At 37.1% G+C, this 72,089-nt stretch overlaps 1 protein-coding gene across 1 annotated transcript; it reads right to left on the bottom strand.

Annotated features, from left to right (window-relative positions):
• Positions 1 to 36,583: 36,583 nt before the first annotated feature.
• On the bottom strand, positions 36,584 to 37,051 carry LOC145995116 (uncharacterized). The gene has a single exon (XM_083131652.1). The coding sequence runs from the start codon at positions 37,049 to 37,051 to the stop codon at positions 36,584 to 36,586; it is 468 nt and encodes a 155-aa protein (XP_082987778.1).
• Between the last annotated feature and the right edge of the window lie 35,038 nt (positions 37,052 to 72,089).

Here is a 72,089-nt window from a genome sequence, read left to right as displayed (position 1 = left end):
CGCAATAGGTAACAAGCGACAAGAGATACGTATCGCTTGGAATTGAACCCTCAGTAATCAATTCGACCTTTCGCATCGATGCGACAGGGCAAGCTGCACATGTCGCTTGCGGGTCGATGCATTAGGTTTTTCGCGCATGAGCGGTGAATTTCTTGCTTTGGATTGAAGTCGCCAGTGTTCATGGGCGTCCGGAAGGGAGGCAAGGGGGAGCCGTGCCCCCCCCCCCTGGAAAATGAAATCAACCAAAAATTATATATTTCACGCATATAATTTCATTTCAGACACAATAATATGTGTTAATTAATGCACAAACATGATAAATTCAAATGTAAGCAATTTTTTTGAGGCAACATTGGGGGAAATGTGGCTTATTTGCCCTAGCCCCTGGAAAAAAAATACTTTCCTTGCGCCTCCCTGGAAAAAATCCTGCTGACGTCCATGCCAGTGTTGCCTGTCGATTGTCGCCTGCCACTTGTCGCTTCGATCTGAAGTCTTCTTGAAGGGGTCAGGGGAAGAATTCTGACGAAGGCGACAAGCGACAGCGTGCTTCCACATCGACAAGAGACACGGGTCCCTTTTGTCTTGTAGACTAAATCATTCACCGTCCGTGCACGACAACAAGTGGAGGCGTCACGATGCACAACATTGATAAAATAGCCAGTTTGAGTGACACAACCAAGCGACATGCAATATTTGCAGCTTACCGTGCTGTATCAGTTCGAAACGTAGCATTGATTACCGTGGCTTGTCACTTGTCGCGTTACGCTTTGGTCTGGAATCTGCTTAAACGGCATAAACGGCAGGCGACTAGCGACATGGAGATTTTATACCAAAGCGACAAGCAACATTAGATCATTCAATATAAGGCAAAACATTCACCGCGCATGCGCGAACAAAAGTACGAAGCGACATGATGCACGGTATTAACAAAACTGGCCAATCAGGGCGACACACAAGCTACAAGCGGCACCTGCATCTTGTCGTGTCGCTTCTGTTCTAAAGGTTCAATTCATTACTGCGGGTTCGTTTCCAAGGGACACGTGGTGGTAGTCGCTTTCGTGTGAAATTTCCCTTACAAAGCAAAAGAGCTGCAAACGACATACGACAAGTGTCAGGCGACAAGCGACACCGAGAATTCACACAGAAGCTGCAAGCGACACTAGCACAGTTAGTTTAAATTCAATCATTCACCGCGCATGAGCTAACAAGAGCACGAGGTGACAGGATGCAAGGTACTGAGAAAACGGCCTAATCAGAGCGACACGTGCAGCTTGTCCTGTCGCTTTGATACGAAAGGTTGCATTTATTTCTGAATGCTGGTTTACAAGTTAAGCGTGTCACGTGCCGCTCCCCTCTGAAAGCTACGCCAAGCCGTTGTTTTGTTGAATTCTCATCAGGGAAGAAAGAGAATGCTTACACAAACACAGTCTCCGAAGATCACTTGCGAAGCCACTCATTATATTTAAAACTCTATTTTCTGTGCACACTCAGCGTGCACTATAATCTACTGAAGCGGCCCTAACAAATTATTCGCTGGAACTAGGATCTCACTTTCCTCATCGTTGTGAAGGGTCACTCGCAATAGAATTGTTACGATTTTATCTCTCCGGTTGAGAACAGAATTTGGAGACTACCAGGGTCACTATTTATATTTTGAGCCTAACAATGAAAAAACAGGAATTTGGCATTGAAAACTGCTTTATTGTTTTTCGAAGTATTCTCCTTTATGGTCAATACACTTTTGCATTCGTTCGAACCATTTGTCAAAGCAGTGTTTCCAATCTTCTTGAGACACCTCCATAATATGGTTTTTGAACGCATCAACGGCGTCTTCCGCCGACGAAAATCGTTGTCCACGCAATTTATTCTTGACATTCGGGAACAAGAAGAAGTCATTGGGTGCCAAATCAGGACTGTACGGTGGATGACCCATCAATTCGATTTTTTGACTGTTCATAAAGTCGGTTGTTAGACGAGATGTGTGACAGCTGGCATTGTCTTGATGAAGAATGATCCGACGGCGTTTGTTTGTTTTCCGTATTTGACCGAAGACCTCTGGCAAACAAATTGTTGTGTACCATTCAGAGTTGACATGATTCGTCACCTGTTACAATCTTATATACATCTTTTGAAGCAGCACGATTGTATTTATTCAGCATTTGTTTGCACCAATTGACGCGAGCGTCTTTTTGAGTTTTTGTCAAATTGTGTGGGATCCAACGAGAACATACCATTCTCACAGCTAAATGATCATGTAATACTTTATATATGCTGGTGGAACTAATGCCTATGGTTGCCTCAATCTCACAGTATGTCACATGACGATCTTGCAGTATCAGATTTTGCACAGAATCAATGTTTTCTTGAACAACAACTGATTTTGGACGACCTTCGTGAATCTCGTCGGTGAGCGAATGGCGGCCACGATTAAATTCGTTATAACAGCGTTTCACAGTGGCAAAGGATGGGGCTTCATCGCCAAATGTGGAAGTAAGTTGATCGATTCACTCTTGTCTTGATAATCCACGTCGAAAATCGTAAAAAATCATCGCACGAAAATGTTCACGATTTAATTTCATTTTATTGTTGTCGCGCAATCTACAAGGCAACAAAAACAACACAAATGAAGCTATTGACAAAACATTTGAAGTACGTTATGGTCAATAATGCCAGACGATACCGATCCAGAGGATGTGACATCCCAACCCGTAGGAAATAACGCATACCCGATAAATAACACTCCTTCCCATTCCAAGCATTTCCAACGCCACCCATATGTGCACCCGATCAAGAGGCATGATAATCCACACTCGCACATTACTGAACAACCTACCGAACACAGCGAGGTGTATCAAGCTCTTTTAGATATGATTCCCAGCATGTGGGATACTGTTAGACACATACGGGACAACGCCCATCGAATTCGACTCATCCAACACATTCAATTTTTGACAGACAAACTTTTGACGTTACTCGAAGACAATGCATAAGGTGACATCGGAAATGGGTACCATCTTACAATGGAATGTGAATAGTTTCTCCGCACGTAAACTCGAACTATTAGATTTAATTGCTGAATACCACCCGCTTATTCTTTGCTTGCAGGAAGTTAAAGGTACGAAGCACGAGAAATATAGACTCGCCCATTATCACTTGTATGGCAACCCTACGCATCAGCGTGGTACTGTCATATATGTTCATGAAACCCTTTCTCATACAGAAATCCAAATTCCACAAAACCTTTCCCTCGTTCAGACCTTCCAACTAGAGTTAGTGGCTATCAGAGTCAACATTAATGACCGATATATAGTTATCATTTCATTATATATTCCCTCCTCAAACAACTCCCAAAGAATCCGTTCTCACGAGTTACAAGAGATCATAACCCTTGCTCCGGGCCCCTATCTCATTCTCTGTGACTTTAATGGCCATCATCCCTCTTGGGGACATCCGTACGCGGACCGTTTGGGGAAAAATTTAGATGCATGGATTACACACAATCGGTTTATACTTTTTAACGATGGCAGCCCTACTCATTATCCATTAAATGGTAATCGACCCTCCTGTATTGACCTCACAATTACTTCTCCCCGCTTGTATCATAGTTTTCATTGGGTAAAGGAACAAGATCTCCGTGGCAGTGATCATTCCCCCATTTTACTTATAGCCCGTAGATCGTTTTCCACATGCTTGTCGAGAGAAAATAGGGAGTCGGTTCCAGTGAAACGTTGGACCAAAGCTTCCATAAAATGGGACGCATTTACAGCACAATTTAAAAGCATTTATGATCGAACAACTCCTCACAATGACGAAAATATAACATACCAAAATTTCCTCCGTATGATTACCGTTGCAATAGACAATAGTGCCCATCGAAGTCAATATAGTAGTCCAATTAAATTTCCTTCCCTCAGTTGGTAGACCCGAGACTGTGCTTTAATAAAATGTAAAAAAAAAATCAATTAAAACGATACGAACGAAACCCCTCGCCGGGGAAGAAAATCGAACTTAGGCGACTGCAAGCTAAGGCGAAGAAAATATATTTACAAGCGAAGAGAGAAGCGTGGCATTCATTTTGTAATTCTCTCGATTGCACAGATAGCCTTAGTTCCATATGGAATAAATTTCATTCTATTCGGAATCCGGCCCACCCAAAACGGAAAAATCTCGATAGACAGTGGGAAGCAGAATTCATGCAAATACTCACGCCACCCTCTGTATGCGCACGAGAGGCAAAATCCTTTGCACAGAATTTCGATTTCACTGCCGATTTCCCGGCTGTTAATGCTACCGAAATACAACAAATTTTAGAAATTGTGCCGAACACTTCCCCGGGATATGACGGTCTCACTTATGATATGCTCAAACATCTGCCACAGCAAGGTATACAAATACTTGCTCACATATTCAATACCGTCTATCGCACAGGACGAATCCCTATCGAGTGGCGTCACCACATAGTCCTCCCCATATTAAAACCTAACAAACCTCCCGCGGAGGCAAAGTCATACCGACCAATAGTATTAATACCAGTAGTTGCCAAACTTTTCGAACGAACATTTCAACATCGCATTAATTGGGCGTTGGAAAAGAATAAGTTATTTTCGCCAACACAAATGGGTTTCCGCATGCAACATGGAAGCCAAGATGCCATAGCTACACTTACTGTTGAAATCCAAAATAGCCAGATTACTCATGATTATTGCTTTGGCCTATTCACTGACATAGAACATGCTTATGATGCTGTTCACATCCCGATCTTATATAAAATGATGGTACAACTAAACATACATCCCATAGTAGGGACCATAATCTGGAATTTATATCACGAAAGAAATTTACAATTCTGGTTTGAAGATAGGTTGGAAGGCCCCCGTATAGCTCGCACGGGAATCCCTCAGGGTTCGCCCCTTAGCCCCCTACTATTTAATATCTATACCCACCATATACATCACCTAAATATGCACGGCTTTAAATTGTTACAATACGCCGACGATCTGTGCTGCTATAAATGCACTCCTGACGCCACGCAAGGCTTACTCGCTCTAAAGAAAACAGTCACAATTCTTACAGATCACTTAGATACCTTAGGACTCACTATTTCCATTCCGAAATCCAAAATCATAATTTTTAACTCGAGAAAAATGAGCAGTTACCCTAACAATATCACAGAAATACAGCACATTCCAGTAGTCGACAATGTCAAATACCTGGGTGTATACTTCGATAGGAAACTGAATTGGGCAAGGCATATACAATATCTCAAGGAAAAGGGTTTAAAAATTGTTAATTTACTTCGCTGTATTTCCACGACCAAGTGGGGAAGACACCCCCATACAATGCTATTATTTTATAAAAATTGTTTTCGTGCATTGTTTGATTATGCAGCACCAGCTTATGGTGGAGCCAATCCAAAACTTCTTACGTCTATCGACGTCTTACAACGACGAGCCTTACGTACATGTCTAGGACTCATGCCGTCCAGTCCCAATGTTAGTGTATATTTAGAAAGCAATGAATCCTCTTTGTCACACAGACGCATCAAACTCACTGTGCAATATTTGTTCAAATCGTGGGCGCGACACGCTCATCCCTTTAATAAAACATTTGCGATTCAACGACAATGGTTTGGCCTCCCGACCCCCTCTCCCCCCACTAAACGTTTTTTTTCTTACAATGTTATAATATTGACCCTGACGCTTACCACCAAACTTTTACCCATCCGGACCCGCTTTTATATCAACTGAATATTCCCACAGAACCCCGAGTAGAGATACGATATGAAGATCATGGCAGACATGAAAATTATAGAGAATTGTGGCCCACATCAACCTTTATTTATACTGACGGATCGAAGTCTGCAGACGGTGTGGGATGCGCTTTTTACGTACCATCTCATAACATCACTCGACAATTTTCACTCCCATCCGATATGTCGATCTTCTCGGCGGAATGTTATGCTATCTATAAAGCACTACAATTCGCCCTGCAGTTACGAATCGATCATTCGTTAATTCTTACGGACGCATTGAGCGTACTTCAAACGTTAGCACGAACAGGTCGGGCAGCATATAAATTAACGGTATTTCCCTATCTTATTCTCCGAATCATGTTAGACCTTCAACAGCAGGGTCTGTCAGCGACCTTCACATATATTCGCGCCCACAGTGACCTTAATAAATATCAAGATCGCGTTGATGTAATGGCTAAACAAGCAAGAACGAAAGAAACTGTTACCCCGATGCGCCTGCCGTACACTGACCTCCTCCCACGGGTAAAAATCAAAGTAGAACAACAATGGGACGATTGGTGCACCCAGCAACTACTCAATACCAATACATATAGATGGCATGCACAAGTCGGCAATAAACGTCCTTGGTTTCAACACATTAACCTACCCCGTGCAGTTTTAGTGTTTACCATGCGAATGCGTACAGGTCACGTAGTTATACATCCCAGTTCATATACCGTGCCTGCAACTTCCTGTCAGTGTGGAGAACCTATTCAATCAACCACACATTTGTTTCTACAATGCCCAATTCGACAACAACATCGCAATACTCTATACAAACAGTTACAACGTGTGGGTATTCCATTTCCGATGTCCCTTTCGACTCTACTCTACGAGCCACGGTCTGATGTCATGTGGATACTGTACAGCTTTGCACGAAAAAACAACATTGTAACATAAACAAACAGACACTTGGAATGTAAACAAACTTTCTCATAACAAACCAAATAGGACCCCTGGCAAGAAATCGCTCATAGGCGGTGTGTGCCAATCAAAGAAGAAGGAAGGATTCCGTGCAAACGTCAAATCGCGCCTAACTTCAATCAGTGTTGCCAAGGCTCAAAATATAAATAGTGACCCTCGTATAGTCGACAAAAAATTTACTTCTGTTGGAGTTAATAGATTGGGGGAGGAGGGTGGTGCTTCAGATGGCTGTTCCATGTAGACTGTACATTTGAACAAAACGAGCAAAGGAAAAGTAACTTATTTAATTATTTCTTTGTAAAATGAATTAAGGGTTAACTTACCAGAAGTCAAGTACAGTAAAACTATTCAAGTATATAATGGTGTGAGTCTTAATGGACATTTTAATTAAACCTTTCCTCACAAACTGATTCAAAATTGAATAGGGCAGTGGTTCCCAATGTGTGCTCCGCGGCGCCCTGGGGTGCGATATTTTCACTGAAATGCCACTTACTTGTTAGTCTACAGATGGTTTTAGATATTATTGTTCCAAACATTTGCTTATTTAGTCCTTTTTACATAAACAATGTTTCTGAATTTGAAATATGTGCTTATTTTTTAACTTAAGGCAAGCAACCTAACAACACTAACTTAGCGTTGCAAGTTTTAAATAGGCCTATGCCTACATTCTGACTTGGGCGCCGCGGAAAAATTTTAAAACTACAAAGTTTGGGATCCCCTGAAATAGGGCTAATTGTAATAACGAATGTTTGACGTATAAACTTGATGTGAAGCGTACATAAATGTTTGTTTCACGAATGGAGCGAACAAGAAAATGTTTTATAAATCTCATTTCTTGCAACCACCCAATTACAGTAACTGTTGATCACCTGACCTCTACTTCCACGTCACCCATGAAGTCTGCTGGTGTTTCTTTGCACCTGGACCACAAGCATTTCGTTCTCGCGCCTTTTTTACCGGACGCCCGGTCCTTTCTTACTTCGGTAGTTTTCTCGCAGTCAAGTAGGAGGGGTACGAGTTCCTTCCTGATGGCGCTGTTGACCTCCGTGGCGTACTGGTTAGCACAGCGCGCTACGACGCCAGGGATTCCTGGTTCGAGTCCCGGGTAAGGCATGGGTATTTGTGTTTGTCCAAATGAGAAAAACTGAAAATTGAGAATAACCGAGAAATGAAAATCTTGAGAATATAGTGAAAAACGGGGGATACTTCCGGTTAGGGGTATTCCTTAAAACAAAAGAGGCGTAGTGGTTTCTTCGTCGCCTTGTAATCAACAAGAAATGGCTACACCAAAGTGAGGCAGAGGCGAACACACCATTATTCTGCACTGTTATCTCAAGAGTCTGATATTAGCAACAGAGGGAGACATTTCTTAGTCACAAGAAATCCTTTCAATTAATTACTTATAAAAAGTAAATGGTGTCGTCTTGGCAGAACGAACTGGCCCGACTACAAAAGCACAAGAAGCTAACTGTCTCGATTATTGCGATCATACGGTGTAGTTTTATTATTGTGTGTAGTTTTACCAACTAACCTTGAAAGAAACAGTTTGAATCGACGTACACGCGAAACATTTCCAACCAATTGCAGCACAAAACATGTCGCTACTAATACACAGAGACGTAGTGCAACAAGCCTACGAACATAAAATGAACAATCTCTATTTTATGGTAAATTTTAAGACTTTATACTTTAATGTCGTTGGAAAGGTGTAGAGTTCTTAACACAAAAAATACTAATAAATAATATGAATGTGAAACATGCAAGGGTAAAGTAAAGTGCATTACAGCGTTGCATGGATGTAGTTGTAAGGGGTCACATATTATATCTCACTTAATGTCTCACTATTTTGGAACATTTCTTGATTTAGGGCAGTTATTTGGAAAATATTGTCCGTCGACGAAGCTGCTATGCCTGCAGTCATCTGTAGAAGACACAGAAAATCTCAGTCCGGATACGAGTGCATCAGCTCAATCTATGGTGTAAACTCGTTCTGACTTTTGTAATTGTTAATCGGCCAAGATTTGAAAGCACCACTGATGCAAGGCCTCTTGTTGAGTGAGCGTGTCATCCGTTTCTTTTCCTACCTCCTAATTTATGATGGCGGGCCTCACGCAAAAAGTTCATAATTTTAAAGAGTGGGAAGTTGCATGAACGTTTACTATACCGTACCTGAGAAATGCTGATTGCAATGACAGAAATATATTAATGTTGCAACAAAGTTATCATTCAGAAATTACAACAACTTGGATATCTAGAGAAGTATTACAAGAAATTTTGAGCTTTGTATTTTTGACTTCATTAAAACGTGATGAAAAATGTAGGAACATTTTTATTAGATTCTCGTCTTTACAGTCAAACATACAATGAACACCTACTATTTAAAATATTCTGGCACAATATGTACTGGGCCTCCCCGATGGCGCAGTGGTAGCGCCGTCGCCTTGTAATCAAGGGGCCCAGGGTTCGATACCCGGTGGAGGCACAAGTGGCTCGGATCTCACTTTAAACTGTAGGTCCAGTCCCGATTAGCATTACTGTGCACAAAGTTGACTTAACCAACCACAATATGTACTATTTTGCGAATATGGGAGTTATTGAAGGGTTTCCAATGTAGCTATTTCGTTCTTTGATTATTGGGCTGCTTTAAATAGAATTCGTGAAGGCAGCGAGAGCAAGTGAAATATCCATTCGAGAATTAGACTGCAACAATCATAGCAGAGTTGTCTGTTTCCATACGAATCGTGCCCGCGCCAAAAGCAAGTTCCGAGCGACCCAGCTGGCCGCTGGCGCCAAAGTGTCGGGAATCGTCTCAAGCAGACCCGCAGTGAGCACACAGGCAATAAATTCGGTTTCTGGTGAAATGACACTTATATATATACAAGACCAGGGACGTGACCGGGGATGGAGGATTGGAACAAGATATACTTTGTTCAATTTGGACCAAATTGTCTGTTTTTACCATGTATTTAGTGACAACTGATTTGCTCGCTTCGGATTCTAAACATTAGTTTCTATGGCACGCAACTCAAGGTTATACTTATTACTTTAAAGTTATCACTCAGTTTTCCAAGAAATATATTTACTAAACATTTCTTGCTCACTCCGACATGCACTGCGAACCGTTCTTAATAGTAACATCCATCTCATTCTTATTTAGAAAAAAAAACAGGCGACTTAAATTGATTTTGTCAGTTTCAATAAAATCTTGCTCACTTGCTCACTCCTCTCCCAATGTTCCATTTAGAATTTTGTTTTGCTTTGCTCGAAATACATATTCCATTATGACGCTCATGCACACTTCTCCTTCTTTAAAAAAAATATTTCTTACGTATTAATAAAAATTTCCTAAGATGAGATCAAAGTGACGTCAAATTCTATTCTCGACCCGGCCATATGAAATTATCCAATTATGATTTATGTTTCATTACTGTGTAAATATTAAAACAAAAAGTGAAGTAATTTTAACGTCAAACAACGAAATTGTTTTGTAATACTAATACTACTTAATAGAAATTTTTATTTCCTATAGTATATGCCTTGCTTTCTCTAGAAATTCGAACAAATAGGCACATAATGTCTGAAAGTGACTTTGGCCCAACGTGGATACATTTCTGAGGACGGCCTTGACCTTGTTTTCAAGTTAGTGTTGTAATGATTCAGGTTTCAGTATTGCAATCAACATTCTACATCTTCCCTTCTTCTCAGTTCTTGCGCATACTGTGTGCTAAAGGGAACTCAAATTTCAAACAAATTCTAATAAACATGAACAAGATAAAGCTTGTGTAGAATCAAGTAACAATGGATTAGGAAAGGCAGAACTGGTCTTCGATTGGCACCGGGTGTAGAGGCTATTACAAAATTGTTAATTTGACTTCACGTAATGGAAGTTTTCAGTTTTTCATCTGCATAGCCATGGAGAGGTACACTCTATAGTCCAACAGCCTTTTGAAGACCAGAGCCTATCAAATGGGTTCTTCGTTGAGCGCATTGCGTCCCATCGACGCTGTTATCAGACTCCCTCAATATGGGCCAGATCGTCCTTATTTAAAAGAAAAGTGAAGGGAAAGTGTTCTCCTGTGCAATGCACCACGCCATGAAGGCGTATTGGGGGTGGGGAGGTTAGGACCTGACACTTTCTTGATCACGGCCGAAGGTGGGGGGTGAAGTGATCAACACCAAACCTTATTAAGTCTTTGAATTATATTTATTGTGTTGCGTCATCCACCAAATTTTGGAGCTCTCATCTAAGTTCGAACCCGGGATCGCAGATAATACGCGGTAGACCTTTTCATTGTAAGAGTATGATAATTACAATGGAATGAGAACCCAGGAGCTAGATATTCTGGCGCCCTGTTAGTAGGGTGACAATAATACTTTGGCCCAAAAACGGGACATCCCAAGGAGATCAGTTTACCTCCTCCCCTCCTGAAGAATCAGTTAGGCCTAATTATAAAATTATTGTTATAATTAAAGTATCGTTATTATTATTTTATTATTTGAAATATGATCTCTCGTTATTATAATCTAGGTGTGACTTACACAGTATTTCTGGTTCTTTCTGATCAACCCTTGATGTTAGCCCTACGCTGAAGTTGAGGAGTGCAAGAAGTATTTATCAGAACAATCAATCTTCTCGAGAGCGGCTTTATTTTTTACCAACCGTTTGTAAATCTCCTCGAAAACCTTACCCCACACATCTGACACGAGATTTGACATTTGAGTTTGTGGATTGTGTCTTGTCCCAAGTTCATATTGAAACTGCATATACGTTTCTTGGGCATGCTTATGCACTGCTCTACATATAACGGAACGCACGCAAAACAATACAACTTTTTTTTTAGCATGAAATGTCTCAACTTTATACTTGGTTTTCAAGCTAACACCTAAACTTTTATAAAACGGGACAAATAGTGCTTTTAAATAATATCGAAGGGACGACCGGGACACGCCTCTCAAACGGGACTGTCCTCTCAAAACGGGACGTACGGTCACCTTATATATATGACAACATACGAACTAAGGACCTAATGAGTGAACTGTTATAAGGCATTCCAATATCAACGTTTCCACTTCCATGCGATACACCTCAGAAACTAAGTTCTTGAAGTACATTGATGCTAAGTCCATAGTCATTACATATTCTGCGAGGTTGTCACTTATTCTGGGATTTATCCACTAAGTACCGATGATCCTCTACAGCGGGTTCTAAATGTTGCTTTTAGACGCGCCTGAGGTGACGTCTTCCGCGAAAAATTAAATGAAACTATAGTAGCTAATATTTTCTTCTTCTGTAATTGAATCATCACGTTATCGTATTTACGGCTAGAACAGAAAGGGGGTGGGGTGTTCCTTGGTTCGCTAAATTACTCGCTCGCCCCTTCTGAAATCCAGAGATTTCGAACCATCAACATGCGCATGTAACTTGATAAGATCGAACAGTGACGTGATGAAGAACGGTGACCAATATTCTACCCTATAACACACCGACTGTGCTGCAGCGTTTCTATACGGAAATATAACTCGGCCTTTCATGTACAATTTTCTAAAACTTTGAGTGAAGTTACGAGCTAGGCACATTGTAGCTCTGTTTGTATACTCTGTCCCGAGAGTGACTCGAGAGTGCTCGACCAATTAACGCGTGAGAGGGAACAGGGAAAATGGGAGAAAAAGGGATTTTAAATTCATGTTTGAAATCTTCAGTGATACTTATTCTAAAATTAAAAGGTAAGTATAATCTATGTGCATTGAATCATGGCATGAAGGTATAGGGGTTAGAGCTGGCACTCTCCCATGGTGGAAAGAAAACAAGGTGAATGCAACACGGTCCTCGTCCTTCTGGCGCATGACGTCATCTGAGATACAGAGGTGGGTCTGTTCCCGTGTATGAAGGGAAGAAGTAAAGGTTGTTTAACAAAACAACAGTATTTCATGAACTTTAGAATATTTTGAGGGAATAATTAAGAAAATATACATCTTCTGAAGTAAAAAATATACCACTAAAATATTTTTTATAGCATGATTTCTATCAGTTAGTCGTTAAACTTCCACCTTGCAGTGAAAAGTATTTAATAATTAATCTATCTGATTTCCATCAACCTAGAGTGCAGCATTCTTCTGTGCTTTTTAATGGGTCATATGTAGATATCTCGGTGGTCGAGCGTGTTGAGTGATATACTGGTAACCTACATAGCGAGGGATCAGGGTTCGATTCCCTGTGCGTAGTGTAAGGTGTGACATTCGTGAAGGGTAGAAATTCCACGTGCCAATGGCCTGGGCCACATTCTGCAGGATTACGAGACTCTGGAGCCCAGACACACAGGCAGCATAATCCTTTGCTTTGTGTTGACATGTTTGCCCTGCGGACCACAGCAGTTCTAGTATTTGTCTCGATTGTAATCCCTGGCGTAGGCAGAAGAGGGGAAGGCTTGAAGGGACAAGAACCACTCCGAAATTTTGAGAAAAATCAACATTTTCAAATAAAGCAGTGAGAACTCGGTTGGAAACCAAAGTGAGTGCTAAATGCAGTGGCCAATGTGCTGACGTGTCCATAATTTTAAAAAAATCAATCAAGTATTTTCAAGTTCTGGCCTGGGCTGCAACTCATAATTTACCTTCGTCGTCGCCAATAGTGTCTGAAAACAGATGTAAATTAAAGAATGTAAACACAAACACGCTGTTGCAATTCTGACCACCTCTCTTACATTGAAGCCATTTTCTATTCTTTTTCTCCAGGCCAGTGCTTCTCAACACCGCTGTTATGTACTACCTGGTTAGTAGAGGTAGAATGAGAATGAAATAACGGCAGTTTCATTTTTAGTGTTTAGAAGGAAGTTACAAAATTCAGAACAAAATTATAATATTTAGAACTAATTTGTAATATTTAAAACTAAATCAAATCTTTTGGTTCATCAATAATTTGTGTCTTATAAATATATGATATTAATTTATGAATAATTAATAAAATACGCAAATAAAAAGGTTGATTTAGTTCTAAATATTATAATTTAGTTTTAAATATTGTAACTTAGTTCTAAACACTAAGAAAAAATCTGTGGGTACCTCACTCTACGTCTACTCTGGTTTTCTGGGGTAACACATAAAAACACATACATAAGGAGGGAGAAAAACCCGTTTGTGCCTTATTTACTAAAGTTGCCTCTACGTTCAATAGGCTCTAGGTTTAGTCCCCCACCTCAAATGAAACCACAGGCATGCTGCTGTACCACTTTTTTCAAATTCGTAAGGCAATAATATTAGGAATTATAACTGCTTTCTGAAGCTTCAAATTATTTGGGGGTGGAATCAAATTATTAAATTGGAATCCACTAGAGAGGTTGAAAGTGAAAAATAATTTTGCATGTGAAACAGTGTGAGTTGCGTAAGAAATTGCAAGATATATAGCCTAGTCATTAATAATGTAAAACATTTTAAACGCTGATCTATAAAATTAGCAGGTAGATCTGCACATAAACATTTTTAATATATCAAATAAGCAATATTTGATCAAAATAAGAGTTATGAGACTGGAAACGGAATGAAGAGACAATCATTGAATTCAATATTTTAGAAAATTTTACCTTCTGTCTTTGAAACGTTCTATGAAATTTTCCTTCGTAGTAGCAATTTTCTTCTGAGTACAGGCTATCATGAGCAAGATACTTTGAATGAACTAACAATAACGGCCAAAAAGTTTAAAATACATTCTCCTCAGTCGATTTGATTATTGAGACCTGTTATTTTCCGAGGTAAAATTGGTTTGAGTTTTCCATGAACTTTAAATTTTCAATCGAATTTTTCCAGTTTCTGAAATCTCTAACACCATATTTGAGGCTGGTTTAGGACTCCTATTTACATACTCCCACACAGAGTGTGAGAGAGGGAGCTGATATGCACTGCATGGTGCCTTCAGGTCGGCAGTTACGGCGAGATTTTTAACATAGAATCAAGCAACACCTGTCATCAGTGAATCTAGACTTGCAACTAATTATTTTGCTCACACTTTTTCATTTATTTTCTTGTTTAATGAAATCAATAAATACTGTTCAATATTTACTAATGCACAGCAAGCGAAAGTTCATGTCATCTTACACAGTGTTATGATTCTTAATTTAAAGCCAGTATATTTTCCTAAGTTTTTATATTCTTTCCGTAAAGTGAAATGGAAGTTCTCAGTACAGAAAGAAATATACTGTGCGTCGTTGCCTTGTAAATTAGGGGTCCCAGGTTCGACGGGTTCGATACCCGGTGGAGGCACATAGTTGTTAGGATACCACTTTAAACTGTAGGTCGAGTCTCGATTGGCTTTACTGTGCATAAAACAGACTTTAAAACACCAAATCAATCAATATACTGTAAAATCAGTAAATGTAAATCATATTCTTAGTTCTTAAATTCTTATTTATATTTTATTGCTCGAACAAATTAACATTGCTCAAACAATTACATTACATTTACATGTAAATGTAACGTAATCGTCTATTTCGAGTGTTATTGTCGATTTTTAGTACCTGAAAAGTTTCAAAAGATGAACAGAATAGTGTGTTAACTAACTGCTACGATCCTAGCTGTAGTTCAATACCAATTCAGGATAACAAAACTGTTGAAAAACAAACTTTGTATCGAAACTTTTCAGGATTTATACATGCTGTTAAGCAGCGTTTACACCGGGGTTGCTCACAAATGTTACCATCAAATGTTGTTAATATTTCGAAAAACGCTTGTGAATTTCTTATCAACATCTCACGTTAGCAACAGATTTCCCGTGTTGGAAACATAAAATTTGTTATCCACAAGAAGTCGGTACAGATCAAAGGGCACTTCCCCTACAATTAGCTCCTGTCCGCAGTGAAGGTCTCACCCAGAATCTTCGGTCTTCTCTGTTTCGACAAAATGACACATGCTGCCACGGAGAGTACAACGTCCTCCACAGTCGGCATCTTGCAGCCAAAATGTTAACAAAAGTTAGTAACAAAAGTAAAGTGAAAGTAGTGTTATGGCTACCAACATTTTGACAGCATCTGTTGTTAACCGTGTTGGTAACAAAAGGTTGATAACGTTTGCAGGTAACATTCGGTTTAAACGCGCCTTTATCCAACCCGTCGCCCTTTCTCCGTAGCGGTTGCCATTTGGCGGACACTCTTTATTCCTCGAACCCCTACACATGTAGGATCTTCTGTGGCTAAAATTTATACACGCACGTTGCATAACTGCACTGTCGTGGTTTTTGAGAAAAGAATTTGCTGTAGAAAGGACGTTAAAATTCCCGTGATGAGAGTATTGATCGAGGCAGAAACTGTAGTTGAACCTGTGACGCTTTGTTATACTGTAGTTAGGCCTAGTCGCCGTAGCGGTTAAAAAGTTGGGTGATCTGTTAATTACCAAGAAAACATGTTTTTCGTGCTTTTGTAAAGCGCCGAGATCACGCTTTTTTACTAGCAAATGTTTGTGTTCCTTGTAACTATTAGTTTCTATTCAAACTTACGTAGTTGTGGAGGAAAAAAAGGTGCATGATGACTAATTGCGACTTAAATATAGGGAGAAATCCAGAGCTCATCCTCATCTTCGCGATTAGTCAAAAGTGACAGAAAAGAAAAGTGAACTACACCAAAACAGTCAATAATGTCGAATTACCATCCTTTTCTCGGTCCTTATTTAGTTAACGATACGATACGCAGTCTCAAGGTCATGTTTCATGATGCCCGGGAACAGATATTCAGCTTCTCAAATGTCACTTATACACGTGGTAATAGAATTCGAAACTATACGCTCTCCTCCCTCCCCCCCCACCTCACACACACACACATATATATGCGCAGACTAATTTATTTGGGAGTGTTAAAGGGTGTTTCAGTTGCCTATCTGGACAATGTTAGCTTAATTATCATACGTTCATTTCCCCCTTTCACAGAAACCATTTAACCTTATGGTTTATAGGTATGCATTATAACTTTAGCACAGGTTTTCCTATTATTGTGACGGTATTTACACTATTTATATGTGCCGCCACTGAAAATCGAATGCGAGACATCTTGATTACAGGCCGATAATCTTAATATACGAAAAGCGTTAATACACACCAGCAGAAACGGTGACTGCTATATTGGTTTTGCACCCCCCCCCCCCTGAAGAACTGATTAAGGAGGCTCTATATAAAACCAGTAGCGTAATTTATCGTGCAGTTTGTAGTACGCTAAATATTTACACATAAATAAATCTAATTAGAATTCAGTAATACAATTGTTATGCAAGAAAAACTGGATGCTATGTCGAATAATAATAAGAATATAGTTAAAATTATCTTGTACTTCGCCAAAATGTTTGTCTTGGAGTCTCACCCTGAACTGCATTTATCAGACTAACGAGTCTCTGGTGAATGGGATTGAGACGAGGAATACAATTCGACAAATACTGCTGGGCCTCTATTTTGACATGAACCAAGTTTAGTAGGTTCTTTTTAACAAACACTGTTTCAAAGTGTGCGAGCTATACCTCCGCAGTTATATTCATTGGGAATGACCTACTAAATGCGCGGATTTTCATGAAACACTAGCAAGTGAATAAATATGTGAAGAAATCCGTCTCCTCGGATTATAAGCGCTGAGTTAAAGTAGCAGCAGAGCCCCCTGGTAGCTGCAGACTTTTGGGGGGAAAAGGGGGGGAGTTGAACGTAATTTTTAATTTTTTCTGTAGGAAAGTTCTAGTCCGTGCTTCTCATGCATCCGAGATATTAAAAAGACAGAGTGCTGAAAACAACTTTCTTTAAGAGTATTTACATTTTGAACGAATAGTTTCCCTTTCCTTGTAGGAATAGGGCGACGAATTCAGCAGTTCTTCAACAACCACCAATCCGCCCTCTGTGATTACTCAAACTGAATATATTTATTACCTTCAAGTACATTTGTATAAAAATGTAGAAAAAATACGAGAAGTTTTTAGGTGAGCTTACCTACAAACATTTAATTTTCCATAATGTAATTCCTACAGTCAGTTAACAAAGCAACATCCTTAATCCACCATCGTGGAATCAACATTTCTTTTCGCATGCATATCTCTAACGTAAGTTCGAATACAGAAATACAATTGATTGAGTTTGTGTTTTATGTCCAGTTTATGCACAGTAAGGCTAATCGGAACTTAACCTAGAGTTTAAAGTGGAATCCTATGTCCTTCTACCGGGTATCGAACCCGGGACCCCTTGATTATACAGAAACACAATGACCAGAAGTAAGGGAATACATACTATTCATCTTTGAAACAAAAAAAATCATGTTGCAGTGTTGTGTAACTGATGTGGTTGAATGCTCTGCGCCGACTTGAAGGCGCCAATGCAACAGTCACTTTTTTTTATCTTCCCAGTTACATCGTTTACGTCTCGGGAATCACTCCCGCAAGCACAAAGTGTTTCAGTTCGGCTCTGTGGCTGAATAGTTAGCGTAGCGTGTTACAAAACTCGGTGTCCTAATTTCACATCCCGGATAGAATCTGTACATGAAGTTGTATTTGTTCCAAGAGTCTGTTTCATCATTCATCCTAGCCTTCATATTACATGCGAGATTTTCGATTGGAATCCTCAATTTGATGAAGGTACAGCCATTTGCTCCCGTTATTTATTGATCAATTTGGTTTATCTTACTTTTTCTTCTGTCTATTTTGGCAAATAGCGAATATTAAGGTGAAATTCATACGAGGTCAATAACAAATACGCGCAGGCAGTATGCAATCGCGTCTGAATCTCCTACCTGCTGTCCCAGTGGAACGAGTAGAAGTGGTTAGTTATCTAAAAAACTTACATAAGTTTGATGGACGAATAAACTGATCGCTGCAGAAACTAACTAACTAACTAACTTTCTAGCCTTCTTAAACCCGAAGGTTCATGGCTGCAGCAACACAGGCCTTCCATCTGTCCCTATCTTGAGCAAGATCTATATACTCTTTTCCATCCTTGCCGATTTCCCTTAGGTCCATCTCGACGTTGTCCCTCCATCTTCGTCTTGGCCTTCCTACTGGTCTCTTACCATCAGGTTTCCCAACAAGAATCCTGTAAACTCCTCTTTCCTCTCCCATTCGTGCCACATGGCCTGCCCACCTAAGTCTTCTTGATTTAATTATTCTAATAATATCTGGACATGAATACAAATTATGTAGTTCTAAATTATGTAACCTTCTCCACTCACCTGTCTCCTCATCCCTTTTAGGTCCAAAGATTTTCCTAAGGATCTTATTTTCAAATACTCTCAATTTATGTTCCTTGTTCCTGCAGAAAATGGATATTTCTTTGCGTTGATTAAAAAATAGTCTCAAAATATTTTATCATATATACTTGCTTCAAATTAGCAATCTCGTTACATAATTTTGGACAAGCGACATGCTTTTCGCGTCTTTAAATATGTTGGCTAAAGAAGAGTGGCTGAATTTAAAAAAAGACGAATTGTTCTAGAGTTAAAGTATTTTCTGATCATTTTATAAATGCAATTAACAGTTCAGAACGCCACAAGCGATAGCTAATCCTGTGCAACTTTCTTCGTGGCCTCCCTTGCTGGCAGCGTCAAAGGAGTAAAGAATGGCGCCAGGAATTCTCATCCAGCGTTCGGAAAAGCTACAGACTCAAAATTGCGTTTGCATTAGCTGCTAGTCACTAAGTACATCGATTATTGTGCAACCGTTGGTAATATCTGCCCATCAAACTTGGTCCACCACCCACTTAAGTAGGATATAATTGAAATCAATGCATGCGAACTACAAAGCAAAACTAGAGGGGAAATGTGATTTCATCTTTTAATATATCAAAGCAAAACTTTGGTCAAACCACACTTATCTGTGGTTTAACTTTGTTTTGAGTCCACTTTTTACATGATAGGCTAATGGGGAAGGACCTACAGTTTAAAATGGGATTCGAGCCTCTGAGCAATCTGCAGCCAGCAGGGATGGAAGTTCGATCGCGGAACCCCTTGATTACAAAGCGACAGCGTTGGGCATTAAACTATCAGGGAGGCTCTTACCTTTGAAACGGAAACATACTGACTCTTCTTTTTGCTTCGTGTACATGTTGTGAAAACACTGTCTGAGGGGGAGAAATATCTTAATCTACACGCACGTGCGCGCGAATATGTATACGTAAAAATTGCATTATTGAATACATTTGAAGGGATTATTGTTTTTCTTTTATAAATATCAGATTAGCATAAAGTAGCAAACTGATTTCTTTACTAAGTGGCTAAAGATGTTAATTAATTTCGAAATTGTTTAAATTGTTTATTATGAAAGTGCTTAAAGATTGATTGATTGAATTGGTATATTTTATTTCGCTTTCCTGTCACTTTTGGCTAATCGCGAAGATGGAAATGGCTGATGATACAATGAAACCGATGAAGGAACACTCACAAATACCAAACACCCATGCCCAGGCCAGGATTCGAATCCTTGGCTTCTGACGTCGTAGCGCGCTATGCTAACCACTCTGCCACGGATGCAGGCGTAACACTTGAAACATTTTGTTCAGTTTTTTTCTATTAATATAAATCAGTTACCGTACGTTTCATTCTTATATTTATTGTCCATTCTTGGTTTACTTTAATTGTGCATACGTTGCTGTTGGTGCAGATCTGTTAATGATATTTTGAAAGAAAGATTTTTGGGTAAATACCCCCGTTGCACCGTGACCTTGGACCTCTCCGCTCACAATAGTTCTCATGCACTATCATCCGCCGAGAGGAGATCGGTTCGAGGGATATTGAGCAATCCAGTGTTACGGTGAAAAACCTACCTTCGTTTGACTTCGGGTGACAAACAAATCGCAAAAAAATAAGTATAAAGAACAGATCGAATTCTTTTGCAAAAATAAATCAAAATAAATTTGTAAGATGGCACATGTAAAATGTAAATGGTAAGATGTCACCATGTTTTGCACCCGAGCCCTTCATTTATTGAATTTATTTTGCCTCTAATATTAGTTTTACGTTCAGTTATTCAGAGCTGGACCAAAGTTAATTTCTCAGCCCGGACCTTGGGGTGCACGAGTGTGGGGTGGCAAAATGTCTTATCTTATTAGTAGTATAAAAGTATATAATATAAACCCGAGAAATGATGAGCCCCCTCAGGCAGATTTGGCTACACTTAAAACTAGCTCAAGATGAGCATATGAGCTTATTGCTCAAGTGTGGTACTCTGTCTAATCCAAGATTTTTGTAAAAATGCCCTCGGGAATTTCCTGTGAAATGATGACCCCCCTCAGATTGATTTGCCTACACTTACAAAAGCTCCATCTGCCAGATTTTTGTCCATAAGCTTGTCAAAAATATGCCCTTCTTGATATTGTTTTTGCTATACTTAAAATTAAGCCACCCTCACCCACACCCACCCACATCTACACCCACACATACCCCCCTCACACACACACACACATACACACACACACACATGTAATGCAATAGCTATTGCATCATGCTGTGCAACAAATTATTATCCAATATTATGCAACAAATTATGATGCAAGAGCTATTGCATCATGCTGTGCAACAAATTATTATCCAATATTATGCAACAAATTATTAGGCATGTATTGTTTTCTAATTGCTTAATTATGACATAATATGATGATGTGTTATATTCTGATTGGTTTATTGTTTCAGAAGTTTTAATCCGTGCTTAGGGTATATAAAGAGATTTTGTATTACATATCAGCCAGTATTGTGAGAGTGGCTGAGGAGTACAGATGTGTTGTTACAGTGCTTTTCATACTACAGGCCTGTTTGGTTTAATATATAACATTTCTTATTATTCATATTAAATATATTTCTGGTATATTGAACAAAAGGGCTTATATTTTGTATAAAAAATCTTATATTTGTTACATCCAGCTTGTTTGTTGTAATCCACTCATATTTAGAGTCAGGCTTATATCTGTCCCAGCCTGTTATACAAAAATTAATACATAACACAGTGTTAGGTCATTGCCTTTCTAGGACATGCATGTCTGTGCAGGTATTTGTGCTAGGTCAGTGTAGATCAATATTTATTCTCTTTTTCCACTTGTAGGCTATTAGCTTTACAACCTGTCATAGTAAGCATAGAGTTTTGATTAAAACCCAAGAAATTTTATATAATAAACCGAGGATAAAAATTAATAATAATATTAATAATAATTAATAATATTAACATTAAATATATACAAGAAATATACAAAGCACACTGCTGAACCCAACTTATATTTTTTATTCAGTATAAAGTTTTGAATTGAAGCCCAGGAAATTTTATATAATAAACAACAACAAAAATGCCGAATCAAAAATATTGTAATCAATGCAATAAGAATATATCCAGCCCCAATTGGGCCAGGCACCAAAGGAATTGTGTTCTAGGCAAATGCAGAACTCCCACTAAAATATGCCCTAAATGCCATAGAAAATATAGCATGGCATACTTCACTTATAAACATAAGGGTACTTGTTCTATACAGTCATCAACATTGCCCCCACAACCATCTACATCTGGTCTGAAAAGGAAGCATGAAACACCCGTTAATGCTAGACCGGCAAAGCAACCACGCTATGCATCACCTATCCATAGCAGTTTTGCTGGCCAATTAAGGGATTACCGGTTTGAATCAGAGCCAAGATGTGGTATTAAGAATTTTTTGAACAGTATAAATACTGATGTGCAGGCAATTCTAAATGCACAAAATGGCTCTTATAAGCTGTCCCTCAAATTGTTTACACAATATAAGAAGCCAAATGGCACAAAATTTACACAGCCCCACATAACAGAAACTGTACCGGTATATTCAAATGCAAATTCAGACAAAATAATAAGCAGTTTGATAGATCAATTGAATATTAAACACTCTGAATTTGCTGGAAAAGAGTCTGGATGGAGCCTATGCGGATCTCCACACAAGCTCTATGTTAATATTTCTGAATTCAGCCCATTACAAGGATCTACATATTTGCCATTACCTGCCAATATTAAAAACAAAAGAGCCGTGGTTAACATAGAAAATAATGATGAGAAATGCTTTTTGTGGTGTATTTTAGCTGCTTTGTTTCCAGTTTTAAGGCATCCTGAGAGAATAAGTTATTATAAACAACATGAACATGATTTTGATGAAGCAATGGAGGGTTTAGAATATCCAATGTCTGTTCAGAATATTGATAAATTTGAAAAAAAGGCCAGGGATATCAACGGTAAACAATTATCTATTAATGTATTTATTTGTTCTACTGGCCGTGGAAATTGCTTGATAGCACCTCTCAGAATCAGTACATTTGATGATGATTCTGCTGTTCCGATTGATCTGCTCTTAATTGAAGGGGATGACACATATCATTACACTCTGATACATAATCTTGAAGCTTTAGTCAGAAAACAATTAGACAAATCTAAGACAATATTCAAGTTGTGCAGAAGATGTTTGACTGTATTTGATGGTAAAAAAATAATAAATGGGGTTTGTAAAGTGAATGCAGAAATTGCTAAAAACAATTTAATTGAGCATCTGAAATACTGTGGCAACCATAAACCTGTTCATATGGTGATGCCTAATCCAAGTGAAAAAGCCAATTTTAAAAAATTTGAAGCCTTGTTGGAACACCCAGCATATATAGTCTGTGATTTTGAATCAAATCTCAAACCTCTTGCATTCTGCAGCCCAGATCCTGATGAACCTTCAATTACATCTTATCAATTACATGAACCTTCTAGTTTTTATTATGTGGTTGTACAGGATGGTGTTGTTAGTAAAGAAGATTTATACGTGGGAGCAGAGGCCATCTAAGAATTTGCACATAGAATAGAAAATGAGTGCCATGACATAGCATCTAATGTCTTATTAAAATCAAAACCCATGTTGCCTTTAACAGAGAAACAGATTGAAGATTTCAACAATGCAGAAAAATGCCCGGTATGTGAATCTGAATTTTCAGATATAAATATCAAGGTACATCACCATTCTCATACAGATGGTAAATTCTTAATGGCCCTGTGTAATAGCTGTAATATTAAGATCCAGAGACCAAAATTTGTCCCCATATTTTGCCTTGGAGCATCCAATTATGATTTCCATCATTTGATCAGGTACGATGGGTTTGACAAGCAGAATTTAAATATTTTAGCTGAAAATAATGAGAAATATATTGCTATTAGCAAAATAATTAAAGTTAATGGTGTTCCTATTCACTTAAGATTTCTTGATTCATACAGAATTTTATCGGCTAGCCTGGCTACACTGGCCACTCAATTATCTGATGATCAATTCAAAATCACATGTGCTTTGTTCCCAAATCAGGACCTGAAATTAATTAGGCGGAAGGGTGTATATCCATATGACTATGTTACAGATTTTTCTAAATTTGATGAGTGTGCTCTGCCACCACAACAAGAGTTTTACAGCAAAATCAGAGCATCTGGAATCACTGATGATGATTATCACCATGACCAGTTGATGTGGAACAATTTAAAATGCCAGTCATTTGGTGATTATCACAAGGCATATTTAAAACTTGATGTGACCCTCTTAGCTGATATACTGCAGGCATTTAGAAAATCTTCCATGGAAAATTATAAACTGGATCCAATGTATTTTTACAGTGCTCCGGGCCTAGCATGGTCTGCAATGTTTTTAAACACTAAAATGCAATTGGATCTGATCCAAGATCAGGACATGTATCTGTTTATGGAGCAATGTATAAGAGGAGGCATGGTTCAATGCTCTCAGAGATATGCCAGAGCTAATAACAAATATATTCCTGATTATGATCCAGCACTGCCATCAAATTATATACTGTATGTGGATGCCAATAGCCTGTATGGTTATGCTACGATGGATAAATTGCCATATGCAGGGCTTGAGTGGGTTGAAGATTTCAATATTGAAGATCTTAAGGATTTTGATGACAGTAACTATGGCCTATTCTTAGAGGTTGATCTGACAATTCCTGATAATTTACACAACACATTTTCTGATCTGCCCCCAATTCCTGAGGTTGAGTGCTCATCTGGCTCTAAACAGAAGAAATTGATGATGACTCTGGAGCCAAAACAGGGTTATGTCATATATTACAAAAACCTCCAGTTCCTGATGAATCATGGTGTTCAAGTGACCAAAATTGGAAAAGTTTTGAGGTTCAGGCACTCAAGATGGTTGAAGCGATATATTGATACAAAGACAGAGCTTCGAACATCTGCAATGAGCCAATTTGATAAGACCTTGTTTAAATTGATGGTCAATTCTGTGTATGGCAAAACAATAGAAAATGTCAGAAAACATATTGATGTTAAAATAATTACTGACCCCAGCCTGAGCAAAAAATTGATTGCAAAGCCTAATTTCAATTATAGAAGAATTTATGATGAAAATATGCACTTTTCAACATGAAAAAAACAAAGATTAAGTTTGATAAGCCTATTTATGTAGGGGCTGTGATATTAGAATTGGCCAAATTACACATGTTAAAGCTCTATTATAATGTGTTGAAGCCTTTTTATAAGGATCGTGTAAAACTGATGTACATGGACACTGATAGTTTTGTTCTTGATATTCAAACAGAAGATGTTTATCAAGATATAGTACAGCCTGCATTGCTTGAATATTTTGATACCAGTGAACATACAAAGATTCAACCCCACAACAAAAAGGTACCTGGCAAGTTAAAAGATGAGACACTTGGTGATGTTATTGTGGCATTTGCTGGGTTAAGGGCGAAGATGTACAGCTTTGAAACATGTAGTGGTGTTGTTGCCAAAAAAGCCAAGTGCATTGGCACAGTAATTGTTGACAAAGAGATTGAATTTGAAGATTATGAAGATTGTCTCAAATCATGTAGCACAATCAGAACATCAGAATCCAGAATTCAGAGTGTGGATCACTTGTTGACTAGCAATATTGTAAGAAAAGTGGCTCTAGACCCACATGATGATAAGAGATGCATTTTATCATGTGGCATACATACTCTACCATGGGGTCATTGTTATTTGAAAAATGGCAATCAATGCCCAATTACAGAGCATGATTTGAAATAAATAAACATTTCTATGAACTTATTTGGGTTCAAAAAACAAGGTATTATGGACCTACCAACACCACAACCCTCTTCAGATATAATATCTAAACTAAGTGCTTTGTTAATTATTCATCTGAACAGCATACTTACAGATGTTGATGATGAAACAGGCAAAATATTGTACATATTTAACAATAATTTAAATCATTACCAATTACCTGTAGGTGGTCAATTGCAATTTATTACAACCCCTGAGGGTAATGTCAAGATTTCAATAGGGAGAAATATTTATAGAATTAAGCACTCAAACATGATTTCTGGCACTGTATATACTGTTTGTGCTGGTGACTGCTTATATATTGAGGTCCCTGGATCCTATGACAAGCTTATACCTTTTTTTATAGAATTAAGAATTAGATATTCAATAATAAATAACCACTAAAACAAAATGCCTAATGATATATTTGGCCATACAAGACATGAAGATCACAGTGATGAGATTCTGATGCTTGATGTCAGAGTCAAGAAATTAAGAAGTGATTTACAAGCTTTACAAACCACACTTAATGCCAGTCTTCAACTAGAAATTACAAATTTGCAATCACAATGCATGGACGCTCTTCTTAAAATTGATTCTGAACTCAAATTATTGCTTCAGAAATATACTGATTTGGCCACATTGGATAATTTTCAAAGTTTAGAAGAAGCTGTAGCAGCTCTTCAAGCCAAATTTAAGACCCAGGCCACCAACTCTGAGCAATTGAAACAACAATTGGAAGAGCAAATAAATAATGTCCAGGCACAGCTCCAAACAATTGTCAAAAGCATAAAATCACAAGAAAATTTTGATGTAGTGATTTCCACTCTAAAAGAACAGATTCAATCATTACAGATACCTAATCTGGACCCCTTGAACAATGCCATAGCCGAGGTTAAAGAAAAAATTGAGACACTTGAAAATTTTATGAACAACTTGCCATCTTCTGATGCTTTGAGTGCAATAACTCGGAGTGTTGCCAACATTAAGCTGCAACTTGAAACATATGACGATTTTGGAAAAAATCAAAGTACCATAACCCATCTTGAGGGTACAATAGCAGCAGTGCAAAGTGATTTGACAAATGTACAAGAATCTCTAGAATCCCGCTTGCCTGGTATTGTAGACACCCTTGTCAGTGTCCAGCAACAGATCACAAAACTTGAAAACCTCAACACTGAATCTGAGCTATCTCATTTTCATCACTTGATCGATGATATCCAAACAAAGCTTGAAATTTTACAACAATCAACACCCTCTCAGGCAGATATAGCCCTGCTCCAAAATGCTATGCAAAATGTGGCTGATGCTTCTGAATTAAATGATGTGAAATTGGCACTTGAATCTTTGCAAAATACTGTGTCAAATCTGCCTACATCACAGGAACTTAAAAATATTAAGAGAGCTGTGAATCGCATATTGAAATCAGAAGATATCAAGAATATCCAGACAGAGATCAAACAACTTACTCAGACAGTGGCCACTCTACCAACCAATCAACATATTAATGAACTGCATGCCCTGTTTGAGGATATCAGAAGACAGGTCCATGATCTTACTGCTCAAAATTCAAAATTGGCAGTTGTTGAAAATTTACAGCAAATTGTATCTAATATCAAGCAACAGCTAGGGACCATGGAATCCAATCAAGCAAATGCTTTGTCTGTTTTTGCCACCCAGCTACAAGAAATTGTGCAACAATACAAGAAACTTGTTGTGGACATAAAAATCAAGCCAGGCCATGATGATGTTGTTAGGACTATCAATGAGCACCTTTAATCTGTAAAAAGTAGATTGCTTACAGCAGAAAAAGAAATAACCGGCATAATCGAGAATCCAACACATACAGTAATTCTTGAATTGTACAGTATTCACCATTTACACCAGGTGGCAAAATATATATGCTGTCCCCTGCACAATTTTATTACCAGTTTTTTGTTGGGGGCACACTTAGACCAATCAAGATCAAATATTGGCTACAACCACAGGCACACCACTACCCTACCTTATCAATAACAAATGCTGATAACAAAGCAAAAATCACCAGTGTAGAATTGGAGGATTTTACAGACCCCAATACATTAGAAACATCTTATGCTGAAGATGATGGCTCTCTGGAATTTCATATACAAATAGGAGTCAAATTATATTTAGAAAATCCTGTAGTATCAGCTGCTGAACACCCCATAGTTGCAATATTCTTGTTTTCATATTATGTCTAGACAAATTATTGTTGATGAATTACTCAGACAAGCCAGACATAATTTTAAGAGATTGCCAGTAGTTACAAAAGGCATAGATGATTTATGGCAGTGCGACTTGATTGAGATGGCAAGTGGACAACTGAAAAACTTAGACAAAATCAACAAGGGCTACAAGTATCTACTCACTGTAATAGACACATTTTCAAAATTTGCCTGGGCTGTGCCACTCAAATCCAAGACTGGAAAATGTGTTACAGAAGCCTTTGGGACAATCATCAATCAGAGTGGAAGATCACCGCGCTATTTGCAAACAGATAATGGCAAAGAATTTTATAATTCAGTGTTTCAACAATTTATTAAAAGCCAGTCAATACAACATTATTCGAGTTACAGTGATCTCAAGGCCTCAATTGTAGAGAGATTCAACAAAACCCTAAAAAATCTTATGTATAAACAATTTACACTTCAAGGTGATTATAAATGGTTCAGTATTCTTCCAGAACTTCTACATAAATATAACAACTCGGTCCATTCCACAATCAACATGAAACCCTCTGAAATAACTTCATCTGATGAGCAAAAATTGATCAGTACTGTTTATTATCCTAAATATCAGCCAACAACAAGAAAAGCCAAATACAAGGTGGGTGATCAAGTAAGAATCAGCAAATATAATCACTTATTCAAAAGAGGCTTTACAAGAAACTGGAGCACTGAATTATTTACAGTGGTTCAAGTTAAACCTGGGACTCTTAACACATATATAATAAAAGACCACCAAGGGGAAATTCTCAAAGGCCTGACACATATCTCATAGAAAAAATCATCCGCAGAAAAAGCAACAAGTTATTTGTCAAATGGCTAGGACTTCCAGAACACTGCTGGATGGATGCAGACAAAGTGATAATATGAACACCTGGGATGTTATAAAGAGGCTGCCAGAACCTAAACAGCAGAATAAGAGAAATGGCAAGTTGCTGCCTGATAATATTAGATGTCTTATTGTTGGGCCATCGGCTTGTGGTAAAACTACACTAATAATTGATAATTTTTTATTGGCACCCAACTGGTTAGACTGGAAAAACAGGCACTTGTATGTCTTCTCTAAGAGCTTGGAACAATTAAAATATCAGCAGCTGATGAAGCTATATGATGGATTGGATATAGCCACTTTTGAACCAGATGTTAAGCCACTCCATGAATGTCTCGATAATTCTATTGTTGTGTTTGATGACATTATACTGGATAATCAAAACAAGGTTAGAAATTTCTTTACACAGGGCCGACACAAAAGCATTGATTGCTTCTACCTTGCACAGACTTTTTCAAAAATACCGAAGCAACTGATCCGAGACAACAGCAATTTTATATGTGTGTTTCATCAAGATCATACCAACCTCAAACACATACATGATGAATATGTAGGTGGGGACTTGAGCTACAATAATTTTTCCAAGTTTTGCAGTAGGTGCTGGAACCAGGACAGTTATGGGTTTGTCACAATTGACATGACAAGAAAACCCAATAGTGGCAAATACAGAAATAAAATCAACAATTTTCTAGACATTGAAACATATATAAATAACCATGAAAAAGCCAATTATTGATGATCTTGAATTAAAAGATTATCTTGTAAAAAGATTTAAGGGATGGAAATCAGAGAACGGAGGAATTTATGAACAACACAAACAAACACAACAGCCTATTATTGATGCTATTAGTGAATTAGGTAAAAATATCAAAACTGTTACAGAGCAAAATCAAAATTTGATCACAGAGCTTGTACCTGTAGCTGCTAGGAACATATTAGATTATCCAATCACCCCACTTTCGAGTATTCATACACCTAGTCCTGTTGCTCCTCGAAGAATTGAAGCTACTCAGGATCCTATTGAATTGGGTCTTCTTGCTCAAAAATATTTAAGCACACCTAAAGACAACAAAGATGAGGTCTTTGGCTTATATGCTGACACAGAGCGTGATGGTAGCATCATACATAGAATTGGCAATTTCAGACTAACATTTATGGGAGATGATCTAATTGTATATTCAGAATCTCGTCTTGGAGAAATAGGTGGTTTTGTTAAATATCCCTGCACACCTGGATTGTGGGAACTGATGACTAGGAAGAGACCTGGCAGCTATACAGATCAAGATTATGAGCATTACAAAGAAATATTAATAAAATCAGATGCTCTATACCAGAACAATGATCCCACACAAAAAAGAGTCAAGTCTAGCAGTGGAGCAAAATATAACAATTTAATGAAGCCCATATGGTCACAGATCAAGACTGGCAGTGGAATCAAACATTACAACACCCTGCCCAAAGAATTTGTGTGGGTTGATGATGTCAGGAAACTTGTAGATAGGTTATTGGTGATAGCTGGGGTGGAAAATGCTGGCAACCACAATTTTTACAATGAAAAGGTTGGAATTATGGACATGATAAGCACAAAATTGTCTAATTTTATAGTGAATGACACTAAGGGGATTGGATATTTTATAAAAATTATTAATATTCTACCACCTAAATTTTGGAATATTTCTGAGGGTCGGGGGCTGGTTAATGACATTATAAACAAGCTGCCAGTTGAACTACACATTCCAGGCTATCAGTATTGTGGTCCAGGTACAAAATTGGACCATAGATTAAACAGAGGTGATCCTGGTGTTTATCCCCTAGATGCTGCTTGTAGAGACCATGACATAGCATACAACACACATTCTGATCTTGACAAGAGACATGTTGCAGACAAGAAATTAGAAGAGGCTGCATTTGGTAGATTTGTAAGCAAAGATGCTTCTTTAAGTGAAAGAATAGCAGCATTGGGAACCACCATAGCTATGAACACCAAACAAAAACTGGGGTGGGGGTTGTGAATATATATATAATAAACCTGGGATGAAGGCCAAGGGTGTTATGTATCAGGTACCTTATGCAGGTCTTAAATCTCTTAAAACTATTGATAGCCTTTTATCCAAAAAGCAGCGCAAGAAAAAAATTCTTGTATTGCCAAGGGCCATGGTATGAAATTGTTGCTTAGCACCCCCCAATTAAAAAAATTACAGCAATCTAGAAAAAAATCACATGTGGGTGGTTTCATATTTACTATCCCGGCCATCTTAGCAGCACTTGGGGCTGTGGGGAGCTTGGCTGGGGTATCAGCTGCCATAGCAAAAACAGTAATATATGCTAAGAAGAATAAGGCAGAATTAGATGAATTGAAGCGCCATAACCTGGCCATGGAGAAACAAGGCAAAGGTGTTAAGAGAGCCATGAATAAGTTTAAAAAAACAAGAGCCGCTTACAAACCAAGATATTGAAGCTTTAATCAAGCCACTGGGCATCAAAAATTTTAGAGGTGTGTACATGTCTGATTCTTTACCAGAACAACCACTCAACAAAGAGTGTGGCATTGTTAATTTGGATAAGTACAAAAATCAGGGCACTCACTGGATCTGTTATCTTAAATATTTAAAAAATGAGGCATTTGTGTTTGATTCATTTGGAGGTATTCCACCTGAAAATTTAATAAAATATCTAAATTCAGCTAATCTTTATTACAATAATGCCCGTGTTCAAAACTTCAAAGATGTTAATTGTAGACATTTGTGTTTATCTGTTCTTAGATATATGTCTCAAATAAACAAACCATCAATTGAAGATTTTCAAAAAGCCTTGAGGTATTTAAAACATCATGGGGGTATTCCATCTCACCAGCCAAAATTCAATATTGAAACTTAGATTACATGATGATATAGTATATCCCAAAACAATAGCTCTCAGAGCATTTTATGGCATGTACTTGATACCTAATATTACACACCACAACAACACAATTGCAGTTGGTGATCAAAAAATTGTCACTCCAGGGCAGTATAATCTGTCCACTCTAAATGCTCAATTACCCAGAGGTATAGTTTTAACTCAAAATTCTGTCACTCACAGAGTAGAGATTGTATCTGCTACAGAGACAGTGGATCTGGGTACTATAGGAGAGCTGTTAGGCTTTGAGAACAACACAAAACTTGAATCAGGCATCAAACACACTGCTATTAATATACCTAAATTCTTGGCCATAGAGACTCTAAATATTCACTGTAATGTGGCCGAGGGTATTTTCACCAAATCAAATAGCATAGGCACTCACAAACAAACTGGCATCATTGCAACATTCAAACCTAACTCTGAATTTATGGAACCGATCATCTACACTCCATCACGAACATTATATTTTCCTGTGTACCATAATAGAATAGATTATATTGAGTTGATGGTTGCTAATGAAAAAGAAGAATTAGTTGATTTTACTGGAGCCACAACAACTGCTATCATAGAAATTAATATTTAAATAAAAATACATACAAAAAAAATGGAAAATATTGAGAGTTATGAGCTACAATCATTCCCCCCAAACAGGAGGACCTTTGTATATTTAAATCAACCCAACACAGAGATTGAGGTTGATCTTAATGTAGGGGATGGCTTTATACACCCCCACAGAGCAGATCTATACATCAAATTTGATGTTGTAAAGCTCGATGGTACAGATTATCCGGCAAATTCAAATATAAGATTGGTAGACAATTTTGTGCCACATCTGTTCTCTGAAATTGAGATCAGAAAACATGGTGTTGTTATAAACAGAGTAGATTACCCCCGCATTACCTCTACAGCTTTGGCCACATTAAAATTATCCAAATCCGAGGCTTCTTACTACAAAATAGGTGGATTTGAAGCTGGTGATAAAATATTATCTAAAAGCCACACAGTGCTGTTCCCCATGCGCCTGTTGCCAGGATTCTTCTCAGATTACAAAGACATTATGTGGAATTACATTTAGAAGAGCTGCCAATGATAATAATGCTTTGATGAGGTACAGCACATTAAACTCTACAGGGGAAGTTCTGCCTAATACCCTACCTGATGAGGGCAAATGCATTATTCAGACTATTAAGCAAAGAATCCCGGTTGTTGAATATGAAGCCAGTTATGCTCTTAAATACAAAGCAGATATAATAAAAAATCCACAAGTATTTTTACAATTTTATACATATCAATGTGTACAGAAACCTGCCACTGGTACTTATTATGAGTTTGATGCTACAAATTCATTCTCCAGTATACAATATGACATGCCGGATTTTGTTGTGGTACTGTTTCAGACTGGAAAACAGAATAATCAGGAAAAAAATTCAAGTAAATTTGATAGCTGCAACATCAAGAACATATATCTTAAAAATGGCAGAAATGAGGTATTCCCTAGAGAAAATTATAATTTAGACATGTCCAAGGATGATTTCCTCAAATTATATGAGGCATTTACAGCATACAAAAGCATTCACTACTGGAAATACTGACATGTATTACTCACCAGATGAATTCAAAGCACAGAGACCCATGTTTGTCATCAACACTTCAAAAAGAAAACAAGTTGTGGTTTATGACAGGACAAACATTAAAATTATCTGTGAATTCCACGATACACTCCCCGATGACACCATATGTAGTGTTATTCTTATAGGTGAAAAATCATATGTTTATGATGTAAGAAATGAGAGAGTCACAGAGCAATTCTAGAGGGCCTCTGCATATTACCGGACCGGAAGTAAATATGTGTGGGTGTAGATGTGGGTGGGTGTGGGTGAGAGTGGCTTAATTTTAAGTATAGCAAAAACAATATCAAGAAGGGCATATTTTTGACAAGCTTATGGACAAAAATCTGGCAGATGGAGCTTTTGTAAGTGTAGGCAAATCAATCTGAGGGGGGTCATCATTTCACAGGAAATTCCCGAGGGCATTTTTACAAAAATCTTGGATTAGACAGAGTACCACACTTGAGCAATAAGCTCATATGCTCATCTTGAGCTAGTTTTAAGTGTAGCCAAATCTGCCTGAGGGGGCTCATCATTTCTCGGGTTTATATTATATACTTTTATACTCTTATTTAAAGCTTCTTTTCGTCAACATTCGTGAATTGTAGTGATAGTGAGTTGCATGTTATTGAGTATGAAAGCAGGGAGAGACCAGCAATTTCAGTAAATTCGGCTGTGATTCCGCCCTTTGGAAAATTATTCCTCACTTATTGCAGACAAATATTTGATCAGAACCTTTGATAACTTGCAGGAAATATCCCGTTTCTTCCGTTCTGCACGCCCTCTTATATCCGCGTCGTGGTTAACCAGACGGTACATATTAATTACCTTCACCTCGTACTAATCCACACAAACCACAACACTTTCACAAAAGAAAATACTTGGAACAGCAGCCAAATTCTTGGTATAACATAATCATTTCATTGGTTTGATTTAGAGTACGAGGTTATTGTATTACGAAGTTTATCTAATTTTGTGTCGTGTCGCCAGTGCCACATGTTGGTACAATGCTGAGGATTTCGGTTTTCCCCTTAGTTGACTTATATCCAATAAGAGCTTAAGGAAAGTTAAGCACTCGTTTATCGCAGAAGAAAATTGTCCATATAACAATGTAGAATGTGACAAAATACACAACAAAATTATATGCAAGGTAATTTCGTACTTTGTAAGTCACGCGTATATAACCTATACTGAATGAATGAATGAATAAATGAATACTGCATTTAAGTTTCTTTGAATATTGCTCATATATTAGGGGAGCTTACAGACCCCCAACCCCCGGTACGTTCTCAGACAAAAAAGGAGAGTAAAATTTAAAGTTTTCGCGTGGAAATATGGCCATTCTATGCAATTTCTATTGCCTTCGGTTTGTAGACCGATTGATTATAAAAATAAAAGTGTTTTCTAAACTTGTTTCGAAGAGCTTTCATTTTCTGCAGCAACGGATCACGTTGCAACCAGGAGACAGGACAGCCTTACGGTCGAGCAGGCAATCTTATTTCTCTGCTTTCGGTATCTAAGGTTGCCAGACGCTTATCTTTTATGCGTAACTTCGCTGCTTTTAAGTAACGTTATTTGTTCAACAATAAAGCATAAAGTTGGTTTACACAGTTTAAATTGGAAATATTTCTGTCATTTCACGTTTCGTGAAGCAATGCTGAGAGAACACGGAAGTGAGCTTTCTTGGTTTCTGTGTTTCTGAGGCAGTGGCAAACATTCCCACTAAGCCCCTCGCAGACAAGAGAAGGGCGAAAACCACCGCGTGTTGTTTCTAGATCTAATCTGTAGAAACTGGAAGGTTTCTCTCGCTCTTCTTGTGTAACTTGCGTTAAATGCAGAATTCTTGTATTGTGCGTACAATAGAAGGCAAATGTAATAATAGGCAAATTGCTCATCATTATGTTAATTAAATCTGTGTCTCTCAATATGATTTTCAAGGATCGGGATCCTCCTACAGCTTTTTAAAAAAGCCCTTGCTGGGAAAGTAAATAATGGAAAAAACTATGGATATTTTGCCTGCTATAATATTTGCCGTTGACTGTATACAGCAAAAGGACGTTTTGCTGTGGTCTTAGAAAACGATAGCGTCGTCGCCTTGTAATCAAGGGGTCGCGTCACGGGTTTGATACCGGTGGAGACACGTGGTACAGTGGTTCGGATTCCACTTGAGACTGTAGGTTCAGTCTCGAATAGCCTTTCTGTGCATAAAGTGGCAATTGAATTCTTCGAAAAGGAGCAAAAAATTTCAAATCTAGCTTTGCTAATACATGAGTGTTTGTGCGTACAGTTGCCATTCATCGCCAATGTCAACACTAAACTAAGAATTCCAGTGTATTTCTATTTTCCGACAAATCGCGACGATAAGAATAAAAGATGAACGGATGAAATTGTAATGGAACACACACAAACATACATTCATCCACGGCTGACCAGGTACAGTCATGTTCAAAAAATCTGTCGCATGGATTTTTTCTCAGTCCAACGTCTTACGAAATTATGTTGGTAGCTCTGAAACAAGGAAGTGTTGTGAAATATACGATCCTCTATACGGCGTACGCTTTTAGAAGGAACATGAGTTCAGCCAATACGCAGCCAGTGCTGTCGCGCTGCTGCCAAACCAACTGCTAGCGGAAAGGAAACGCAGAGATTTCGCCGTGTCCAATATTCAGCTTTTTATATACAGGGTGACAAGAAATAACCCGTACTAATGTTTGTGATCATAAAGTTATTAAACCGAAACAATTGAGCAAAACAACACTGAAGAACAATTGACATGGGACCTTAGGAACAAGATGTTCAGCCGGTTTCGAACTGGCTTCTCTGGGCGGCAATACAGAGGTCCAAACGGGCTTTGAAATTTTGGGCGATGGGCCGCAGGTCCTCGGGCGACAATCGGTTCCACTCATGACGCAGCAATTGCTTCAGCGACTCCAAACTGTGGTGGCGTTTAGCACATACCCTGGCCTCCAAAATTGACCAGACACTGTAGTCCATTGGGTTGAGGTCCGGCGAGTAGGGCGGCGATTCCGTCAATGCGATAAAGTCCGGAAAATGGGTTCTGCACCACGCTTGCGTCATTTTCGCTGTGGGCCGGAGCGGAGTCTTGCTGGAATGTCAATTGCCTATCGCCGAAGTGCTGGTGGGCCCACGGAAGGACGACGTTCTCGAGATTGTCGCGGCGTTACACTTCTTGGTTGATTTTGACCCCTTGATCCACGAAAAGTAGGGGCGTCTTGCCGCTTGCGCAAATTTTGCCTCACACCATGACCAACTGCGGATTTTGGCGGTGTTTGACGATGGCTGAGGTACCGGGAGCCTCTGCAGACCAGGTCCTGTTGGTTTGGTGGTTGTGTGCCTGCTCCACGGTGAACAGCTCCTCCTCTGTGAAGAGAATGCGTTCCCATTGCTGACCTGCGGCCCGGCGCTTCAGAGGGCGGCATCTTTTGAGTGGCAGGCGCTTGCTTTCGTCCGTGAGAAGTTGAACTTTTTGGAGCTTGTACGCCTTGAGGTTGAGGTTCTTTTTCCCCATTTGCCGCACCGATTCGCTGTTGATCCCGATCTCACGGGCTACTTTTCTCATGGAGACCCTAGGATTTAGCTGAACTCGCTTTTTGATGATCTTGCGGTTCTGGGACGTGTTCGCGGTAGGCTTTCTTCCTTTTCCGGGACGGTCACCTTCATGGCCGAGGTCCTTGAATCGATGAACTGCGTCTGAGACTGTCATTTTTGGAACACCCAGCAAACGAACAATTTCACATTGACGCTTTCCTTGACGCCACAGTTAAAAAATTGCACAGCGTTTGGTTGACAGTCTGAAACACAAAGACTGTAATCGCTATGAAGCCGAAACAACAGGTACAGTTACAAAAGACTATGGAGTATCCAATAACACAACAATTATTTGGCTACGGTACACTACATTCGTGGCAGGATACGCCAAACTTTGTACGGGTTATTTCTTGACACCCGTTATAATGCATGCACGTGATATTTGAGTAGAATGAAATATATAGTAAAGAATTCTACAGGATTATATCATATCACTGTAGCATATAAGAGAAGCTCGTACCTGAAAGAAGTTTGAAGGTATTTATTATAGAGGAACTGCAAGACCATCATCATCGCTCTCGTTTCTGTTTTCTGGCATGTTTCCCAGAAGATTTGAATAGGGGTTCACCGATTTCTGTGGTAGATACGTTACCCTGTTTTATAATAAGCAAGACAGTATGCACACAGTACACCACACGCTTTAGCCGTAAGTTCTCGACTCGGAGAAAACACTGTTTCAGCACGCACGTCTTGCGAACGCCAATTCCTTCAAGCAAGAATACACTAGATTTCTGTCTTGTGAACGTAATATTTTACCCTTGGTGCCTGTACTACTTGTAATAGGTTTCGAGAGCGACATTATTCATTTGATTTGATTTACTTTATTTTATTTAACTTTTCTGTCACTTTTGGCTAATTGCGAAGATGGGAATGAGTGATGATATGATGAAATTGATGGATGGACATTCACAAAATCCATGTCCAGCCCGGGATTTGAACCCGGGATCCCTGGCGTCGTAGCGCGATATGCTAACTACTCCACCATGGGAGCCGGCGCGAAATTATTAAGTAACACTCGCGGAACACACACTATTGCATAACTATCGAACATAAGGGCTGGACTTCACAGCGCGCTACGACGCCAGGGGTCCCGGGTTCGAATCCCGGCCCGGGCATAGGTGTTTGTAAGTGTCCCTTCATCAATTTCATCATATCATCATCCATCCTCATCTTTGCGATTAGCAAAAGTAGCAGAAAAGCGAAGTATAATAAACCAACATTTAATCAATCAATAAGGGCCATATTGAATCGTCTCACAACTGTTCTTCGTGGCGTACGAGTACAATTATCTTACACCGACCGCCCTTGTTACGAAAACGCTGAACTGAAAGTGACTCAGATTCGGAATGTTCGTAAAAGCTCAGGACAATGAAGGGCCATTGTTCATATTCAGCCGAATTTGACACCCATAGCTTTACCAAAACCCAACTCAGCGACGTTCAAAACAAGTTGGCAAATAAAAAAAACAGACGGAACACTGAAAGAAAACAAACGAAGGGTCATGGTGTGTGTATAGAGACGCGATGTTTCCCTTCTTTCTTCGAGAAACGATACCTCCGGCTGTAGGCGACGGAAATGCATGGGACTTGGACAGTCAGGTTCATAATGTCGTGTCCCATACAATGATGAACCTAAAAGTGGTGAGTTTTATAAAGTACTTCTTGCGCGCAAAAAAAATTACAGAATACGGCGCTTAACTTGCTCGCCGCAGTTTCCTAGCTGTACAACGTTGCACTCATCCTGCTATTGGTTGGTCGCCAAGGACACGCTCTCCGTAACTCCGCCCGATATCGCTTCTAAAACCGTGCGTCGTATAATCAGAGTGAAGTTCGATACGGAGGAGCAGGAGGCGTGACTCACGGTCTTGTCCACAGGAAGTTCAACCAATGCAGCATTTCCAAATATGAGATAACGTCCCCATTGGTTAAATATTGTTTCAATAATGCGAATCGGCAGAAAGATTGCGCAAAAGTTTACTTTGTCGTTTTAATGCCTTTAATCGATTCAAATTAGTATTAAATTGTCCCAATTATAGTTCACGAGCTTAATATAATGTATTCATGTATGTGTTTGACAATCATATATCACTCATTAGAACAATTTTCACATTGTTTTCACTACGTGAGATGACATTTCATTTACATTTACGTGGTTTGGGTGTAATAACAGTTTTCATTAATTAATTTAGAGATGCATTTTTATTTGTTGAGTTAATGATTAGGTTAATTCGTTATTTCTCGCGAAAAGAGGGAACCACAGCTGAAAGAAAATACACAACTTGTATTATTGAGGTCAAGAGTTCGTTTTAACATCACTTTTTGCACACATAGGCTAATCACGACTCGGGATACATTTAAATTGGAATCTGAAACATTATGCGACCTGACTGGAACTCGGAAAAGGACACACTGATTACAAGACGTCGATACATTACAACTTGGTCTGGCGAACGCCAATAATAATGAGGAGTTGTGGGAGTGGGAGAGGGGTGACGGAAGGTAGAAAATAAATAGTATTTTTGGGGGTATTTAATGTTATATTTATACACATACAAACCTAAGAAAATATTTATTTTGATACATGTGTGTGGGGGTGGGGAAGGGGGAAAAGAGAGGGACAGAAAGATATTGGGAGAGATGGGACGAAGAGGTGATTGTGGAAAATGTTTATTTGACGTTCAGTAATAAAAACAATCAAATCAATGATGATTATCTGATAAATACCATATTTAATGTAAATTTGTTTTAAAAATGGGGGCGGGGAGCTCTTTGTTTTACGTTCAGTGCAGGATAACAAGTGGAGACACATAGTGGTTCGTATGTCACTTTAAACTGTAGGTCCAGGCCCCATTAGCCTATCTGTGTATAACGTGGATTTAGAATTCAGTAGAAAATAACGTCGATCTAGTATTTTGGATTTTAGATGCGTTGAGACCACTAAAATTTCCAATTCTTATAATAATAAACCTGTCCTCATATTACCATTTTGAAAGAGAGAGAGTTAATTGTATAATCTTTCGTTGTTAGTTTCAAGGAAGTAGTTGTATTTACAATATTATAAACTCAACGTATAAGTGTAGAAAAGAAGAGCTCAAATGATTGAACAGCCTGATTTGCCTACACTTAAAATTATGTCAAGAGGGGCATATGCCCCAATTCTTCAAGTGTGATATGTTTTTAAATTTCATGAATTTTGAATTCTAGTGTAGAAAAGAAGAATTCTCAACAGACAGATTTGCCTATACTTAAAACTATGCCAAGTTCCCATATGATCTTATTGTTTATAGTGTGTTTTTCTGTCAAAATCCCAGGAATCTTGATTTCTAGTGTAGAAAAGATGAGCCCCCTCTCAGATTGATTCTAGAGGGGGCCGACTCAAACCTAGAAGCCTCTAGATTACTAAAGCAAAAATACTTATATAAAGCTCATAGCTCCTGGGTTCTGAGACCCAGTAGAGTGTGGTGCATAGCCCCATGGATTTTATTGTCTTGTAAACAAGAGGCTCGGGTTTGAGTCCTGATAAAATGTGAAGCCTCCCCTGATGGCAAAAATGTTAATATTGTTGCTTTGTAAACAAGAGGCTCGGGTTTGAGTCCTGATAAAATGTGTAAGATTGAAATACATGTGGCAAAATAATATCTCCACACGTGAAATTTTGAGAATAATTACTGCTAGTTGATATACAACTGATAGCTCCCAGATCTGAACCCCCCCCTCTCCTCAGACAGATTCGGCCATGTGTGTAAAAGCTATATCCGTGTGATTGTTGTTCATAAACTTGTCAAAAATATGGCTCTTTTGATATTGTTTTTGGCCATATTTCTATGCTCTACAACTTACAGATCTAATTCAATACAAAATGCAAGCAAAATTTGAGCTGTTGCCTGCTTTTTTTCTATTCTCTGATCAATTCCATTGCTCGGGGGTAAGCAATTATTTAGCTTGGAAATGCATGAATTGATATTAATCTATCAAAAGACTAATGTTTTGCTTGCATTCCTTGCCGGCACACAAGAGATATAATCTACACAGCTAGAAGGGAGCATTAATAATATTTCTGTGTAATTCACTGAAGGGGCCATTAATCTTTCTGTGCAACAGGGGAAAAATTCCTAGTCATGCAAGACAACATGTAAAAGTGTAACAAAGATTATTGAGATAAAGATACAAATTTTCTGACACAGTGGCAATGAACTGCCTTTCATGCTGAAACCAATTCTTATTCTGATAATACGAGCATAGGCAAGGCTTAGAGAATATTATGACAGTTCAAAATCCAATTTTGTCTGTATTAGGGTCTCAGAACCCAGTAAAATATGGATATATTCCATATGGAGAAGTGTTAATATTGCTGCTTTGTAATCAGGAGCTCTGGGTTTGAGTCCTGATAAAATGTGTAAGATTGAAATACATACAACAAAATAATATGCCCACACATGAGATATTCACTGCTAGCTGATATACAGTTGAGGTTTCAAAGCTGGTAGAGTGTCTGGGTCTCTCTGACAGCAAAGTGTTGGTATTATTGCTTTGTAATCAAGGGGCTTCTGTGTTTGAATCGGCCCTCTAGAATTGCTCCGTGACCCTCTCATTTCTTACATCATAAACATATGATTTTTCACCTATGAGAATAACACTACATATGGTGTCATCAGGTAATGCCTCATGGAATTCACAGATAATTTTAATGTTTGTCCTGTCATTAACCACAACTTGTTTTCTTTTTGAAGTGTTGATTACAAACATGGGTCTCTGTGCTTTGAATTCATCTGGTGTGTAATACATGTCAGTATTGCCAGTAGTGACCCTTTTGAATGCCGAAAATGCCTCATATAATTTGAGGAAATCATCCTTGGACATGTCTAAATTATAATTTTCTCGAGGAAATACCTCATTTCTGCCATTTTTAAGATAAATGTTTTTGATGTTGCACGTATCAAATTTACTTGAATTTTTTTCCTGATTATTGTGTCTTCCAGTCTGAAACAGTACCACCACAAAATCCGGCATGTCATATTGTATACTGGAGAATGAATTTGTAGCATCAAACCCATAATAAGTACCAGTTGCGGGCTTCTGTACACATTGATATGTATAAAATTGTAAAAGAACCTGTGGATTTTTTATTATATCTGCTTTGAATTTAAGAGCATAACTGGCTTCATATTCATCAACTGGGATTCTTAGCTCCATAGTCTGAATAATGCATTTGCCTGCATCAGGTAGGGTATTAGGCAGAGCTTCCCCTGTAGAGTTTAATGCACTGTACCTCATCAAAGCATTATTATCATTGGCAGCTCTTCTAAATGTAATTCTTAAACCACCCTTCCACATAATATCTTTGTAATCTGAGAAGAATCCTGGCAACAGGCGCATCGGGAACAGCACAGTGTGGTTTTTAAATAATATCTTATCACCAGCCTCAAATCCACCTATTTTGTAGTAAGAAGCCTCGGTTTTGGATAATTTTAGTGTGGCCAAAGCTGTGGAGGTAATGCCGGGATAATCTACTCTGTTTATAACAACATAATGCTTTCTGATCTCAATTTCAGAGAACAGATGAGGCACAAAATTATCGACCAATCTTATATTTGAATTTGCCGGATAATCTGTACCATCGAGCTTTACAACATCAAATTTGATGTATAGATCTGCTCTGTGGGGGTGTATAAAGCCATCTCCTACATCAAGATCAACCTCAATCTCTGTGTTGGGTTGATTTAAATTTGCAAATGTCCTCCTGTTTGGAGGGAATGATTGTAGCTCATAACTCTCAATATTTTCCATTTTCTTCTTGTATGTATTTTATTTAAATATTAATCACTATGATTGCAGTTGTTGTGGCTCCAGCAAAATCAACTAATTCTTCTTTTTCATTAGTGACCATGAATTCAATATAATCTATTCTATTATGACACACAGGAAAATATAATGTTGGGGATGGATTGTAGATGATGGGCTCCATGAATTCAGAATTAGGTTTGAATGTTGCAATGATGCCGGTTTGTTTGTGAGTGCCTATGCCATTTGATTTGGTGATCATACCCTCAGCCACATTACAGTGAATATTCAGAGTCTCTATGGCTAAGAATTAGGTATATTAATAGCAGTGTGTTTGATGCCTGGTTCAAGTTTTGTGTTGTTCTCAAAGCCTAACAGCTCTCCTATAGTACCCAGATTCACTGTTTCTGTAGCAGATACAATTTCTACTCTGTGAGTGACAGAATTTTGACTTAACACTACACCTCTGGGTAATTGAGCATTTAGAGTGGATAGATTATACTGCCCTGGAGTGATGACAATTTTTTCATCCCCTACTGCAATTGTGTTGTTGTGGTGTGTAATTTTAGGGATCAAGTACATGCCATAAAATGCTCTGAGAGCTATTGTTTTGGGATACACTATGTCATCATGCGATTTGAGTTTCAATATTGAATTTTGGCTGGTGAGATGGAATACCCCCATGATGTTTCAGATACCACAAGGCTTTTTGAAAATGTTCAATTGATGGTTTATTTATTTGAGACATATATCTAAGTACAGATAAGCACAAATGTCCGCAATTAACATCTTTGAAATTTTGAACACGGGCATTATTGTAATAAAGATTAGCTGAATTTAGATATTTTATTAAATTTTCAGGTGGAACACCTCCAAATGAATCAAACACAAATGCCTCATCTTTTAAATATTTAAGATAACAAATCCAGTGAGTGCCTTGATTTTTGTACTTATCCAAATTAACAATGCCACACTCTTTGTTGAGTGGTTGTTCTGGTAAAGAATCAGACATGTACACACCTCTAAAATGTTTGATGCCCAGTGGCTTGATTACCCATACAGCACAACATGGTTTCAGATATGTTACGGATACGTAACTCGTGAAACATTGTAACATTGCAGCAACATTGCGAAACATTACTGTGATGTTTCAGGTATGTTTCAGCAATGTAAAAATGTCCGCGAATCTAACATAACATTCGTAATGTTACAGAAACATATCAGTGCAACATTACAGAAACGTGTCAATGTAACATTGCAGAAACATGTCAGTGTAACATTACAAATACATTTCCGTAAGGTTTTGTGATATTTCAGCTACATTACAGTGATATAATTTTACATTACGGTTATATTGAATGGAATCAGTACTGTATTCACGAGTGAAATATTTAAGGGGGCCTATTGGGGTTAAGCCCCTTTATTTCAATATTTATTTGTAAATCATTTCCTGAAAATAAAATTCACAATGTTTGATACCTAATTAGGAATGATATTTAATTATATTTATTTTACCTCTCCTCAAATGACCACGTATCTCAATTGCTACAATTATTCTCGAGGGGGGAAAAAGTGCATAAAATTACGAAATACACATTCATTCAAACCAGACAACAGTTACAACTAAAAAAAAAGAAAAATACTCGTATTCGCCACCAAATCCTAAACTACCTTCAAATGTGTGTAAAGTTTTACATGTAATAATAAGCTCTCCGTGGTTTGTTGCACCATGTCACAAAGAAGGTGGGGCCTCTCCCATGGCGCAGTGGTAGCGTCATTGCCTTGTAATCAAGGGGTCCCGGGTTCGATACCCGGTGGAGGCACAAGTGGTTCGGATCCCACTTTAAACTGTAGGTCCAGTCACGATTAGCCTTACTGTGCATAAAGTGGACTTAAAAGCACCAACCAACAAAGAAGGTGGGATTTGAGTGCTGTGATCAGCATAATGCTCCCGTCCCCTCTACTAATAGATGAGAAGCTGGAAGCATTTTAGTGTTGTATGAAATCCATTCATGATTCTATGAGTCACGGTCATCTGAAAATTCTACTCTAATGTGTCTGTATGAATAAAAACATTTTTCCTGGACAGAATACATGTTCCACATGTATGATTTTCAACCTATATGGTGTTCGAACTTTCAGAATTACGCAGCAATATTCCAAATTAATTTCAAACATCACAAATTGAGCACATGTCTTCAAATATAACTTTCGGATACTAAAATTTACTATGTGACATTCTCACCTTTTACGAATCTCAAATAAAAATTCAAAATGAATGTAATAATATCCTATATACTTACATAATTGGAGAAATGTAGATACACTTTGACCACAAAATAAATTCAGTAAATGAACCAGTAACCACAACTGGGAAATAAATATCAATTCACAGGTGTAAAATGGAGACAAGCTAAACTTTAGCAATTTTTGGCAGTAACAATACGAATAATATAATTGAATAATAACTAAAAATTTATAAATCAATGAAAAGTTTTGACATTCTCTATAATATTAAATGTGCAGCGTGTATCAGTGGTTGTGGTTACTAGTTAGAGAAATTAATTCTCGTAATGTTACTTGTGAGCAATTTCCATTGAATTATTACTTCAAAGATATAATAATACGTTCTCATTTCTATTATTTTTTAATAATTTATATTTCACCCATGTTTGACTTTCAACGTTGTTATAGTGGTTAGGATGGGTTGGCCAGTTTCAGAATACACTGAGAAATTGAATTAAGCTCCTTGTAATGAAGGGATTTCTGGTTCGAAACTCTGGTAGAGGCACATTGCAGTGATACGGATCCCATTTTGAATTGTAGGTCCAGTCCCGATTACCCTATTTATGCATAAAGTGGACTTAAAGCATCAATTCAAAGAACAAATAAATATAAATAAGCATTCTTTGATACATTTTTTTACACCAGCGAGTGATCAGACACTATCCATGTCACCATTGAACTCTAAAAATTGGACATGCATCACATCAAAGAAACATTATTATACGTAAAAATAATATTTTTTCATAAAATATATTCTTTATTTGTCTAAATTTGTCAAAATACAATTGCTTCTGTTCTGTTAAGAAGTATTTCATTGCAGGTTCTCCGCTATAACCTCTTGTTAGAGTGCAGTAACATTCATTTTTTCCTGAAAGGAAATAATGTCATAATATCAATTCTGGTCAGAATTTTCATTTCAAAAAACAATATTTTGCACAAGTAAAATACACATCTTAGCCTTGAAGAAAACTGCAAAGCAACATCAAGAATTTACATTCTTCATGTCAGCACCAATCAGTTTTTTTATAAATGTAACCTCGGAGAGTGCCGTAAAACAGATTGAACAAGAAAAATTGCTTTTACTTCATATTATTTGCTCAGAAATAGCATAAAGGTTTTAGTGAATGCTCAATATGTCATGTAACATCCAAATCGTTAATATTACTGAAAATCAGTATTTCCATGTACTTTTTTAAAAATTGTTCGGCATTCCGCAGAAAAAAAAAACATGTTTCATCTTTCTTTTAGCATGGCAAGTTAAATACAACATCTGCAACTTGTGCAATCGTGCAGTATCATAATTTGATTTTAACCTTTTATTTTATTTCTGTCAATAATCCATAATTCTACCTACCTAATTAAAAAGAAATGATGATTGAATGGATTTTTAGCATAAAAACAACTAAATATTACCAATTTTTTACCTCTTCAAACTTAATAATAACAATTGAACCACAAATGACCCAAATCTAGTATATTAAACATGTATTGTTTCATAGTTTTGAATTGCTGTAACTTGAAATCCAAATTTTGTCAAAAAATGATCATTCTTGCGAAAGAAACTAATCTTAAATCAGCCATAAAATACTCAATTACTGCTAAATCTGCATAAAAACTAACTGTGGGAGTCATAAACATCATAGCCTTGAAGAAAATTGCAAAGCAACATCAAGAATTTACATTATTCATGTCAGCACCAATCAGTTTTTTTATAAATGTAACCTCGGAGAATGCCGTAAAACAGATTGAATTTTGGCAAGAAAAATTGCTTTTACCTCATATTATTTGCTCAGAACTAGCATAAAGGTTTTTAGTGAATGCTCAATAAGTCTTGTAACATCCAAATCGTTAATATTAGTGAAAATCAGTGTTTCCATCTACTTTTTTAGAAAACTCCTCGGCATTCCGCAGAAAAAATTTCATGCTTCATCTTTCTTTTAACATGCCAAGTTAAATACAACATCTGCAACTTGTGCAATCGTGCAGTATCATAATTTGATTTTAACCTTTTATTTTATTTCTGTCAATAATCCATAATTCTACCTACCTAATTACAAAGAAATGATGATTGAATGGATTTTTAGCATAAAAACAACTAAATATTACCAATTTTTTATCTCTTCAAACTTAATAATAACAATTGAACCACAAATGACCCAAATCTAGTATATTAAACTTATATTGTTTCATAGTTTTGAATTACTGTAACTTGAAATCCAAATTTTGTCAAAAAATGATCATTCTTGTGAAAGAAACTAATCTTAAATCAGCCATAAAATACTCAATTACTGCTAAATCTGCATAAAAACTAACTGTGGGAGTCATAAACATCATAGCCTTGAAGAAAATTGCAAAGCAACATCAAGAATTTACATTCTTCATGTCAGCACCAATCAGTTTTTTTATAAATGTAACCTCGGAGAATGCCGTAAAACAGATTGAACAAGAAAAATTGCTTTTACTTCATATTATTTGCTCAGAAATAGCATAAAGGTTTTAGTGAATGCTCAATATGTCATGTAACATCCAAATCGTTAATATTAGTGAAAATCAGTGTTTCCATCTACTTTTTTAAAAATTGCTCGGCATTCCGCAGAAAAAAATCATGTTTCATCTTTCTTTTAGCATGGCAAGTTAAATACAACATCTGCAACTTGTGCAATCGTGCAGTATCATAATTTGATTTTAACCTTTTATTTTATTTCTGTCAATAATCCATAATTCTACCTACCTAATTACAAAGAAATGATGATTGAATGGATTTTTAGCATAAAAACAACTAAATATTACCAATTTTTTACCTCTTCAAACTTAATAATAACAATTGAACCACAAATGACCCAAATCTAGTATATTAAACTTGTATTGTTTCATAGTTTTGAATTGCTGTAACTTGAAATCCAAATTTTGTCAAAAAATGATCATTCTTGCGAAAGAAACTAATCTTAAATCAGCCATAAAATACTCAATTACTGCTAAATCTGCATAAAAACTAACTGTGGGAGTCATAAACATCATAGCCTTGAAGAAAATTGCAAAGCAACATCAAGAATTTACATTCTTCCTGTCAGCACCAATCAGTTTTTTTATAAATGTAACCTCGGAGAATGCCGTAAAACAGATTGAATTTTGGCAAGAAAAATTGCTTTTACTTCATATTATTTGCTCAGAACTAGCATAAATGTTTTTAGTGAATGCTCAATATGTCCTGTAACATCCAAATCGTTAATATTAGTGAAAATAAGTGTTTCCATCTACTTTTTTAGAAAACTCCTTGGCATTCCGCAGAAAAAATTTCATGCTTCATCTTTCTTTTAACATGCCCAGTTAAATACAACATCTGCAACTTGTGCAATCGTGCAGTATCATAATTTGATTTTAACCTTTTATTGTATTTCTGTAAATAATCCATAATTCTACCTACCTAATTACAAAGAAATGATGATTGAATGGATTTTTAGCATAAAAACAACTAAATATTACCAATTTTTTACGTCTTCAAACTTAATAATAACAATTGAACCACAAATGACCCAAATCTAGTATATTAAACTTGTATTGTTTCATAGTTTTGAATTGCTGTAACTTGAAATCCAAATTTTGTCAAAAAATGATCATTCTTGCGAAAGAAACTAATCTTAAATCAGCCATAAAATACTCAATTACTGCTAAATCTGCATAAAAACTAACTGTGGGAGTCATAAACATCATAGCCTTGAGGAAAATTGCAAAGCAACATCAAGAATTTACATTCTTCATGTCAGCACCAATCAGTTTTTTTATAAATGTAACCTCGGAGAATGCCGTAAAACGGATTGAATTTTGGCAAGAAAAATTGCTTTTAATTCATATTATTTGCTCAGAACTAGCATAAAGGTTTTTAGTGAATGCTCAATATGTCATGTAACATCCAAATCGTTAATATTAGTGAAAATCAGTGTTTCCATCTACTTTTTTAAAAATTCCTCGGCATTCCGTACAAAAAAATTCATGTTTCATCTTTCTTTTAGCATGTCAAGTTAAATACAACATCTGCAACTTGTGCAATCGTGCAGCATCATAATTACATTTTAACCTTTTATTTTATTCTTGTCAATAATCTATAATTCTACCTACCTAATTATGAATATAGTATATGGAGGGCATGACAAGCCTCATGAGAAACAAAACTATACAAGACTACATGAGAGAGAAAGAGAGAGATTATCAACATAAGTGAGTAACCTAACAAGTGATTAAGAGAGAAATATAATTAGGAATTTAGTTTTGTCACACAAAAAATTACCCATGTGGTGATTGATGGCTGGAAATATAGGAAATGCTAGCTTTGCATATTATCTACCTGACCTGATAAGGAGCATGAAAAGATGAAAGTATACAATAAAATATCTTCTGATTTTACATGTATTTCATCACAAGAATTTCTCACATTATAGTGGATAATGAGACAGGTCAAAATACTTATATAAACACTAGCTTGATAGCCTGGCATAGCTAGTCATTCTTTTATAATATACACTGTCTAGTCATGGCATACTGTCACTTTCAGAGGGTTGTGTTTTTTTTTTTAAGCCAGCATCATGTTTGTTTTGTTTATAATTGCACTTCATTGTAAACAGAATTTTGATTATGACTGCTATGTTCATTTGAGCTATTATTAAAGGTTTTTTCATAGGATAATTTTATTCTTGATAGCTTGTGCAACCAATCGAGAGCTGATCTAACAAGTATGACCGTGCCTGTGGTGCTGCCGTAGACTTACATTACGTAACGATGGCACAGAACAAATCAGTTGATTCGTAATTTGTATTAGATAGAGGCTCTGAACGTAACAACTTACGTGGTATTCTACGCACAGGGAAGTGAGAAACAACATTTTTTAAAAAGAAGAGGACAAACTTTGTGCAAAATTTACGGGGGGTGGGGTCATATACCGTAAACGAGAACTATATAGCTATTTTTAACAGTAAAAACATGCAGGGAAATACTTTGCGTCTCGACCATTCACTTTTTCACTACACACGACGTAGACAACTTATTTCTCGCGATTATAGTTTCATGAAGTGGAGAAGTTCAGTGCTTCTTTACGTCCACATATTTTAATTAAACAAACAAAACAAAATACTTCTTTAAACACTGGCTTGAACTGCCTTGTTTCCACTCACTTTTTCACACACGTTGTACAACACGGATTAAATATATAGCGTGCATAAGTATAACACAATTAAACACACTTTGGCATTAATAATATTTAACTTACCACGCAATAAACAACATTATTCTTCATAAGATGTGCACGACTCCCGGTCAGCGTTGAAGGTAACAACATGGCCGCCGCAGAAAATGTCCCGGATGGCCGCCACGCATGCATGATGACCGAATCCAACGTTGCGGAAATGTCTCTGAAACATTTCTCAGAGATGTAAGAAAAATGAGACGTTGCAGAAACTAGACAATGAAACTATAACATTGCAATGTTTCAGAAACAAAACTGGGACTTCATGTGATGCTTTCTGTAATGTCAACGCGAAACCAGAATGTTAGAAACATTAATGAAAGATTGTAATATTTCTGAAATATGTCTGAAACTTTGTGTGCTGTATGGGTAAAGTTTCAATATCTTTGTTTGTAAGCGGCTCTTGTTTTTTTTAAACTTATTCATGGCTCTCTTAACACCTTTGCCTTGTTTCTCAATGGCCAGGTTATGGCGCTTCAATTCATCTAATTCTGCCTTATTTTTTTTGGCATCTATTACTGTTTTTGCTATGGCAGCTGATCCCCCAGCCAAGCTCCCAACAGCCCCGAGAGCAGCTAAGATGGCAGGGATGGTAAATATAAATCCCCCCACATGTGATTTTTTTCTTGATTGCTGTAATTTTTTTAATTGGGGGGTACTAAGTAACAATTTCATACCATGCCCCTTTGCAATACAAGAATTTTTTTCTTGCGCTGCTTTTTGGTCAAAAGACTGTCAATAGTTTTAAGAGATTTAAGACCTGCATAAGGTATTTGATACATAACACCCTTGGCCTTCATTGTAGGTTTATTATATATATATTCACAACCCCCACCCCAGTTTTTGTTTGGTGCTCATAGCTATGGTGGTCCCCAATGCTGCTATTTTTTCACTTAAAGAAGCATCTTTGCTTACAAATCTACCAAATGCAGCCTCTTCTAATTTCTTGTCTGCAACATGTCTCTTGTCAAGATCAGAATGTGTGTTGTATGCTATGTCATGGTCTCTACAAGCAGCATCTAGGGGATTAACACCAGGATCACCTCTGTTTAATCTATGATTTAGTTTTGGGCCTGGACCACAATATTGATAGCCTGGTATGTGTAGTTCAAATGGCAGCTTGTTTATAATGTCATTAACCAGCCCCCGACCCTCAGAAATATTCCAAAATTTAGGTGGTAGAGTATTAATAATTTTTATGAGATATCCAATCCCCTTAGTGTCATTCACTATAAAATTAGACAATTTTGTGCTTATCATGTCCATAATTCCAACCTTTTCATTGTAAAAATTGTGGTTGCCAGCATTTTCCTCCCCAGCTATCACCAATAACCTATCTACAAGTTTCCTGACATCATCAACCCACACAAATTCTTTAGGCAGGGTGTTGTATTGTTTGATTCCACTGCCAGTCTTGATCTGTGACCATATGGGCTTGATTAAATTATTGTATTTTGCTCCACTGCTAGACTTGACTCTTTTTTGTGTGGGATCATTGTTCTGGTATAGAGCATCTGATTTTATTAATATTTCTTTGTAATATTCATAATCTTGATCTGTATAGCTGCCAGGCCTTTTCCTAGTCATCAGTTCCCACAATCCAGGTGTGCCGGGGTATTTAACAAAAGCACCTTTTTCTCCAAGACGAGATTCTGAATATACAATCAGATCATCTCCCATAAATGTTACTCTGAAATTGCCAATTCTATGTATGATGCTACCATCACGCTCTGTGTCAGCATATAAGCCAAAAACCTCATCTTTCTTGTCTTTAGATGTGCTTAAATATTTTTGAGCAAGAAGACCCAATTCAATAGGATCCTGAGTAGCTTCAATTCTTCTAGGAGCAATAGGACTAGGTGTATGAATACTGGAAAGTGGGGTGAATGGATAATCTAATATGTTTCTTGCAGCTACAGGTACAAGCTCTGTGATCAAATTTTGATTTTGCTCTGTAACAGTTTTGATATTCTTACCTAATTCACCAATAGCATCAATTATGGGCTGTTCTGTTTGTTTGTGTTTTTCATAAATTCCTCGGTTCTCTGATTTCCATCCCTTGAATCTTTTTACAAGATAATCTCTTAATTTAAGATCATCAATAATTGGCCTTTTCATGTTTATTTATATATGTTTCAATGTCTAAAAAATTGTTGATTTTATTTCTGTATTTGCCAGTATTAGGTGTTCTTGTCATATCAATTGTGACAAACCCATAACTGTCCTGGTTCCAGCACTTACTGCAAATCTTGGAAAAATCATTGTAGCTCAAGTCCCCACCTACATATTCATCATGTATGTGTTTGAGGTTGGTATGATTTTGATGGAACACACATATAAAATTGCTGTTGTCTCGGATCAGTTGCTTGGGTATTTTTGAAAAAGTCTGTGCCAGGTAGAAGCAATCAATGTTTTTGTGTCGGCCCTGTGTAAAGAAATTCCTAACTTTGTTTTGATTATCCAGTATAATGTCATCAAACACAACAACAGAATTATCGATACATTCATGGAGTGGCTTAACATCTGGTTCAAAAGTGGCTATATCCAATCCATCATATAGCTTCATCAGCTGCTGATATTTTAATTGTTCCAAGCTCTTAGAGAAGATATACAAGTGCCTGTTTTTCCAGTCTAACCAGTTGGGTGCCAATAAAAAATTATCAGCCATTAGTGTAGTTTTACCACAAGCAGATGGCCCAACAATAAGACACCTAATATTATCAGGCAGCAATTTTCCATTTCTCTTATTCTGTTGTTCAGGTTCTGGCAGCCTTTTTATAACATCCCAGGTGTTCATATTATTATTTTGTTTGCATCGATCCAGCTGTGTTCTGGAAGTCCTAGCCATTTGACAAGTAACTTGTTGCCTTTTCTGCGGATGATATTTTCTATGAGATATGTGTCAGGCTGTTTAGTTTTGCTGAGTTCTTCTTCATAGAACCTGCCTTTGAGAATTTCTCCTCGGTGGTCTTTTATTATATATGTGTTAAGAGTCCCAGGTTTAACTTGAACCACTGTAAATAATTCAGTGCTCCAGTTTCTTGTAAAGCCTCTTTTGAATAAGTGCTTATATTTGCTGATTCTTACTTGATCACCCACCCTGTATTTGGCTTTTTTTGCTGTTGGCTGGTATCTAGGATAATAAACAGTGCTGATCAATTTTTGCTCATCAGATGTAGTTACTTCAGAGGGTTTCATGTTGATTGTGGAATGGACCGAGTTGTTATATTTATGTAGAAGTTCTGGAAGAATATTAATCCATTTATAATTACCTTGAAGTGTAAATTGTTTATACATAAGATTTTTTAAGGTTCTGTTGAATCTCTCTACAATTGAGGCCTTGAGATCATTGTAACTCGAATAATGTTGTATTGACTGGCTTTTAATAAATTGTTGAAACACTGAATTATAAAATTCTTTGCCATTATCTGTTTGCAAATAGCGCGGTGATCTTCCACTCTGATTGATGATTGTTCTGATGGCTTCTGTAACACATTTTCCAGTCTTGGATTTGAGTGGCACAGCCCAGGCAAATTTTGAAAATGTATCTATAACAGTGAGTAGATACTTGTAGCCCTTGTTGATTTTGTCTAAGTTTTTCAGCTGTCCACTTGCCATTTCAATCAAGTCGCTCTGCCATAAATCATCTATGCCCTTTGTGACTACTGGCAGTCTCTTATAATGATGTCGGGCTTGTCTGTGTAATTCATCAACAATAATTTGTCTAGACATAATATGAAAACAAGAATATTGCAACTATGGGGTGTTCAGCAGCTGATACTACAGGATTTTCTAAATATAATTTGTCCCCTATTTGTATTTTAAATTCCAGAGAGCCATCATCTTCAACATATGCTGTTTCTAATGTATTGGGATCTGTAAAATCCTCTAATTCTACACGGGTGATTTTCACTTTGTTATCAGCATTTGTTATTGATAAGGTAGGGTAGTGGTGTGCCTGTGGTTGTAGCCAATATTTGATCTTGATTGGTCTCAATGTGCCCCCAACAATGTCCACAACAAGTTTTTTGTATTGTTGCACAATTTCTTGTAGCTGGGTGGCAAAAACAGACAGAGCATTTGCTTGATTGGATTCCATGGTCCATAGCTGTTGCTTGATATTAGATTCAATTTGCTGTAAATTTTCAACAACTGCCAATTTTGAATTTTGAGCAGTAAGATCATGGACCTGTCTTCTGATATCCTCAAACAGGGCATGCAGTTCATTAATATGTTGATTGGTTGGTAGAGTGGCCACTGTCTGAGTAAGTTGTTTGATCTCTGTCTGGATATTCTTGATATCTTCTGATTTCAATATGCGATTCACAGCTCTCTTAATATTTTTAAGTTCCTGTGATGTAGGCAGATTTGATACTGTATTTTGCAAAAATTCAAGTGCCAATTTTACATTGTTTAATTCAGAAGCATCAGCCACATTTTGCATAGCATTTTGGAGCAGGGCTATATCTGCCTGAGTGGGTGTGGATTGTTGTAAAATTTCAAGTGTTGTTTGGATATCATCGATCAAGTGATGAAAATGAGATAGTTCAGATTCAGTGTTGAGGTTTTCAAGCTTTGTGATTTGTTGCTGGACACTGACAAGGGTATCTACAATCCCAGGCAATCGGGATTCTTGTACATTTGTCAAATCACTTTGCACTGCTGCTATTGTACCTTCAAGATGGGTTATGGTACTTTGAATTTTTCCAAAATCTTCATATGTTTCAAGTTGCAGCTTAATATTGGCTACACTCCGAGTTATTGCAGTCAAAGCATCAGAAGATGGCAAGTTGTTCATAAAATTTTCAAGTGTCTCAATTTTTTCTTTAACCTCGGCTATGGCATTGTTCAGAGGGTCCAGATTAGGTATTTGGAGTGACTGAATCTGTTCCTTTAGAGTGGAAATCACTAGATCAAAATCTTCTTGTGATTTTATGCTTTTGACAATTGTTTGGAGCTGTGCCTGGACATTATTTATTTGCTCTTCCAATTGTTGTTTCAATTGCTCAGAGTTGGTGGCCTGGGTCTTAAATTTGGCTTGAAGAGCTGCTACAGCCTCTTCTAAACTTTGAAAATTATCTAATGTGGCCAAATCAGTATATTTCTGAAGCAACAATTTGAGTTCAGAATCAATTTTAAGAAGAGGGTCCATGCATTGTGATTGCAAATTTGTAATTTCCAGTTGAAGACTGGCATTGAGTGTAGTTTGTAAAGCTTGTAAATCACTTCTTAATTTCTTGACTCTGGCATCAAGCATCAGAATCTCATCACTGTGATCTTCATGCCTTGTATGGCCAAATATATCATTAGGCATTTTTGTTTTAGCGGTTATTTATTATTGAATATCTGATTCTTAATTCTATAAAAAAAGGTATAAGCTTGTCATAGGATCCAGGGACCTCAATATATAAGCAGTCACCAGCAGAAATCATGTTTGAGTGCATAATTCTATAAATATTTCTCCCTACTGAAATTTTAACATCACCCTCAGGAGTTGTAATAAATTGTAATTGCCCAACTACAAGTAATTGGTAATGATTTAAATTATTGTTAAATATGTACAATGTTTTGCCTGTTTCATCATCAACATCTGTAAGTATGCTGTTCAGATGAATAATTAACAAGCCACTTAGTTTAGATATTATATCAGAAGAGGGTTGTGGTGTTGGCAGCTCCATAATAGCCTGTTTTTTGAACCCAAATAAGTTCATAGGCATGTTTATTTATTTCAAATCATGCTGTGTGTTTAGGCATTGATTGCCATTTTTCAAATCACAATGACACCATGGTAGAGTATGTATGCCACATGACAAAATGCATCTCTTATCATCATGTGGGTCCAGAGCCACTTTTCTTACAATATTGCTAGTCAACAAGTGATCCACACTCTGATCTCTGGATTCTGATGTTTTGATTGTGCTACGTGATTTGAGGCAATTTTTGTAATCCTCAAATTCAAGCTCTTTGTCAACAGTAACTCTGCCAATGCCCTTGGCTTTTTTTGCAACAGCACCACTACATGTTTCAAAACTGTACATCATGGCTCTTAACCCAGCAAATGCCACAATAACATCACCAAGTGTCTCATCTTTTAACTTGCCAGGCACCTTTTTGTTGTGGGGTTGAATTCTTGTATGTTCACTGGTATCAAAGTATTTAAACAATTCAGGCTGTGACATATCTTTATAAACATCTTCTGTTTGAATATCAAGAACAAAACTATCTGTATCCATGTACATCAGTTTTACACTATCACCATAAAAAGGTTTCAACACATCATAATACAATTTTAACATGTGTAATTTGGCCAATTCCAATATCACAGCCCCTACATAAATAGGTTTATCAAACTTAATCTTTGTTTTTTTCATGTTGAAAAGTGCCATATTTTCATCATAAATTCTTCTATAATTGAAATTAGGCTTTCCAACCAATTTTTTGCTCAGGCTGGGGTCAGTAATTATTTTAACATCGGTATGTTTTCTGACATTTTCAATAGTTTTGCCATACACAGAATTGACCATCAATTTAAACAAGGCCTTATCAAATTGGATTTTTGCAGATGTTCGAAGCTCTGTGTTTGTATTAATATAAGGCTTCAACCATCTTGAGTGCCTGAACCTCAAAACTTTGCCAATTTTGCTCACTTGAACACCATGATGCATCAGGAACTGGAGGTTTTTGTAATATATGACATAACCCTGTTTTGGCTCCAGTGTCATAATGAGCTTCTTCTGTTTAGAGCCAGGTGAACACTGAACCTCGGGAATTGGGGGCAGATCAGAAAATATGTTGTGTAAATCATCAGGAATTGTCAGATCAACCTCTAAGAACAGGCCATAGTTACTGTCATCAAAATCCTTAAGATCTTCAATATTGAAATCTTCAACCCATTCAAGCCCTGCATGTGGCAATTTTTTCATCATGGCATAACCTTACAGGCTGTTTGCATCCACATACAATATATAATTTGATTGCAATGCTGGATTATAATCAGGAATATATTTGTTATTTGCTCTGGCATATCTCTGAGAGCATTGCACCATGCCCCCTCTTATACATTGCTCCATAAACAGATGCATATCTTGATCTTGTATCAGATCCAAATGCATTTTAGTGTTTAAAAACATTGCAGACCATGCTAGGCCCGGGGCACTGTAAAAATATATTGGATCCAGTTCATAATTTTTCATGGAAGATTTTCTGAATGCCTGCAATATATCAGCTAAGAGGGTCACATCAAGTTTTAAATATGCCATGTGATAATCACCAAATGTCTGGCATTTTAAATTGTTCCACATCAACTGGGCATGGTGATAATCATCATCACTGATTCCAGATCCTCTGATTTTGCTGTAAAACTGTTGTTGTGGTGGCAGAGCAGACTCATCAAATTTAGAAAAATCTGCAACATAATCATATGGATATACACCCTTCCGCCTAATTAATTTCAGGTCCTGATTTGGAAACAAAGCACATGTGATTTTGAATTGATCATCAGATAATTGAGTGGCCAGTGTAGCCAGGCTAGCCGATAAAATTCTGTATGAATCAAGAAATCTTATGTGAATAGGAACACCATTAACTTTAATTATTTTGCTAATAGCAATATATTTCTCATCATTTTCAGCTAAAATATTTAAATTCTGCTTGTCAAACCCCTCATACCTGATCAGATGATGAAAATCATAATTGGATGCTCCATGGCAAAATATAGGGATAAATTTTGGTCTCTGGATCTTAATATTACAGCTATTACACAGGGCCATTTTGAATTTACCATCTGTATGGGAATGGTGTTTCACCTTGATTTTTGTATCTGAAAATTCACAATCACATACCGGGCATTTTTCTGCATTGTTGAAATCTTCAATCTGTTTCTCTGTTAAAGGCAACATAGGTTTTGATTTTAATAAGACATTAGATGCTATGTCACGGCACTCATTTTCTATTCTATGTGCAAATTTTTTGATGGCATCTGCTCCCATGTATGAATCTTTTTTACTAACTACACCATCCTGTACAATCACATAATAAAAGCTGGAAGGTTCATGTAACTGGTATGGTGTAATTGAAGATTCTTCAGGGTCTGGGCTACAGAATGCAAGAGGTTTGAGATTTGATTCAAAATCACAGACTATATATGCTGGGTGTTCCAACAAGGCTTCAAACTTTTTGAATTCTGCATTTTCACTTGACATTGGCATCACCATATGAACAGGTTTATAGTTGCCACAGTATTTCAGATGCTCAATTAACTTGTTTTTAGCAATTTCTGCATTCACTTCCCGAACCCTATTCACCATTTTTTGACCATCAAATACAGTTAAACATCTTCTGCACAACTTGAATATTGTATTGGATTTGTCTAGTTGTGTTCTCACTAAAGTCTCAAGATTATGTATCAGAGTGTAATGATATGTGCCATCCCCTTCAATTAAGAGCAGATCAATCGGAACAGTAGAATCATCATCAAATGTACTGATTCTGAGAGGTTCTATCAAGCAATTGCCAAGGCCAGTGGAACAAATAAATACATTAATAGATAATTGTTTGCAATTGATATGCCTGGCCTTTTTTTCAAATTTATCAATATTCTGAACAGACATTGGATATTCTAAACCCTTTATTGCTTCATCAAAATTGTGTTCATATTGTTTATAATAATTTATTCTCTCAGGATTTCTTAAAACTGGAAACAAAGCAGCTAAAATACACCACAAAAAGCATTTCTCATCATTATTTTCAATATTGACCACGGCTCTTTTGTTTTTAATATTGGCAGGTAATGGCAGATATGTAGAACCTTGTAATGGGCTGAATTCAGAAAGATTAAGATATAACTTGTGTGGAGAACCGCATAGGCTCCATCCAGACTCTTTTGCTGCAAATTCAGAGTGTTTAATATTCAATTGATCTATCAAACTGCTTATTATTTTGTCTAAATATGCATTTGAATATACCGGTACAGTTTCTGTTATGTGGGGCTGTGTAAATTTTGTGCCATTTGGTTTCTTATATTGTGTAAACAATTTCAGGGACAGCTTATAAGAGCCATTTTGTGCATTTAGAATTGCCTGCACATCAGGATTTACACTGTTCAATTCTTAATACCACATCTTGGCTCTGATACAAACCGGTAATCCCTTAATTGGCCATTAAAACTGCTATGGATAGGTGGTTCATAGCGTGGCTGCTTTGATGGTCCAGCATTAAGAGGTGTTTCTTGCTTCCTTTTCAGACCAGATGTAGATGGTTGTGAGGGCAATGTTGATGACTGTACATAAGAATTACACTTATGCCATTTGTAATATGCCTTGCTTAATATTTTATGGCATCTTGGACACATTTTTGTGGCCTTTCTGCATTTCTTAGAGTCACAAATATGCCGGTGCCTAGACCAATTAGAACTAGATATATTTTTATTACACTGATTGCAATATTTTTGTTTTGGCATTTCTATTGTTTATTTATATAAAATTTCCTGGTCCAAAAAAACAGAACTATGGACAATATGCCAAAACAATTATAACAGCAGTTAATAGCTGAGCTGGTGTTTTTATACCCAAACAACAGCAATAACTAGGCCTCTGGTGATCCCCAATATAAAATAATTTTGCTCTTTTATGCTGTTGAACAACACTTTTTACCAGGTTTCAGATCTGGGAGCTATCAGTTGTATATCAACTAGCAGTAATTATTCTCAAAATCTCACGTGTGGAGATATTATTTTGCCACATGTATTTCAATCTTACACATTTTATCAGGACTCAAACCCGAGCCTCTTGTTTACAAGACAATAAAATCCATGGGGCTATGCACCACACTCTACTGGGTCTCAGAACCCAGGAGCTATGAGCTTTATATAAGTATTTTTGCTTTAGTAATCTAGAGGCTTCTAGGTTTGAGTCGGCCCCCCTCTAGAATCAATCTGAGAGGGGGCTCATCTTTTCTACACTAGAAATCAAGATTCCTGGGATTTTGACAGAAAAACACACTATAAACAATAAGATGATATGGTAACTTGGCATAGTTTTAAGTATAGGCAAATCTGTCTGTTGAGAATTCTTCTTTTCTACACTAGAATTCAAAATTCATGAAATTTAAAAACATATCACACTTGAAGAATTGGGGCATATGCCCCTCTTGACATAATTTTAAGTGTAGGCAAATCAGGCTGTTCAATCATTTGAGCTCTTCTTTTCTACACTTATACGTTGAGTTTATAATATTGTAAATACAACTACTCAAGGAAGACTAATTCAAATAGTAACAATGGGAACGAATAAAGCTTACGAGAAGTTTTTGTCACCGTGCGGATTTGAACCTACGAACATTATAGTGACAACCCAGTGCGATAACCACTACCCCACGAGTTCATTCCTTCTTACGGCATGATTATGAGTTAAGACCAATTCGTTCAATATGCATTAGAAATATAATCCCCACCCGCCTCTTTATAAACAACACACCCAAACGCTCCTTTGTAGCAAATGAAATAAAGGTGGTATGAATGTCACAAAACATTTAAGCAAAATCTACTATATTTACGACGCAATCGTTTTACATGGAGAAGCTACAGCTTCGAGAATTGATTTTGTGACGTGGCTTCTTGTAGTGGTAGGGTAGATATTCGTATGGCAAGGTTCCAGCGTGCACTAGCCAGTAATTTCCGAGAAAAAAACTTCAATTTTTTTTTTTTGATGGTAAAGTGGTTCGGTGATAGGCTATCAGTATTACACGCCGAAGATTATAAGTTTGACTTCTGTTCGATTACCCCTATTGTTATTATATATATATCAACTAAGTATTGTATTTAATTAATAATTGAAAGAAATAAAATATTATATATATATTTTAAAAAACTAACACTCCTTTCTAATGATTTTTCAATGTTATTTTTGAAAATAATTTTTCAGAATATGTTTTTGATTTTCTCATCATTTTACTAGGATTTGCATAAAAATGATCCATGTGTCATATTCGACGAAATGTCATGTACAGCGAAAGTAATATATTTTTATTTTAGGTAAAATTATCAAGAAACAAAACAAATAAATACTATTGACATCCTTTTGTGAATAATATTTATTTTACATTATTTTTTGCTCACCATTCATAGTTGTATTCTTGTAAAATGCATGAAAAACAATATATTCTCTACATTTCGCAAAGCAAATAATATACGAATTTTCGTAATAAGTAAAATGCAATAAATAATTTTTCGGTTTAATAAGAAATAAAAATCGCAGAGTTAACCGAACGGTGAATCGAACAAAGAATTTTACAACCCATAAAATGCCTTGTAGCCTTTGCAATGAAGTGATGTAGATTCAAGTAATAAAATTTCATGCGAAATCTCACGTTATAAGATTGTTCAAATATATTAAATCAATGTGTCCATAAGTTATTATACTGTCAGCCATTTGGCACATCTCGTTACAAAATCTCAGCACATCACCATTCACTAGTTAATCGAATTGAATATTGATTCACTTCACAGTTCAATGTGCAACAATAGTTTCGACTCATATCACGTGAGATGTAAACTCAATTCAATTCTCTCATTGTATGTAACTTGTGTGTTGAGCTCATGTAGAAATATCAATTATGAGCTCTAAGCTAAATTTGACGCTACAATCGCTTGATCAACTCTTGCGTCTCGCTGCCAGACATTTACAGTAGACAGAATCTACTGTTATCAATTGTAGTACTCTACTCTATCTCTCGGAAATCTACTCAAAATCAATGATTTCCTACTGAACACTTTCAGTAGGCCTAATGTGTAATTACAGTTGAGGAACTACAAGTGAAATATTCTCTTCAGTACTACATGTAATATTTCATGTAGTGTGTTTGAATTTGAATTCAACATTTTGGGTGCGTCAGCACTTAGGCTATTTTGCACCTGTCACTTTATACGGGGTCCAGCCCCTTACCAGAACTAAAATAACATAACTGTAACGTCGTGTTGTAACTAAAATATTAAAATATGCTGAATTCGGTTAAAAGCTGAGGCTGTAAAGAGGCACTCAGCACCCACAAGGACCAAACACAGCACAACACAGAAAATTATACTGGCCATCCTCGTTCTTCTGCAAACTGAAGTCCAGGGTGTTCTACGTGGAAGCAACAATTGGGTGTACTTCGTGGAAGGTCATCCCTTACACCCTTGTAGTGTGTTTAGCTCAGCATGTTAGCTGTAAATATAACTTTTTATTCCTCCTCACTAACAATTTGTTTTATATCTATTTAAAATTTAAACCAACCTCACTTCCATGTAGTACACTTTGAACTACATTTTGCAGACTAACGAGGCTCTGGTGACTGGACCTACTGTTAGTATAATTTTTGTAGGACTGCGTGTGTGTTGTCCTTGTTTGGGCTGACTGTCTGTCGCTTTATAGGCTTAGCTTTTAATCCAGGTAAGGATATTTTAGTTTTCAGACACGCTTTTATTTTTGTCATGATAAGGGACTGGACCCCGTATAGCGTGACGGGTGTAAAATACCCTAAGTTTTCAGGCACACAAATTGTAATTCAAATTTAAAAGATCTTAACATAGATGTTTCAAAACACCTATTGATCTACTGAAACCAGTACAGTAGAGAAACTGCAAGTGAAATTAATTTATTCAGTATAGTGTATAATATGTTAAGTTTAATATTTTGGCTGTAAATATTAATTTCATACCCCCTTATTATTTTTTTGTATTTTTATCTTTTTGAAAATCTGAACACAGTAGATGTTTCAAAACACCTATTGATCTACTGAAAACAGTAGACGAAAGTTTCATTGGAGTAAGTAGAAAAGAGTCATGAAATAATACCCAAAGAAGTCGACCATTATGAATTAATGTTACATACTTTTTTATATTTCACTTTCCAAAACCTAGGAGCTCAAAATAATACATGGCATGCGATTTACTAGACAGTCTGTTTTTCTGTGATTGATTCGTCGTGCCCAGTCGGGGATAACTTCCGTTCAAGGTAAAAGGGGAAGGGGAAGAAATCCACCACAGTACCATGACGTATGAAGTAACATGTTCACAGGCATCCAATACAACTGATAAGGGTTCACCTGAACTTGGAAGTGTGGGAAACACGTTTCACGCTGGTTTCACGAATGCTGTGGCTAAATCTGGAACTAAAGGTGGAATAAGAAATAGTTTGTAACATTTAACAATGACATTTCGCATTTACAAAATATGAGATATCTGGACTTTGATTTATTTATTATAGTAGACGGTAGAGAATTACTTACCACTAAAGTCAAGTTCTAAATTGCAGGCATCAAAATCTACGCCAGGTTGTAAAATACATTTGTGATAGACAGCAGATACGTTAATAAGGTTTACAAGATTGCTAACGACTCTTAAGACAAACGTTCAACGAAGGTTATTGAGTGAGAAAATGGGAAAGTGTTAAAAATACCGGCCTAGTTGAGTGAAGATCGAAGGTTCGAATCTCTTATAGAACCGGCTATTTTTTTACACTAATTTTTGGTGCGTAATATATTTAATGTATTGTCGACATTTATAAGAAACAAAATATGAAAACTCTCCTCCTCCGTAACGGTGCGGTCTAAGACTCTGTGCTTTGGACTCCGACTGCAGCGGGACGGCATGGATTCGAGTCATCCTGGGTTCTCGGCCTGTTATCTGTATAGGACTTGTGGCAACCCACCATCGTGAGGAAATTGGGGAGCTACGAGTGACTGGTGTAACCTGGTTTCAGATATCTTCTATAACGGCTGAGGGTTCGACGTGCCGCCCAACGTCACCTCGTTGCCGTTGAAGATAACTCTAGGTAGGATTGTGGAAGGGAGAATGACAGTCGGGACATAGCCCATGGCCCTTCGAAGTTTTAAAATATGAAAACTATTCCTTCCGTAAATCTAATTTCTCGTCATTGTCACGTGAGATTTCTTTTCAGTATGACTCCTACAATACTCATTAGTTCCTAAGTAGGATAATGAGATGGAGAGAGAGATATTAAATTATGAGTTCACTGTTTAAAAAATTAGCATTAACACATTTTTATATTCACATACCTCTTTACAAATTCCTGAGCACGTCACTACAAATGCACACTAGAGCCTTGGCTTATCGATACCTATGGGGTATCCTACAATTACAGTCAAACCACAACCTCAATTCTCGAAGCTGTAGCTTCTCCATGTAAAACGATTGCGTCGTAAATATAGTAGATTTTGCTTAAATGTTTTGTGACATTCATACCACCTTTATTTCATTTGCTACAAAGGAGCGTTTGGGTGTGTTGTTTATAAAGAGGCGGGTGGGGATTATATTTCTAATGCATATTGAACGAATTGGTCTTAACTCATAATCATGCCGTAAGAAGGAACGAACTCGTGGGGTAGTGGTTATCGCACTGGGTTGTCACTCTAATGTTCATAGGTTCAAATCCGCACGGTGGCAAAAACTTCTCGTAAGCTTTATTCGTTCCCATTGTTACTATTTGAATTAGTCTTCCTTGAAACTAACAACGAAAGATTATACAATTAACTCTCTCTCTTTCAAAATGGTAATATGAGGACAGGTTTATTATTATAAGAATTGGAAATTTTAGTGGTCTCAACGCATCTAAAATCCAAAATACTAGATCGACGTTATTTTCTACTGAATTCTAAATCTACGTTATACACAGATAGGCTAATGGGGCCTGGACCTACAGTTTAAAGTGACATACGAACCACTATGTGTCTCCACTTGTTATCCTGCACTGAACGTAAAACAAAGAGCTCCCCGCCCCCATTTTTAAAACAAATTTACATTAAATATGGTATTTATCAGATAATCATCATTGACTTGATTGTTTTTATTACTGAACGTCAAATAAACATTTTCCACAATCACCTCTTCGTCCCATCTCTCCCAATATGTTTCTGTCCCTCTCTTTTCCCCCTTCCCCACCCCCCACACACATGTATCAAAACAAATATTTTCTTAGGTTTGTATGTATATAAATATAACATTAAATACCCCCAAAAATACTATTTATTTTCTAGTTTCCGTCACCTCTCTCCCACTCCCACAACTCCTCATTATTATTGGCGTTCGCCAGACCAAGTTGTAATGTATCGACGTCTTGTAATCAGTGTGTTCTTTTCCGAGTTCCAGTCAGGTCGCATAATGTTTCAGATTCCAATTTAAATGTATCCCGAGTCGTGATTAGCCTATGTGTGCAAAAAGTGATGTTAAAACGAACTCTTGACCTCAATAATACAAGTTGTGTATTTTCTTTCAGCTGTGGTTCCCTCTTTTCGCGAGAAATAACGAATTAACCTAATCATTAACTCAACAAATAAAAATGCATCTCTAAATTAATTAATGAAAACTGTTATTACACCCAAACCACGTAAATGTAAATGAAATGTCATCTCACGTAGTGAAAACAATGTGAAAATTGTTCTAATGAGTGATATATGATTGTCAAACACATACATGAATACATTATATTAAGCTCGTGAACTATAATTGGGACAATTTAATACTAATTTGAATCGATTAAAGGCATTAAAACGACAAAGTAAACTTTTGCGCAATCTTTCTGCCGATTCGCATTATTGAAACAATATTTAACCAATGGGGACGTTATCTCATATTTGGAAATGCTGCATTGGTTGAACTTCCTGTGGACAAGACCGTGAGTCACGCCTCTTGCTCCTCCGTATCGAACTTCACTCTGATTGGAGGATCGTATATTTCACAACACTTCCTTGTTTCAGAGCTACCAACATAATTTCGTAAGACGTTGGACTCAGAAAAAATCCATGCGACAGATATTTTGAACATGACTGTACGTAGGAACCTGAGGCTTCACAGCGTGTTACGCCTTTCTTCTCCGCAACGGAAGCCGACTAAAGGTTTCAGATTTCAAGTGACAGAATGTAGATATCCACATCAACGGTTCAAGGTTGAACCTCTTTAGTTTATTCCTTTTTCTTTCTTTCTTTTTTTTTAGTTTTCGTTTTAATTGTAAGTCCACTTTATTCACATAAAGCCTACACCCCTTGTTTGGGAATGAGTGTTTTATATTTGTGTTGTGTTTCGTGCAGTGGGTAACACTGTTGCCTTGTAATAAAGGGTCTCCAGGCTCTATCCCCTGTGAAGGCACATTGTGCAGAACCACTTTAAACTCTAATTCCAGTCTCGATTAGCCTATCTTTGAAGGAAGGTGACTTAAAACAAAGTTTTAAATATTTTTGTGATTTCCTGTCTTTATCCTTCATTCTCATCGTCGGAATCAATTAAAAGTGTCAGAAAGGAAACGTAAAATTAGGAAAGTACAAATACAACAAAGACGCTATAATGATCTAAAAATGTATACATTTTACGGTTTTATCGCTTGTCGCCACTGTGTTGCATGTTGCGCGGAAATCTCAATATCATTATTATCTTTCCTGGAAGGCGCACATATTTTTTGCTCATAGGTCTTATTGTCCGAGAGAAATAATTTGTAAACACATGTAATAAGTTATCGTGAGAATTTGTTTTAATCACTTTCTGCAGGTATTCTTTAATCTTCAATTCTGAGCATTCTTTGAGATGCTCAAAGTTAATAACTTCTGAAGTTGTTTCCCCATATCCCTTCAAAACAGCTACTTAATTTGACCTGACAACGTTTTCAGTCAACTCAGTCGTGAAACAAACTGGAGGCAGGGATGTCCAGAGGGAGGGAGTTGTGACACGATGCTTTGGAGGGAACAACAATAATTGAACTTTGATAATATAATACCAAAACGTTTATAAATATGTTTATACAATTTCTACTACTTCTACCTAACTTCACACAAAAATGTGTATATATGCATGGGTGGTTGATTTCAATTGTTGTTTAAAGTGCACTTTATGCAGAGATATGCTAATCGGAAATGGACCTACAGTTTAAAGTTGGATCCTAACCACTGTACTATGTGCCAGGACCTCTTGGCAAAGCGACAACGTTGCCACTACGCCATTGGAGAGGCCCCAGGTACGTGTGTGGTGTGTTGGAGCAAAGGATTACTTGCAAAAGTCAAACTAACAAATAACCATTTTTTGGAAGTAACTAGTTACAAGTAACTTAGTTACAAGTAAAAGTTACTTCTTTTGAAGAAATGTAACTGTAACTAGTTTCTTTTAAAACCAAGTAGCTCTAACTGTAACAGAGTTACTTTCTCCAATGGAAGTAACGTTTCAACAGTTACATTTACAGTTACTTCATGACACTTAAGTTGCTATAGGTATAAGTGTCGTAAATTATTGGTGATTTAAGACTTAAAGTGAACCAGAACCATCGATAAACTACTAGTTTCTTCTTCGATACATATGTCCATCCTTTGTTACATTAATTCATGCCAACAATAGAAGACGAAAAGATAAAGTTGCTGAACTAAATTTGTCTCCTGACCGTGGCCAGTCGGTGGTTCTGGGTTCCAGGCATTTCAGAGTGACAGGTTTATTGCATGTTTCATTTCTTGTTTGGTAGTCCTGAATTCTAAAGCGATATGCATACCTCGGAAGGGTATAACAGAAGCAGGAATATGAGATTAGGAGAATTATTCTTTCCAGTTGCTGTTAGTTTGCCATTGTCAGTTGTGTGCTGTGAAGTGTGTCTAGTTTCTGTAGTTTGTTCCTCTGTGGCCTCGTAATTGTCCCCCTTGTGTAAGCAACACCCGATAGTTTTTTATTACTATTACAATTAGTAATCGGTTTGTGTAATATGTTTGCAAGAAAATTACCAGTGGAAAGTAACTGTAACTGTAACGGAGTTACGTTTTAAAATGAGTAACTGTAACTGTAATTCTATTATTTTTTGAAGGAAGTAACTGTAACTGTAACTTTTTTAAAAGTAACTTTCCGAACACTGCAAATAACCAAGTGCAACATTTGTTTTCTTATTTTTATGTTTCAAAACATGAAAGTGTCCTTACTTTCTCTTCGATAATATTTTGATTTCAACTTCGGCAATGAAGATTTGAAAGAAGCGCTGATTCAGAAACTGTTTTCATTTCTTCAGCTTTGGTTTAAAGTTTGGTCCTGAAAATTGATTAACTCGGATTTGCGACCAGTCAAAGGGATGGCCTGTTTCCTCTGGCCCATTTCTTTCAAGAACTTTTAATAAATAGTCGGGCTGTTTGTTTGCTTTGCTTTATATCCAGTGTAAACTCACTTTTCTCGGGGGTCACATATCTTCGGTTACCTACGAACCTTTGAATTCTTTATTAAATCTGTTTACAATTTTAAATCTCCTCTCCTTGCCTTCTTTCGTTTATATTTGAATTAAACTTCCAATTTTACTTCCAGGTTATTAGTTCTTACTAGTGTTGGGCAATATGTCGTCACGATATTTTAAAACATATATCGTGTCAGCGATATATTGTCACGGCATTTGGCGATATACCATTTGCCTCCTCCCAATAAATCAAGATTACATTCTGATCTACCAGCAGCCACTTACGGTTAACAACATTTTACTGTAGTATGCAATTTTAGACTAAATATTTGGTCAAAATTGCCTCCTTTACCCTCAATTTTGCAAAAAAATATTTCTTGCTTGCTTCGATTGTAATATAAACGTTTCTACACGTCACATTATTTTGAAAGAGTTTGCGACCTATTCAATTAAAATTTCTATTTTGGTTATTTTACGTCACCGATCTATTTCGTGGATGAATCCAGAAAATGAGGTGGAATGATAAAATGTTGAAGGTAGAATTACGATGTCCATGACTCCATATTATCGAGTCTATTCTTTAGATTTAGCTATACTTTGTATAACAAGTATAAATGCAATCTTTCAAACCAGAATTTTGGTAATTGTTTGAGATCCTCAACATTGGCCCATGTACGCAATTGGATCTCCGACGCTGTTTTTTCTTGCTTGTGGGCTAGGGGACGTCAAGGAAGGGGAGGGGGTGGGTGACGCCGTTTTTGGCTGAATCCAGGGTTGCCGCTTGAAAGTACGGAAAGGGGGGAGACTATGCCATTCCCGCTTTCTCTGTGTTGGTACTATTTCAGGGCAAATGGCCTTAAAGCGAATGATTGTCTGCAGTTGGATTAAACATTATGGAGACTCGAGTTTGAGCTACAATCAAAAAATTAAACAGTAGAGCTACGTATTTAAATTTCGTCACGATTGGACCACAAGTTTTTTTAATTACAGAATCTCAAAGAGAGCATAGTTTGAAAAACAACCAAAACGCGGCATTTTATTTGGTTCTCACGAGGATAAGAAATTGAAGGCATAATTGAAAAAAAAATTATACATTAACTCACAATTCAATAAGTTAAGTGGTTCATATTTATTTTGAATGCAAACTCCAATAGCCATAATGTTTAATTGGAAAGTAGTTCGGCGGAATCCTTCCTTATTGTTTCATTTATGACGCAGTAGTAGTGTAAAAGTATATAGGATGAGCACAAAAATCATACAAATGAAGAGCTTTTTGATTAACAGACCCGATTTGGCTACACTTAAAACTATGTCAAGATGCCCATATGCCCCAATTGACCAAGTGTGGCACACAGTTAAATCTAAAGAATCTTGAGCCCTAGTGTACAAATGAAGAATCACAGTGTACAAATGAAGAAGCCTCAACAGATTGATTTGGCTATCCTTAAAACAATATCAAGATGTCTATATGAATCAATTGGACAAGTGTGCACACAGTTAAATCTAAAGAATCTTGAGCCCTAGTGTACAAATGAAGAATCACACAGTGTACAAATGAAGAAACCTCAACAGATTGATTTGGCCATGTGTGCAAAAGCTGAATTTGTCAGTCTGTTGTCTATAAGCCTGCTAAAGATATAGTCTTCTTGATATTGTTATGGCTACACTTAAAACTAAGCCAAAAATGCTCATAAGAGCTACCCACACCCATGCACCCACATATATTTACTTCCGGTCTACTTCCGGTTTAAGTTCAGAGAATTAATATGTTACCTGGAATATGCTCAATATTTTAATTGAACACCAGGCCCAACTTGCATATCTAGTACTAAGACAATGTAATATGCAGAGGCCTTCTAGAATTGCTCTGTGACTCTCTCATTTCTTACATCATAAATATATGATTTTTCACCTATAAGAATAACACTACATCAGGGAGTGTATCGTGGAATTCACAGATAATTTTAATGTTTGTCCTGTCATTAACCACAACTTGTTTCCTTTTTGAAGTGTTGATGACAAACATGGGTCACTGTGCTTTAAATTCATCTGGTGTGTAATACATGTCAGTATTGCCAGTAGTGACCCTTTTGTATGCTGTAAATGCTTCATATAATTTAAGAAAATCATCCTTGGACATGTTTAAATTATAATTTTATCTAGGAAACACCTCATTTCTGCCATTTTTAAGATATATGTTTTTGATGTTGCAGTTATCAAATTTACTTGAAATTTTTTCCTGATTATTGTGTCTTCCAGTCTGAAACAGTACCACGACAAAATCTGGCATATCATATTGTATACTGGAGAATGAATTTGTAGCATCAAACTCATAATAGCTACCAGTGGCAGGCTTCTGAACACATTGATATGTATACAATTGTAAAGGCACCTATGGATTTTTTAGGATATCTGCTTTGTATTTAAGAGCATAACTGGCTTCATATTCAACTACTGGAATTCTTAGCTCCATAGTCTGAATAAGGCATTTGCCTTCATCAGGTAGGGTATTAGTCAGAGCTGCCCCAGTAGAATTTAATGTACTGTACCTCATCAAAGCATTATTATCATTGGCAGCTCTTCTAAATGTGATTCTTAAACCACCCTTCCACATAATATCTTTGTAATCTGAGAAGAATCCTGGCAACAGGCGCATGGGGAACAGCACTGTGTGGCTTTTAGATATAATTTTATCACCAGCCTCAAATCCACCTATTTTGTAGTAAGATGCCTCGGTTTTGGATAATTTTAGTGTGGCCAAAGCTGTAGAGGTAATACCAGGGTAATCTACTCTGTTTATAACAACGCCATGTTTTCTGATCTCAATTTCAGATAACAGATGTGGCACAAAATTGTCTACCAATCTTATATTTGAATTTGACGCATAATCTGTACCATCGAGCTTTACAACATCAAATTTGATGTATAGATCTGCTTTGTGGGGGTGTATAAAGCTATCCCCTACATCAAGATCAACCTCAATCTCTGTGTTGGGTTGATTTAAATTTGCAAAGGTCCTCCTGTTTGGAGGGAATGATTGTAGCTCATAACTCTCAATATTTTCTATTTTTTGTACGTATTTTTATTTAAATATTAATTTCTATGATAGCAGTTGTTGTGGTTCCAGCAAAATCAACTAATTCTTCTTTTTCATTAGTGACCATCAACTCAATGTAATCTATTCTATTATGGTACACAGGAAAATATAATGTTGGTGATGGAGTGTAGATGATTGGCTCCATGAATTCAGAGTTAGGTTTGAATGTTGCAACGATGCCAGTTTGTTTGTGAGTGCCTATGCCATCTGATTTGGTGATCATACCCTCGGCCACATAACAGTGAATATTTAGAGTCTCTATGGCTAAGAATTTAGGTATATTAATGCAGTGTGTTTAATGGCTGGTTCAAGTTTTGTGTTGTTCTGGAAGCCTAAAAGCTCTCCTAAAGTACCCAGATCCACTGTTTCTGTAGCAGACACAATCTCTACTCTGTGAGTGACAGAATTTTGAGTGAAGACTATACCTCTGGTAACTGAGCATTTAAAGTAGACAGATTATATTGCCCTGGAGTGAAAACAATTTTTTGATCACCAACTGCAATTGTTTTGTTGTGGTGTGTAATATTAGGGATCAAGTACATGCCATAAAATGCTCTGAGAGCTATTGTTTTGGG

The sequence above is a fragment of the Lepisma saccharinum genome, chromosome 11, assembly GCF_977018435.1.
Source record: "Lepisma saccharinum chromosome 11, izLepSacc3.1, whole genome shotgun sequence".
In the NCBI taxonomy this organism is placed as follows: Eukaryota; Metazoa; Arthropoda; class Insecta; order Zygentoma; family Lepismatidae; genus Lepisma; species Lepisma saccharinum.
Note: the sequence above shows the minus strand (reverse complement) of the source record. Positions and strands in the feature narration are given on the sequence as shown.

Excerpts from the sequence above, each read along its gene's own strand:
- LOC145995116 (XM_083131652.1), bottom strand. The coding sequence starts at position 37,051 with ATGACAGTCTCAGACGCAGTTCATCGATTCAAGGACCTCGGCCATGAA.